The following is a 72,089-nucleotide window of genomic DNA, read 5'->3' as shown; positions in this document are numbered from 1 at the left end:
ATTGCTCTGTTGAGTCATGTTGCTAGCATCAAATTCATATTCTTACATCAGCAAGATGCAAAATGTACTATAGTTCTTTTCGAGTCCTCAGCTACCCAATGTTGTTGCTTTTGTTTGTGACAAAAAGATCTTTGGCTGTTGTAGTGTTTTCTAGATAAAGTTCAGTAAGTGCAGCATTCTGAAATGACATTCTGACCACCAATATTAAATTCAGGTGTGATTTGTCTGGTTGTGGCCTGTCTGTTTGCTTATATGATTTTAGTCATTCTCCTTTGAGCGCTCAAACTGACAAAACTGTTTTTTGTCCATAAAATCAGCTATCCCCTTTTTTTGTATTTTGCACCATTCTCAGTAAACTCTTGAAATTGATATTTGTGAAAAGCCTGTGACGACTGCCATTTGGGAGATGCTTAAATTAAAGCCCATCAAACGCCTAGTGGCAAAAGCTCTGCTATGTTCAGAGTCCCTAAGTTCACTCATTTTGTCTATTCTAATGCTCAGTTGAACACTATCTAATGCTAGACATGCTGATCTGCCTAATTTATAACATACACTGCTGTCATGTGACATGATGTGTTGGAATGTAAAATTTGATCGGAGGTGGAGGCAACTCTGTTTACTTTCATGTAATACTGTATACTGTAATTCAGCACAACTGCTTTTGAAAACAAGGATAAAAGACAATGATATTATTTTTAAGAAGATGTTTTGCATTTTTTAAAGTGAATACTTTTGCAGAGTGCCATACAAAGCCATCAGAAAGTAATTAAACCAATATTATAACAAGAGATTAAATTAAACATTCGCCACTAAAAAAATGTTTACAGAATATTTAGGCATCTAATGGCATAAACCCCTTTCAATAAACTATCAACCCTCTCTATCCTTTATAAAATTTGTTTACACTTTTTAGGGTCACAGGGGCTAGAGCCTAATTCTTCCAGCATCAGGTGCAAGGCAAAAGCAGACTTGTATGTGATATCTGTCCATTAGTGAATCACATGCCTGTGCAAAATCAAGCAATAGTTATGGCCATGTTACTGCCCAGGAAAGTAAGTTACATCATCCTGGCTGACTCAGCAACAGAAATGATTCACTCTGTACCAATAACTTTTTGATGAATCATTCTTCATGCTGGTCAAGAACTATTAGGCCTGTTCCTTTTGTGGACACGGCTCTAAACAAATATTAATGCCTTTAAATATAAACCCGTGGGACAATCGGAGCAAGTTTGATCTCAGATTACTGCCACTTACAAGCCTGTATATACAGTAAAAATGTGAAAATGTACTTTTAGTTGAAGCGAAAACCTTCAACCTTTAAAAAGTATCTGGATGAGAAAATTGAATAAATTAGGTTTTAGTGAACCAAATGAGCTTGACAGACAGAATAGTCTGCCTTTGTTTATTAAGCATCTTGTGCTTTTATGTTCTTATATCTATATATCTTATATATATTAGGATACACTCACAATCACTCTTACAGTGTGAATTTACAGTCACCAGCTAACCTCCAGTTTTCTTTCAGATATGGAAGGAACTAGGAAAATCCAGAGAAAATCCACACTTACACAGTATGAATAAATCATGTAAACTCTACCCAAAGAGTAATCAGGCTGAGACTCATACCAAAGATTCTGGAGCTGTAAGAAGGCAGCAATAACTACTGTGTGTACTGTATTATCCAACTTTGAGTGAACATTTAAATGGAAAGCACAACATGTTAGGTTCATAGTATGGATGCTGTTTTACAAAGGGCACAATTTACAAAAAAAAAAGCGAATACACTTGCTTCTGCACAAAATTTGGATCCCAACTCAATTCCCATCTTCTCTCTGTGTAATCTTTGTATATTTTTGTATATAAGTGTTTTTTTTTTGACTTTCCTCTGGGGAATCCAGTTTAATTCCACAATCAAACAGCATGTTTTTAAATTGTTTGGTGACTCGTATCACATTCTGTGTGATTGGTTCCTGCCTTACAGCAGTTGATAGTGGAAGAAGCAGAGCTACAACCTGACCCTGTATTGAAGTAAGTAAGATCTTAAGAACAATTCATTTGTTTCCTTTTTAAAAATAGATTTTTGTTCAGTTATTTGAATCAAATTTTTATAATCTTATAAAATCTTATAATTTATAATCCCTGCTTCAGTCATATTTTGTTTAATTTCACTTTGATTATTATGTTAAAATTTAAGCATTGAAAAATCATACAACTTTTGCTTAAAACTGTTCTTCTTTTCATGAAGCAGTACTGTTTACATTTAAATCACTCATAACATAATGTTCCCAGATCCATTCAGGGTCATAGGAAGTATGAGCCTATAATAAGTGCAAGGCAGGAACCAGCACTGGACAGGACACCCTGCTGCTGTGAGTATTTTTGCTATTTTGTATACTAAGGCTTACATTTTATTTCACTTTGTAACTACAGATTCATCCCAAGGACAAGGGTACCAATATTATTTTAGCAATAAATTAGTTAAATGACTGAATATAGAAAGCTTCTGATATAGACACATGAGAACACTGTTTACCTTATTTGACTTTCTGAAACTGGAAGAGGAAATCTTGCTTAATTCATCATCAGCTGTTTGGGTGTCACATCTTAATCAGTTGTAACTATAACAACCCTGCACTAAACAGAGATCTGCTATCCAGTTCTTCTATTTCCCCTTGAGTTTTTCTAAGAAATTTCATTTAATCAAAGCTCCAGAATCTGGAACCTTAGGAATAATCAACTATAAGCACATTTAATGAATGCATCAGTGTTTATTATTATAATGTTTCTAATTCTTGCAAAATTTAATACCAACCTCTCAATTCACAGATAAACTTCAGATAACATTGTGTATTGAGTGCTTGAGACATTCAAAGATTGCTAGATGAAAACAATAGATATGAACATGTTTTGCTATTAATACTCTTAGACAGGTTATAATTTACCAGTTCTATTGAACATGTACCCTTTAAATCATTACAGCTTATTCTTTAAAATACCTTTTGAAAACCATTATTACTTGTAAAATTATAACATTGGCATGATATGAGAGTGTGACAGTGTATGCAAATGTGGCATGTAAAGAAGTGACTCCTGGTCCTGTCATATGCTGGAATATATTCTATATATCTTTAAGACTGTTTTTCCATTACAGATCTATAAGGAGTTTGAATCTATCCCAGAATAATCATACACAATGCAGACAGTCAACCTGACTGGAAGTCCAGTACATCACAGGGTACACACCCACACTCACTTGCTCTTACTGGGCCAATTTAGAGTTCTCATTCAACCTATGAGGAGCACATGCACACTTCACATAGACAGTGATTGTGCCAGGTTGATTGACATACTGTAATACTTAGTAATAAAAAGAAAATCTACTATTAATTAAAACACTACTGTCTGTGTTATGGAAGAAATAATAGATTTAGGGGTCACATAGTCAATTAGGATAAAGTGTTTTGATATGCTTTCCATATTAAAATATAGCATTCATCTTAAAAAAATAGCATAATGGGTAAATAGATGTCAGAAACCTGTTTAGGCATATCAAGAAACCAGATAAAGGTCAAGTGAACAACAAAATGTACTGGAAGATGACTAAGAGATAACTAAAAAGTCAGAAGATGTCCTACTGTATAAACAGCCAGAATAGACAATTGTTACATACACAGAAATTTCAAGGGTATTAGTGCAACCCAAAGGGTATAAGATTAATAAGGATATAATAAAGTAGAGTTTTATTTTATATATAGATCATTTGGGTGGAAGCCAATGAACCAACCAGGGTAAATGTATGCATTAATTGACATTGTATGTAAAATCAATAGTTTATAAAATGAACATATATCCTTTGTTTCTCTAATCTTTCTGACCATGCTGTAACAGGCTACTTTTGAAGAATGCTCCCTCTAAGGCATTTTGCCAAGGAGTAATTAAAAGATACAATGAACAGCTTTTCTCCTGCCTGATTACTGATTTGTCCTGTTAGAGGATATGTTTCTTTGTCTAATTATGATGTTGATTTCTACCACAATTTGTGGGTGTGTGTGTGTGTGTGTTTATGTGTCCGGTCCCTCCAATTGGTCAGTTTGTTTTTGGTGATACAATTGATAGAGGAAGTGCCGAGCAAAGAGGTTAAGTTACACAAAAAGGACTCAAGTACTAGGAGGAACACTGAGTATTGCCTTCAAAAATGGAAAGTATTCGCAAGAATATGAATGATATTTTCACAGCAGCTAATGGAGGGGGGGGAGGGGTTGGGGGAGTCATTTATCATTGGTGGTAATCAAAAGCCAGTCAGGAGTGAGCAAGGTGCCTCAAAATGACAGACTCTGAGAATCTGATTTTACAGCAACATGCTTGAGAGATGGAGCATTGGGCAAGAGAGGTTCAGACACAAGGAATGCTGAAAGTACATACAGGGCAGGGCATATCAAATATGAAATACTTTTTAAATGTTTTCTATTACCTGTTTTCAACAGGTATCATGGCATGTTCATTGTAAAAAAGAATCAGAGCCAATCAATTCAGATTGTTTATTCATAATACAGCAATAAATAATACAGCAATAATGTCAATTTCACGTATTGTTTCTTAGCTTTTCTTACTTAAGGTATGGAGGAAGATGATCCGCTGTGGCAACCCCTAACGGGAGCAGCCGAAACAAGAAGTTCTAACTAGTGATACCAAATTCAGAGCTCTAATGAAACTCTCAGTCACTTGTACTTTGTGTACATATTTTGGGGCTATGCATGATTTACTACGCCTGGTACATTCTACAACATGAGCTTGGTATCTCATAGACTTACCCAGAGAAACATTAATATTATAGAATCAGAATTGAAATAACCTATCAGAATTCATTTTCATCAGTCAATAAGAAACCTATAGGTCATTTAAACATGAGAACTCAGTATGTGTATATGTGGTTCCAAGGGCTTTTTGACTGCTTACATATGGCGGATGTGTAGATATGGTGCCATCAATAGGAACAGTGGCCAGTATTGCATCTATGTGTATATTAATGATCCTGATTGTATAAATGCAAAGCCGCTACTTCCTGGAATTTTGTATGGGTGAGTTGGGGGATTGGCTTGACTTGCATTGCATAGTTCAAATTGCCATGTTGATTTTTGGGATTTGACTTTTTCTGCCAACTCAATGCTAGACCAGTGACATCAAGGGTTGAACTCTTACTGTTATCTGTCAATTTTTTCACAGAAATGGCTGCATCTTTTTTACAAGACTTCTTCAAAATTTCCAAATGAAAGGGAGATCTTTAATTGTGTATAGATTGTATGGAACTGAACAGTATAGCTAGTTGAAGACCCTGCCCATTCTGAATCTAGACAAAACTGAGGATAAGGTGCCGTGGAAGACCAAAAACATAAAACTAAAATAATTCAGGAAATAAGATAACACAAAACAAAATGAGAAAAGGCAGAGGCACTGACACAGTTCTAACAGCTAGAACAATGAACACAATACCAAACAATATATAAGAACATGCATCAAGTCAGCTCATGTCATGTAGTTGTCAGTATGAGTGACTGTTGAGTAATCTTATGACCTAAAGAAAAAAACTCCCTAAATTCAGTGCTGTAAGTACTAATAGCCCTGTAGTGCTTGCCAAAACAAAGCAATGAAGTCTTTAATAATTCTGTCTGCATTTATGAAGCAGTGTATGAAATATGTCTTTTTAGAAGTTGCAGAAACAAGGAATATCCTTTGAAAACTCATATGGACATGAGTAGAAAGTTCAAACATGACATAGACAAAGACCACACTTGGATTAATAGAGATGTAGGTACAGTGTTAACTACTGAACAAGCATGCTGCTGATCAGTGTGTTTGTACTTGCAACATTCTTAGAAATTGGTTTAAATATAAAATAATGAGAAAGTTCAAACATGACATAGACAAAGACCACACTTGGATTAATAGAGATGTAGGTACAGTGTTAACTACTGAACAAGCATGCTGCTGATCAGTGTGTTTGTACTTGCAACATTCTTAGAAATTGGTTTAAATATAAAATAATGAAAATAAAGACTGTTGATTTTTTTTTGCCCACATTGTTAACTCTCTACCCCAGGCTCTCTCTATCTTAGTCACCTGCCGTTTGTCATCTCCCTTTGTTTCAACAAGTGTTAGTACATGACCAGTGCCTCCTCCTACTTAGCGGTGTTAAAAAGATTAAAGATTCTAGGTAAAATACATGTTCATATAATTTTCCCATCATAGTCAATTAATATATATTTTCATTTTGTAGAAAGCCTACAAAAGCTACATGACCTAAAAGGAAATTAATCACAATAATTTAGAAGGTTTTGTATTATAAAATGGAATGTTGTGTTTATGGAATGTTGTGTTAAGATTTGGAATGATTAAGGTCTTCTGGAATCTGCAGTCATTATGTTTGTTTTTGGCCCTTACACTTTTCTCACTTAAAACAAAATGGAGCTGACAGATATATTATATGGTTGGCCTCCAGATAAAAATAGTGACACAATCCCGTTAAATCAATATTGTCTCCTTGAACCAGAAACTCACAACAGAAGCAGGTGTGTATGCAAAACAATACATTTCCAAAAGATAATTTTTTGTAATTCTTTGTTGGAATTATCACTTTTTTAAACTTATGTTGACACTTCATGTCACTTTACATCTTTTTCCTAAACAGTTCTTTTTAAAACTAGAAGTACAAAAACCTTCATGAAAACAAGAACTTGTGATCTATTTTAAATAAACTCTTCCTCAGAACACTGTGAGTATTCATTTTACTGATTATTTGTTTTGCGGACAGAGTTGACATGTTGTCTTAGACTGTACATGATCTGCTGGTGATATTTGATCTCAGAATTCCAAGATGGTATTAAGATAATTAGGCATTGTGAAATTGGACATTGTAAACCTTTCATTGTAAAAACGTGTTTAAGTCACAACCTGTATTTTCACTTGAAACAACATGTCATGCTTGGGGCTTGAGTTTTTGTTATTGTCATTGTGATTGTCACACTACATTTCTATAAGCAGTAGTGGGACCCCATGTTAAGCAATCATTTGAAAGTCAGTGCATACACATGACCAATAAAACTCTGAGGAATTATCTAAGGTCTACGCTGACATGTGACTAAAACTGTAAATTATTATAAAACTGCTGGATTTCATTAATTTTTTTCAAACTGTATTTTGTCTTTGAAACATTTAAAATCAACATCAAATAAGCATAGCAGAAGAGCGGTCTTCCAAAAGCCTTAGAGTCAGTCATTGTCCAACCCACTATATCCTAACACAGGGTCACGGGGGTCTGTTGGAGCCAATTTCAGCCAGCACAGGGCTCAAGGCAGGAACAAACCCTGGGCAGGGCATACACACCCACGGGACAATTTAGGATCGCCAATACACCTAACCTGCATGACTTTGGACTGTGAGAGGAAACCGGAGCACCTGGAGGAAACCCACGCAGACATGGGGAGAACATGCAAACTCCACGCAGGGAGGACACAGGAAGCGAACCCAGGTCTCCTTACTGCGAGGCAGCAGCGCTACCACTGTGCCACCGTGCCACCCTAAAAGCCTTAGAGTACATCAGGTAATTCTGTTTTAATGAACAGCTGTACAAAGACAGGCTATTTTTTGTTTATGTGGAAATTTTCATTCATTGCCACAGTCTCATATGTCTGAGTACAATGTGTGGCAAGTTGAAATGGATAAAACATCACTTTCAGTGCTTCTTTGGAGCAAACTAGAAACATAACGGGAACAGCATTTAGGTGCAATAGTTAGTACTAGTTGCTTACCTTGCATAGATCGAAGTTTGATTCCTAGCCTATCCACTGTCTGAGTGGGGTTTACAAATCCATTCCAGGTACTACAGCTTCCTCTCAAATACATTAATACTATGGTACAGGTGAGTTTGCCCAGTGATGAACTGACATCTCCTACAGGATTGGGGCCTGCCTTGTAGTACTGCTAGGACTACTTTGACTATAATAGAATATCTGGGTTAAGAAAGTGGACTGTGTTAAAATGGAAACACAACAATATGAGAGATATGGGGCACCACGAGGTGACCCTGTAGAATCAAAAGCAAAAAAATCAAAGCACGCAATAAATCCGGAGCAGTATTTTCAGATGGGATTTATTATTAAACTCCTGCAGATGGTCAAACTGCTACTTAAATGGCTCCCAGGCAGGAAGGGGTGGGTCCAGGAGTGCGGACAACAGAAGTGAAGTTATAGGATGAGCAGCTGTCAATCTCCCGTTCTGCAGAGGGAAGAAGAGAGAAGGCATTATCAAACAGTGCCAACTCTTGGTCCTGCGGGTAACAACCATTACACGAGCCCTTAAACCGCCGGCGACGTATATTCATTGAATGCTGCAACCGGCTATAGTCATGTCTCAGTACAATTGCGAAAATGTCAGAACTGATCAGTCAGTGCCGTATATTCGTTGAGGAGCCAGCACATGATCACTGCTGGCTCCGGTAGCGCTGCAGCATCACTGTCCCTGGGATTTAGCCGCTACACTAGACTAGCCTGCAAGCATCAGCGCTTACCTCTGTGTGCTTGGGTGCAGCCAGTTCAAGCTCTTTTAGCTCTATGATTTACTGAATTTCATCTATGGTGTCAGTTGCACCTTGAACATATAATAATTGATTTTTGCAGTAGATTTTTTAAAAGTTTATATAGTTCATTGGCAGTGTGTAAAATGATCAGTGTTACAGTAATTTTGATGCTCTTTGCAAGAAAAAAAATGTGTTCCATTAAAATTTCACATTTTCTTTGTGAATTGTGATGTTTACTTAAAAAGTGCAGCAAAAAAGTATTTGGTGTCCAGGGGTGCATTAACCGCCAAATATGTGGCTATCTTCTAATCATATATGCATGACATGACCCCATTGAGCACAATAAAGAGCATTAGCGTTGGCGTGGATAGAACCGCGATGATGAAGGACTTTAAACCGAAAAGTCTGTAAGTCCAAGAATCGCCTAGTGACGTGGGGATTCTACTCTTGATGCAATGCTATCCATTGGAGTGGTGTATGGTGAATTCATGGCGTATAAAGTATTGCCTCAGCTAGTTAATAGCCCACTTGATCTCTGAGGCTTCCCGTTCCACTGCTGCATACCTGGTTTCCCAGGGTGTTCAACACCATCAATGCTTTGGCTCAGCACGGAACTGTGAATTGTGTCCGAAGCATTGGTCTGGATGACAAATGGCAAAGAAAAGTCAGGAGTTATTAAGACTGGTGTTGTCGTCGGGGCCTGCTTCATGTCATTAAATGCAGCTTCCAATTTCTAATCCTAAACCACTGTTTTGGGAGCCTGCTTTTTCATCAGATCTGTCAAGGACACTGCTCTCTCTGAAAATCGGGGAAGAAACCAGCAGTAGTACCCTGCTAACTCCAAGATAGCCTGGACCTACTGCTTAGGTATCGGACAGGGTCATTTTGTAATGATATCGATTTTTCAACACTATGGCCAGACTTTGCCCTGGCCCACCAGGTAGCTCAAAATGACATTTCTTAGGGTTTATTTGGGGTGCTAAATGTTGTCTTTTCCTTTGTGGAGTCAGTTAAAGGAATCTGCCAATACCCTTCTGTTATGTCAGGGGTGTTAAAATGCTGTGCTTTGCCAAGTCATTCAAGGAGGTAGTCACTCACTGCATTGGGTAATCATCAAATTAGGACACTTAGTTGAACTGACGGAAGTCATTGCAAAAGTGCCAACTTCCATCTGGCTTTAGGACCAACACAATGGGACTAGACCAGGAAACTTTCCTCTATCACATCAAAATATAGAATCTGCTTGATCTCAAGCTCCTCTTCTGTACATTTTGCCTCTGGGAGTCTGTATGGGCAGTCACTGACTACTACCTCTGGTGCTATTATAATGTCATGCGTTATCAGAGAGGTCCTTCCAGGTCATTCGTTTGCCACCTCTGGGGCAGACAAGATGGCTGCTTGGGTGTCAAATTGAAACTAAAATTAAGGGACAATTTCTGAGAAAAGTAGGAACAAGGCTGATCAGACTAATGGTCAGGTTCCCTTCCCTTTCACGGTTTCAGCAGTTTTCCTTGTTATACCTGTTCAGCTGAAATGCTAAGCCGTGTGTAAATAAGAGACAGAAACAATCATAAATGTTTGGGGAAACTGTCCCTGCATACTTGAAGAATTGTGTGAAATTGAAAAAAAAGGTCTTTACAGACTGGAGTCCAAAACAGAACTGCATAGGTTAAAAAACATAGCAGATATATAGTTGATAAACAGGAAGAGGAGGGATCTTGGGACCGGAACCAGAAATTACTTCATTGGGCTGTGACTTCTTGTGATGTGGAAATTGCGTCATTAGGAGGTAGGCGTTTCTGCTGGTCTGCTGAGGGATAAAAGAGAGAAGCATCAGAGGACAGAGCTAACCCCTAGTTTGGTGGAGAGACAAATTTGAGCCTGTAATCTGTGTCCCATGCATAAGCGTTTGACAAGAGTTATTGAAAAAATCTCATCTCATTTGGTCTGCTAATGATTTTAGAAAGTAATTTCTAACTAACTAATTAGTCTTAGTATGAAAATAACATAATTTTATGATCTATCACACTTTGTCAAGTAGTGAAGAACACTGAATAGTGAAACAAATAAAAATATGTATATAATTTGACTACTTATCGCAAATGTTCTTCATCTTCTTTATGACGACTGTTAATTTTATTTCAAATATTTATTATTTCCAGATACCATAAGATAAATTGACACTTCACATGGTTATGGGATATATCCTGGCAAATTACCATTTAATTAAATACAGGAGGGTAATTGAATTGTTAGCCACTGTACTACTGTGAATATTGATTCAAATGTAAAGCAAAAATGTTTAGAGTAAGTTGAGTGGAGAGCACTGAAAAAAGCATAGCAAAGGAGAAGAGAAGAAAAGAGAAGTCTCAGACTACAGATATTTCATACAAAAGCACCTGACTGTGTTGCTACACCAACAAACTTTTTTTGTCTGTCCTGGCTTAAAATTATATGTTTTGACTGTCCAGGCAAAAAGTAAACTACTGAAAGATTAGGTAGTCACAAAAGCTAAGTTCACAATATAATACCAAAGAACATGCCCTGAGGAATGCTTACAACATACTTTTCTCTCTTCAAGCAACATGCATGGGTCTAAACAGAAGTGTAACAAAGACACATTCCAGTTTCTGTTGCAAGCTACACTACTGGTGAAACAAGTTACAGTGATCTGTGCCTTTAAACCTGTGCTATATCCAGAGAAACAGAAAACAGATAAGAGCAGATAGTCTTGAATTGTTCAGGTTACTGCTATTGTTTTGTTTCTCTCTATGTTAAGACTGAGGACACACTTATCTAACATTTTAGTACTCTCAATTTTACTATGTTTATCTTAAATATGTTATTTTTTTTGTTTGTTTTGCTTTTACTTAAATCTTTTTTTTTTTTGGTTCTATATTTTACATTTGCAAATGTTCGTTTATTTTTTTTTACTTACTTACTTCAGCCATCCAAATTCCCTGGCATATCAGTTTAATTTATTTAAATTTTTCTATCCCCTTACAAGTGTAAAATTGAAGTTAACGGATTTCATCCTAAACAAGGTCTTAACAACTGAATAATATGATTAATTATAACAGTAATTAACTGTGATTGCACTTGAAACTACTCATGCTATCAATGTCTGTGCCTATTGAATTGCATGCTGACACATGGAAGTAAAGTGTATGGGAAACAAAAGTGTAAAGTTACCCCATAATGTGGTTCAGATTTCCATGCTGAAAATTTCTCTTCACTTCATGCACAGTGCACTACTTATGGCATCACCCACTCATTACTAGGTAGTTAATTGCTTTTCTTAAATTCAAATTAAAACAAAACTTAACACATTGATTTTTTACTTAAGCTTTTTACAGTCATCCATTAGCAGCTATGCTGAAGCTGAAATTAGTTTTCCAGGTATTGTTTCTGCCTTTTGTCCAAAGATTGCTGGGATAGACTCCAGCCATTCTGCAACCCTGCCCTGGATAAATGGATTGGGAAAATGAATGGGAAAAAATCACCATAACTGTCACTCACAAATAGAACCTTAAGGTGCTACTTCCCATACTTTCTTTTCAGGAAAAGGACCATGACTTCAGATTTGGAGGTTCTGATCTCATCTCAAACATGTCACACTCAGCTATGAAACACCCAAATAAGCATCAGAAAATCACAAGCAGATAATGCCAGGAATGCAACACTACCTGGAAAGAGCAGTTTCAACCTGGGTGCTCTCTGAACCTTGGCTATGCCAGTGGAAATCATGGAGATGATATGACACATTCATGTTGGAGTCCATAGACAAATCATATCAATTTGTTAGCCAAGCTATATCTCCAATGGTCAAATGTTTTGGGCAAATATCTTTGCATCCCCCCTGTCCATGCATGTTAAACCTCTGGGGTTTCATTGAGATAACAAAAAAAAAAAAAAGAAAAAACATGACACTGAGAGAAGATAAAAAGCTAACATTGTTGTTATCAATTCAGGAGCAAATTTTAACTGATTAATGTTTTTTTTATATATTTTTTTAAAAGAGTGCAGTAACAGAAGAGACAGACACATACTGTAAATACTTATACAGACCAGTTACTTGGTTCCACACTTTTGAGAAGTGCTCCTGTCTACTACAATATCTTTCTGCCATTGTAACTATTGCTTCATTATATGATATAACAGCAGCAAAGAGTTTAGATATGCGTTGTGATCTCTGGTTATACTACATGTTGAAACAATGCAGCTATATTCTATAATGGCATGTTTGAATTTCCAATTCGGAGAAGATAATGTCCTAAATATGGTCTCTCCCTCAGTCCTTCCACCCAGCCAGTGTCCTGGCCGGGTAATGGCCCTGGCCATCCGTCACACATGATATTAAATAGTGCTACTAGATTTGTAAATTGAGTAAAGTTATAATATTATGTTTTTAAATGTAATAATAAAGAAATTTATTCAGTCTTAAAAATGTCTTTATTGCTGTCATAAAGGCAATCCTTTGTGCTGACCCATGTATCACCTGATCACCCAATATCATGTTCATTACTACATCCTATCACCCAATATTACTTTTATATGTTGGATAATGCTATCTTAACTACCTCCTATTTTGGCAAGATTATATATACAAACCTTCCACCACAATCTGTCCTGCAAATCATACAGTATGGCTTCCTAATTAAAGTTTATCAATTCGACACCACAAATGTTAAGGAATAGCCATGGATTTGTTCCTGGTTCAATTTTTCTGTTTTTATTCTTTTGTTGCTTTTGAAATATTATTATGTAATTATTGTTCTTAAATAGTTTTCTCCGGGTGCACCAGTTTCCTCCCATAGTCCAAAGACATGCAGGTTAGGTGCATTGGCGATTCTAAATTGTCCCTAGTGTGTGCTTGGTGTGTATGTGTGTGTGCGACCTGCCCGGGGTTTGTTTCCAGCCTTGCACCTATGTTGGCTGGGATTGGCTCCGGCAGACCTCTGTGGCCCTGTAGTTCTGATATGTTTATTTTATTTCCTTCTGTACTGTGTAATTTTTAGTTAAATTTTTTTTTGTTTAGTGAGTGTTTTACGTTTTATGTTAATTTTGTTAGTTATTGCTTTGGTGATGTTCTTTGTTTTTATATTTTGAGCCCCCTCGACACTGAAGCTGTGGGGCTGTCCCCACCCCTATTTAAGAGACTAGTAGCCATAAGCTGACCAATGAGGCATTACATTTCCTATTGTTGTTTGGCTCCTTGTTTGAATTTTGATTTTGTGTTTTTCTAATTAGTAGTTTTTGATTTCCTGATTTTTGACATTTAGGTAAGATTTTATGAAATATTTTTTTGCTTTATTCCTGTTTGCTATTTTGAATATTTTTGCTAATAAAATATTTAAATGTAAATAATATTTTTTCCATTTGGCTTCTTATGGTTGTTATCTTTTCCCTTTGGATTTTTCAATTTTAACCCTTTTACTCCTTTTTTTGTTGGGTTGGTACATGCCAAAAGAACCTTCTTCTGGAGTTTTCAGCCAGCCTTGTGACCTAGCTTTGGAGTTGCTGTTGGGGCAGCATTTTGTTGTAGATTGCAAATCATTAACAGATTATTTATACAGGTTTCAAATTTAATTAGAACATATTAAATTCGGAAAAAAGTTCAATATTAATCAGCTATGGAGTAAAAGACAACAGCATTCAGCAACATTTATTTCTATACCACATTTTCATGCACATGATGTAGCTCAAAGTGTTTTTTAAGATGTCAAATAAAGGAATGAAAGAAGCAAATGAAATTAAAATAATTTTGAATAATAGTAAACAATAAAAATAAACCAAAACAGGCTTACATAAAATAAATATATACAGGTAATTAGTAGACTGGTAGAGTCCTTATATATAGTTTCGTAAAAGTATCTATAGATGAGTCAGATAATAAGGTTAGGAGGCTGGAAGGACAAAAAAAAAAAACAAACTCCAGATAAGCTGGGGTTCCAAGGCTGCAAGGTCGCCTAGCTCCCACTGGGCATTCTAGCATTCTACATAACATAAATGTATTTCCAGGCTTCATTCTTGAGAATTCGATACAGTGGATCTTGTGGATAGCCGGGCCATTCACCTTCCTTCGAGCATCACAGGTAGCTGTATATTGCCTCGATCAGATGGTTGTGCTGCAAAACTAATCTTATGGTGTTCAAAGATCTGTTAACTTTTGGTAAACAGCTTTAACCTTGTGGATTTTGCCCATAGACATTTGTTTAAAGCATAAGCCAGATTTACATGTTACAAATACTAACTTTGGACATATAGGATAGAGTGGTTCCTGCAGGGTGCACAGAACATGCATGAGTAATTTCAGATGAGGTTTCTTCTATAAAAAAATTCCAGTGATCTTCCATATGTAGCAGGAAGAAAGACGTCTATACAGTGAAAAGTGTACAGTATGCTTTTTCTTTGATTATGCCAAGTTCGTACTATGTAATATTCTAAACTCAGTATAAATTATACTTCAAGAGGTTGTGGACTATGGCTGGCCATTCATCCCGGCCAATACCCCCAGGCTGCCAGAGGGAGCCATCCCTGTGACATGGAGATGCCCCAAATTCCAGCAGGGCATTATGGACTATGGAGTTTTCCTGTACAGCCCTGCTGGATAACCTCGGGACCACCAGGGGTCGCTGCACGGAGACCCAGGGACTATTATTTGCCCTACACCCTGGAAGTACGTCTGAGTTACATGGACAAGAGGAATGACATGCTTCTGGGGTGAAGAAAAGGATTTTTTTATCTGACCCGGAAGTGATAAGGAATCATGGACTGAAGGATGGGAAACACTTCCAGGTCAGGGACTATAAAAGACTTTAAGGAACACCAGAGCATTGAGCTGAGCTGGGTGGAAGGGTGGCAACACGTCTGGGAGTGGTGGATTGGTTTATTGTGATTAATATTGTGTTTATGAGTATTGTGGAGAGGAGGGTGCTTTGTGCACTGTATAGTTCAAAATTAAATTATATTTGGACTTTTATCTGGTTTCTGGCGTATAGTCTGAGGGTTCAAGAGGATGATAGCACCCTCTATCACAAGGTCTAAAATAGATAGATTATAGTGGGCTAGGGTATTCATTTGTATATGACAATGACTGTAGGATTCATGCATCTTGCCAGTGTCTTTCTTACCTATAACAATGTGCAAATAAAAATCAAGCAAAATGTTCAAGTCACATGTGTGCAGAGCATTTTGTATTCAAATCTTTGCCGCAGTTATAACATCAATAGTGGATAATCTATGAAAATGTGTAAACAATTCCATTTATGCAAGTGTCAGTAAACTTCACAGATTCTACAATCCTGAGATGGAACATAGGAAATTCCCCAAAATTTTCTTATACAAGTATCCCTGAGATACAAGAGTTTGAGCTGCAAGTCTATGAGAGGGTTCCTTATAATACCCATTTTTAAGTTATGAGGCATCTCCTTTGCAGTTATTATAGTCACTGTGGCATTTTCAATTGAGTACTACACACAGCTGTAGAAAAGAAAGGTATAAGAAGCCAAGCACAACAGTATCTTACTGTTCTTTTGTACAGCTAATCCAACTGCTGCTGCCAACCTTTTGTTGCCATCACTGCTGCTACTGATCCTTTAATTTCTGATGCCACATCTAATCACTCTGTTTCAACATTTGGGCTTTGGTTGCAAAGAAAAAGAAAGATCTCTTCACTGTACAGTGTTTTGTGTTTAATTGTTATTTTAAAGGACAAATGCTGTGCACATTGTAACCACCAGGGGGTGCCACTGAGTCTCAGTCACAATGTCACACAACACAACTCTGGGTTCAAATATTGTCTATGACACCTCTGCAAGTGAACATAGCCAAACAAACAACCCAGTTGCACACAAAGTAAATGATCTTCCTCTACATCTGCTCCTCCTGGTGAGTTTTGGCCACTGTCTCCTGACTTGCCGAGGTGAAGCAGTGGACTGGTGAAGCAGCTGGATCTGGAAATGCTTCCTTTAATACAACACTATCAGTTGAAAGCACTTCTGGGTTGTGTTGAAAACAGGGAGGTCCTCCTCTGACAGCTCCCTCTAACAGCACACAAGGACCTCAACAGGTCTGTGCTTCCCCTCTCCAAATCATCCTGCCGGAGGAAGGAACTTCTGCCGGTTTCTTGCTTCCTCCAGTCTGTCCATTATTCTTATATCCCAGCCAGGATGAGGGTTGCAAGGCATCATGGCCAGGATGTGTTTCTAGCTATTCAGTTTTTATGTTACAGTGTCCTGGATGGATAAGAAATCACCCTCCATTCCAGTCGGGTTGCCTGTCCATCCTTAATGGCACTTCCTAAGTAAATAATGAGTATCACTTATTTGCTTTGTAAAGCAAATATAAATGTACACTTTGTATTACAGTTGCTGTGAACAAGGTTAATACAGCTAGAGTTATTGAGTAATTAATGAAGGGAAAATTGCCTCCTTAGAGTGTGTTTTGACAACTGCTATTAATTTAATGCAATTTGGTGTTGTTTTAGGAATGTTGGATGTCTGTTGTGGGAGTCAGGAATGCATACATTTTTTCCTATTTAAATTAATAGTGATTACTTGTTTGAATTATGAGAGTTCACCTACAAGTGTTTTTCCCGGAGCCCATTATGCTAGTAAAAATGGGAGAAACTGTACTTATTTTCACTGATTAAGGAGGGATTAATTCATACATTTCTTGTATTTATAGACAGTAAAAATCTATGAAATTGAAACAGTCCCGATGAACTCTTGCTCCTGGGTTTAATATAACAATTTACTATAGAAATATTCTAAAAACACAAAATCAGATGTATTAATTTCAATAGTTATTAAGAAGACACACATTTATTAATATCAATAGTACCAAATTTTATAAATGCTAACAACTGCCTGCTTGAGTTTTTACCTACTTTAGCACTGTATACTGGCTGAGCAAATTTCCTCATTTCAAGATTCAAGATTCTTTATTTGTCACATACACAGTTATACAAGTACTGTACAACATGCAGTGAAATGTGCCCTGATTGGCCATGAGACTGCAATACAGTTAACAAATAGATTAAATGTAATTAAACTAGATTAAAAAAGAAAGTTTAAATTAAAAGAATTTTAAGAAGAGTTTTAAAAAGGGGAAAAACTAAGGTGATACATTATCCATCCATCCATCCATTCTCTTCCGCTTATCCGAGGTCGGGTCACGGGGGTAGCAGCTTAAGCAGAGAGGCCCAGACTTCCCTCTCCCGGCCACTTCTTCCAGCTCTTCCGGAGAATCCCATGCTCCCAGGCCAGCCGGAGACATAGTCCCTCCAGCGTGTCCTGGGTCTTCCCCGGGCCTCCTCCCGTTGGACGTGCCCGAACACCTCACCAGGGAGGCGCCCAGGAGGCATCCTGATCAGATGCCCGAGCCACCTCATCTGACTCCTCTCGATGCGGAGGAGCAGCGGCTCTACTCTGAGCCCCTCCCGGATGACTGAGCTTCTCACTCTATCTTTAAGGGAAAGCCCAGACACCCTGCGGAGGAAACTCATTTCAGCCGCTTGTATTCGCGATCTTGTTCTTTCGGTCACTACCCATAGCTCATGACCATAGGTGAGGGTAGGAGCGTAGATCGACTGGTAAATTGAGAGCTTTGCCTTACGGCTCAGCTCCTTTTTCACCACGACAGACCGATGCAGAGCCCGCATCACTGCGGATGCCGCACCGATCCACCTGTCGATCTCACGCCCATTCTTCCCTCACTCGTGAACAAGACCCGAGATACTTGAACTCCTCCACTTGGGGCAGGATCTCTCCCCAACCCTGAGAGGGCACTCCACCCTTTTCCGCTGAGGACCATGCTCGGATTTGGAGGTGCTGATTCTCATCCCAGCCGCTTCACACTCAGCTGCGAACCGATCCAGAGAGAGCTGAAGATCACGGCCTGATGAAGCAAACAGGACAACATCATCTGCAAAAGCAGTGACCCAATCCTGAGTCCACCAAACCGACCCCTTCAACACCCTGGTTGCGCTTAGAAATTCTGTCCATAAAAGTTATGAACAGAATCGGTGACAAAGGGCAGCCCTGGCGGAGTCCAACTCTCACTGGAAACGGGCTCGACTTACTGCGGCAATGCGGACCAAGCTCTGACACCGGTTGTACAGAGACCGAACAGCTCTTATCAGGGGTCCGTACCCCATACTCCCGAGCACCCCCACAGGATTCCCGAGGGACACGGTCGAATGCCTTTCCAAGTCCACAAAACACATGTAGACCGGTCGGGCAAACTCCCATGCACCCTCCAGGACTCTGCTAAGGGTGAAGAGCTGGTCCACTGTTCCGCCACCAGGACTAAAACCACACTGTTCCTCCTGAATCCGAGGTTCGACTATCCGACGGACCCTCCTCTCCAGAACCCCGAATAGACTTTTCCAGGGAGGCTGAGGAGTGTGATCCCTCTATAGTTGGAACACACCCTCCGTCCCCTTTTAAAGAGGGGACCACCACCCCGGTCTGCCAATCCAGAGGCACTGTCCCGATGTCCATGCGATGTTGCAGAGACGTGTCAACCAAGACAGTCCTACAACATCCAGAGCCTTAAGGAACTCCGGCGATCTCATCCACCCCGGGCCCTGCCACCAAGGAGTTTTTGACCACCTCGGTGACTTCAGTCCCAGAGATGGGAGAGCCCACCTCAGAGTCCCCAGGCTCTGCTTCCTCATTGGAAGGCATGTTAGTGGGATTGAGGAGGTCTTCAAGTACTCCTCCCACCGACCCTAACGCCCCGAAGTCGAGGTCAGCAGCGCACCATCCCCACCATATACGGTGTTGACACTGCACTGCTTCCCTCCTGAGACGCCGGACGGTGGACCAGAATCTCCTCGGCCGTCCAAAGTCGCTCTCCATGGCTCTCCAAACTCCTCCCATGCCCGAAGTTTTGCCTCAGCAACAACGAAGCCGCGTCCGCTTGGCCTGCCGGTACCTATCAGCTGCCTCCAGAGACCCACAGGACAAAAAGTCCTATAGGACTCCTTCTTCAGCTTGACGGCATCCTCACCGCGGTGTCCACCAACGGGTTCGGGATTGCCGCCACGACAGGCACCACCACCTTGCGGCCACAGCTCCGGTCAGCCGCCTCAACAATAGAGGCACGGAACATGGCCCATTCGACTCAATGTCCCCACCTCCCTCGGGACGTGGTTGAAGTTCTGCCGGAGGGGGGAGTTGAAGCTACTTCTGACAGGGGACTCTGCCAGCCGCTCCCAGCAGACCCTCACAACACGCTTGGGCCTACCAGGTCTGACCGCATCTTCCCCACCATCGAAGCCAACTCACCACCAGGTGGTGATCAGTTGACAGCTCGCCCCTCTCTTCACCCGAGTGTCCAAGACATATGGCCGCAAGTCCACGACACGACCACAAAGTCGATCATCGACCTGAGGCCTAGGGTGTCCTGGTGCCAAGTGCACATATGAACACCCTTATGCTTGAACATGGTGTTCGTTATGGACAATCCATGACGAGCACAGAAGTCCAATAACAAAACACCGCCGGGTTCAGATCGGGGCCATTCCTCCCAATCACGCCCTTCCAGGTCTCACTGTCATTGCCCACGTGAGCATTGAAGTCTCCCAGCAAAACGAGGGAATCCCCAGAAGGTATGCCCTCTAGCAACCCTCCAGAGACTCCAAAAGGGTGGATACTCCAAACTGCTGTTCGGCATACGCACAAACAACAGTCAGGACCCTTCCCCACCCGGCGGAGGGAGGCCACCCTCTCGCCCACCGGGTAAACCCCAATGCACAGGCTCCAGTGGGGGCAATAAGTATGCCCACACCTGCTCGGCGCTCTCACCGGGGCAACTCCAGAGTGGTAGAGAGTCCAGCCCCTCTCGAGAAGATTGGTTCCAGAGTCCAAGCTGTGCGTTGAGGTGAGTCCGACTATATCTAGCCGGAACCTCTCGACCTCGCGCACTAGCTCAGGCTCCTTCCCTTCAGAGAGGTGACATTCCACGTCCCAAGAGCCAGTTTCTGTAGCCGAGGATCAGACCGCCAAGGTCCCCGCCTTCGGCCACCACCCAACTCACACTGCACCCAACCTCCTTGGCCCCTCCCATAGGTGGTGAGCCCATGGGGAGGAGGACCCACGTTACCTGTTCGGGCTGTGCCCGCCGAGCCCCATGGGTGCAGGCCCGCCACCAGGCGCCGCCATCGAGCCCCACCTCCAGGCCTGGCTCCAGAGGGGGCCCGTGACCAGCGCCCGGCAAGGGAAAACGTCGTCCAAAGGTTTCACTCATCATTGGAGGTTTGTTGAACCGCTCTTTGTCTCATCCCTCACCTAGGACCAGTTTGCCTTGGGTGGTTCTACCAGGCATAAAGCCCCGGACAACATAGCTCCTAGGATCATTGGGACACGCAAACCCCTCCACCACGATAAGGTGACGGTTCAAGGAGGAGTGATACATTATATAAACTGTATATATCCAAATAAGCATTACAATTAAAAACAAGATCTGAACAATATGCAAATGTAATAGAATTGAATATATGTGTACTGTAAGTGCAGTGTGTTAATTTGCTGGTTAATGTAAAAGACTTAAATGAGATGGTGGTTTCTGAGATACAATGGGGTATAGAATTCAGTTTGTGTTATAATTGTGGTAGCATATCCATGTTAAGAAGTCATATGGCCTGTGGATAGAAGTTTCTCCTGAGCCTCTCTGTTCTGACCATAGTACCCCTAAATCGTTTCCCTAATTTCAGCAAGTCGAACAAATTGTTACTGGGGCGAGATGAGTCTCTAATGATTCTAGTTGCTGTGGTCCTGCATCTCCTGGTATAAATATTCTGTAGAGACAGTTGTTCAGATCTGGTGTAGTATTCCACTATACGGATCAGTCTCTGTAGTTCCTTAATGTCCCGCGCACAGCTATTCCCAAACCAGGAGGTGATGTTCTGAGTCAAGACACTTTCTATAGCATCAGAGTAAAAAGTCCTTAGAATCACTGGAGAGACCAGAAGCTTCCTCAACTGTCTCAGATTTCACTGCTGCTTGACTTATTACTGGAACCACTTGCATAGAATACATTACCCCCGGTTCTTTGTAAACTTCACTGGCTCCCTGTTAAATACCATATTCATTTTACGATTCTGTTATTAATATTTAAAGTTCTTCATAGCCTGGCACCTTCATGTCTTTCAGATCTGCTACTTATTTATACACCTGCTCATACTCTTGGATATACCCTCTGCTCATTTAGCTACCATGGGGTCTTAATCCTTTATCTTTGGATTTTTATCTCCTGGGCTTGAATATGTTTAGTCCATGACAAATCCTTGGTAATGTGAATACCCAGATATTTGAAGCTGCTCACCCTCTCCACTGTTGTTCCATTGTTGTTGAGGGAGGTGTAGGTCCGTTGTTGTCTCCTACTAAGGTCCACCACCAGCTTCCTGGTTTTGCTAACTTTCAGTTGGAGGCAGTTCTCGTGATACCACGCCAGTTTTTCCACCTCCTCCATGTGTGCTGTCTCATCATTTTTGGAGATGAAGCCCAGCACAACCATGTCATCAGCAAATTTGTTGATGGAGTTAGAGGCGTGTGTGACCATGTGGTTGTGAGTGTAGAGGGCGTAGAGCAGAGGGCTGAGTACAGAGCCTTGTGGACCTCCTATGTTGAGTGTGATGATGCTAGAGGCACAACCACCAACTCTCACCACCTGTGGCCTCCCTGTGAGAAAGTTTAAAACCCAGGCGCTCAGGTGGCTGTACAGTCCCTCAGCTTGGTGAGCAGTCTTTGGGTGACAGTTGTATTGAAAATCAAACTGTAATCAAGGAACAGCAATCTCACATAGTTCCTATGCTTCATATCCATGTGGCTGAGGGTGGTATGCAGGATGTGTTAGATGGCGATGGATGCTGTAATGAAGTGTCTTTAATGAGTCTCTGAAAAACTTTCATGACTACTGAGGTCAGTGCAAAGAGTCGGTTGTCATTCAGGCACAAGGCTTTATTGTTCTTTGGTAACAAGACAATAGTGGATCTTTTAAAGCATGGTGGGACCACACACTGAGCCAGAGATTCAGTGAACATGGAAATGAAGACTCCGGTCAACTGGTCAGCACAGCAGGCACCCCAAATTCCATCTAGCATTGGTGCTTTCCTGATGTTGATCCACTGCAGTGCCGTGCAGTCATCATGCTTTGTAATGGTGGTGACGTCACTGTGCTTTGTTAGCTTTGTAGGCTTTGTAGGCTATGTAGGCTATGACTGTTGCTGGGATTAGCAAGATTAGCCTCAAGAAATGCTTAGAACGCATTAAGTTCATTGGCAAACGCAGAGTTGGTGCTTGCAGCCGCGTTGGATCTGCTTTTAAAGTCTGTTATTCTGTGCATTCTGTGCCATATTCGGTTTTCATTGCCTTACAGATAGTTCCATCAACCCACATGTTAGCAAATGTTATTGCTACAGTGGGAATAATATAATTTTCAAGCATGCTAACAAATACTTCCACAAACTCTTTGATGTCGTCCAGAACATCGAGCACTTCCTTTAGCATTGCTTCTGATTGGGCAGACCAGTGCTTTCCCTCCCTTGTGACCAGAGCTTCCAGATTAAACTTTTGTTTATATTATTGCATGAGGAAAACAGCATTAAGGTCTGATCTTCCAAATGTCGGTTGTGAAACAGATTTGCAGTCCTGCAGGTATGGTGTGTAACAGTGATCCTGTGTGTTAGCTCCTTATGATGTGTTGATAAAGATTCGGCATAACTTGTCTGAGGTTCGCTTTTTTTAAAGTCCCCCACCATGATGATCTCTGCATCCAGGTCTTTGTTTTGAGTTGCAATAAATATATTGTGTAGTTCAGACAAAGCCATACCTATGTGTTCATGAGGTAGGATGTAGACCCTTGTGGTGATAACCAAACTGAACTCACAAGGCAGTTAAAATGGATGGCACTTCATTGTTAGATATTCCAGATAGTGCACACAGGAGTGATAGAGAACAGAAATGCTCTTTGCCTTTCACCACTTGGTGTTCACCATGAAACAAACTCCCCCACCTTTAGATTTGTTAGCCTCCACTGTTCTGTCCATGCAGAACACAGATAAGGAGTCCTATGGAGTTACTACTTGATCTGGCACTAGAGGAGATTCATCCATGTCTCAGTAAAACACAGAATGTTGCAGTCCCTCATATCCTGTTGGAAGGTTACTCCTGCTTTGTGATAGTCCAGCTTGTTGTCCAGCAACTGAACGTTTGTGAGCTGAATGGTAAGTAGTGGAGGATGATGGACTTGTTTCCTCAGTCTGTTTTGGACTCTGTCGTGGGTACCCTGGTGTTTCTTTGTTGTTGCAGGGCCTTGTGGCCTTGGCCTTTATCCTCATCCACACCCTGGAGTATCTCAGCTGGCTACAATAGTTCAGGTTTAAAAAGTTCAAAAGCCAAATGTGAAACTTGATTCCCAATGTCCTGAAGCATTGCACTGTAGATAGACAGACAGACAGACAGACAGACAGACAGACAGATAGATAGATAGATAGATAGATAGATAGATAGATAGATAGATAGATAGATAGATAGATAGATAGATAGATAGATAGATACTTTATTAATCCCAAGGGGAAATTCACATACTCTAGCAGCAGCATACTGATAAAAAACAATATTAAATTAAAAAGTGATAAAATTACAGGTATAACAGACAATAACTTTGTATAATGTTATTGTTTACCAATCCCCCAGGGTTGAATTGAACAGTCGCATAGTGGGGGGGGGATGATCTCCTCAGTCTGTCAGTGGAGCAGGACAGTGACAGCAGTCCCTGTCCCTGAAGCTGCTCCTCTGTTTGTAGATGATACTGTTTAGTGGATGCAGTGGATTCTCCATGATTGACAGGAGCCTGCTCAGTGCCCATCGTTCTGCCACGGATGTCAAACTGTCCAGCTCCATGTCTACAATAGAGCCTGCCTTCCTCACCAGTTTGTCCAGGCATGAGGCGTCCCCCTTCTTTATGCTGCCTCCCCAGCACACCACCGCGTAAAAGAGGGATCTCACCATAACCGTCTAATAGAACATCTTATTGCAGATGTTGAAAGACGCCAGCCTTCTAAGGAAGTATAGTCGGCTCTGTCCTCTCTTGCACAGAGCATCAGTATTGGCAGTCCAGTCCAATTTATCATCCTGCTGCACTCCCAGGTATTTATAGGTCTGCACCCTCTGCACACAGTCACCTCTGATGATCACGGGGTCCATTAGGGGCTTGGTCCTCTTAAAATCCACCACCAGTTCCTTGGTCTTGCTGGTGTTCAGGTGTAAGTGGTTTGAGTCGCTCCATTTAACAAAGTCCTTGATTAGGTTCATACGAGTATACTCCTCCTCCTGCCCACTCCTAAAGCAGCCCACGATAGCAGTGTCGTCAGCGAACTTTTGCACGTGGCAGGACTCCGAGGTGTATTGGAAATATGATGTATATAGACTGAACATAACCAGAGAAAATGCAGTCCCCTGTGGCGCTCCTGTGTTGCTGACCACAATGTCAGACCTGCAGTTCCCGAGACGCACATACTGAGGTCTGTCTGTAAGATAGTCCACGATCCATGCCACCAGTTATGAATCTACTCCCATCTCTGTCAGCTTGTCCCTGAGGAGCAGAGGTTGGATGGTGTTGAAGGCGCTAGAGAAGTCCAGAAACATAATTCTTACAGCACCACTGCCTCTGTCCAAGTGGGAGAGGGATCGGTGTAGCATATGGATGATGGCATCCTCAGCTCCCCTGTAATGAAATACTAAACCCATTTTTGTATGGACATAAAATGTAAAAAAAAGTAAATCAAATATTAAATAAAAGTACAGTTACCCAAAGAGATCAGGAAGGCATCTGAACGTAGCTGCGCCACACAAAATGAGCAACAGAACTTCTATTCATTGTCTGTAATGAACAAAATGGGAAACCTTTGAGCAAGTGTCATCATTTGTCTCTATACATTAACCAAAAATAAAGATTTTATGGGTTGTTTTAGATTTAAAGCTAATATTCAACTTCATGATTTTAGCTGAGAAAAATAGTTGTGGCTTAGACCTCATCTCTTGATTTGAGAGGGCTAAAAGTTGACACATTTATGGTTTGGTCAACAAGATTTGTACACTTTTTATAGGACTGCCAAAAAAGTACATAAATAAACTAACCTTTTTTTTTATTCAGCAAAAGAAAGCAAAATTCTTACCACATCATTCCATTTGACACCTGATAGTTCATTTTAAAATATTTATAACTGTTTACTCTGCATGGCACATCCTGTGCTTTTCTTGTATTTCTCAATGACTGACTGTGTATTGTACCTTTCCAAATAATCTTGAAACATTAAATACTGTGTATTATTAGCTTAAATTCTTAACATATTTAAAATAAAAATAATATTTTAAGATTTTAATTATGTTATAATTAGAGATGTGTTAGACGAACATTGCAAAATATTACAAAAGCTGTGTAAAACATCCATCAGTCTGTTTACTGTAATGTATTGTACCAATCTAAGTGGTCTAAGGGGGTTAGACACTATATGGTGCATGGGGCACATATCACAAACTAGCCCTGTAACACAATCAGACACACACTTAAACTCAGTTATACAAAGCTAAATTACTGTGGACAAATAACATAACCTGTGCAAATTCCACATGAATAACCTCTGGGCCTGGGACTAAGAACCAGGCTCCAATTGCAATGAGGCAGCTGTGTGCAGGGCTCACTCTTGCATTTAGAAGGTATTCAGCAGGAGCTTAGACCCCATGCACAAAAATGTCCAATTAGTTTCTTTTTAAAATCCATTTCATAATATTAGATTATACAAACACCATATATGTTATGATATATATCACCTATTTTTTGCTGAATGCTGTCACAGTTCTGAAGTGTCTTCAGAAAGTATTCAGATCCTTTCACCTTTTACACATTCTGTTATGCTAAAATCATTTAAATTCATTTTTTCCTTCAACAACACTTAATACCCCAGAATGACAAAGTGAAAACAATATTATAGAACTTTTGCAAATTTTATTAGAAGTTAAAACCTGAAATATTATATTGATGCAAGTTTTCAGACCCTTCACTCAGTACTTCATTGACGCACCTTTGGCAGCATTTAAATTCTTGGGAATGAAACAACATTTGCACACCTAGTTTTGGGGATTTTCTGCCATTCTTCTCTGTAGATACTCTTAAGCTCTGACAGGTTACAAGGAGACTGACAATGGTTATTTTCAGGTCTCTTCAGAAGTGTTTTGCTGGGTTCAAGTCTGGGCTTTGTCTAAACTACTCAAGGACATTCCCAGAGTTGTCCCACTTCTGTCATTGTCCTGTTGAAGGTGAACATTTGATCCAGTATGAGGTCTACAGCATTCTGGAGCAGAATTTCATTAAGAATATCTCTGTAGTTTGCTCCTTTTAGCTTCCCCTCAATCCTGACTAGACTCTGTCTTTGCTGCTGAAAAACAACCCCAGAGCACGATGCTGCCATCACCATGCTTCACTGTTGGAATAGTATTATGTAGGCGATAAACAGTTCCTGGTTTCCTCCAGATGTGCTGCTTAGAATTGAACCCATACAGTTCAATCTCGGTTTCATCAGGTCAGAGAATCTTGTTTCTCATAGTCTGAGAGTCTTTTAAGTTCCTTTTTGCAAACTCTTAAGTAGACTTTCATGTGTTGTCTGACCACTCTGCCATACATCCCAGGTTAGTGGAGTGTTACAGTAGTGGTTGTCTTTCTGGATGTTTCTTTTATCTCCACATAGATTCTGTGGAGCTCAGCCAGAGTGACCATTGGGTTCTCGGTTACCTCTCTTACCATGACCCTTCTCCGCCAATTACCCAGTTTGGCTGGGAGGCCAGCTCAATGTTGTTTCAAACTATCAATTTAAGAAATATAGAGGCCACTGTGGTGCTTTTTATAGGCTTCCCCAGATTTCTGCCTCAAGACAATCCCATCTCTAAGCTCTCTAAGCAGGCAATTCCTTTGACTTTGTGGCTTGGGTTTTGCTCTGATACACATTGTCAACTATGGGACCTTATAGACAGGTGTGTGTCTCTTTTCTAATCATGTACAATCAATTAAATGTACCACAGGTGGACTCAACACAAGGTGTAGAGACATCTCAATAGTGATCAATTGTTATAACAAAGGGTCTGAATATTTGTGTAAATATCATATTTCAGTATTTTATTTTTAATTAAATTTGCAGAAATTCCTAAAATCCAGTTTTCACTTTCTCATTCTAGGGTATTGAATGTTGTCTGAAGAGAAAAATTAATTTAAACGATTTAAGTACATACAAGGCTATAACATTTAAAAAAGTGAAAAAGGTTAAGGGGTATGAATACTTTCTGAAGACAGTGAATGTACATTTTTATAGGGAGAGTTTAATATCTTTGTCTGTGGCATATGCAAAGCATAAACATTTGGGAATGGAATTAATATAATTTTGATGCTCATTATTTTTTTACTGAATATGATGCGCTGTAATTTTAATAGGTATTAGAAATGAATGAATTTGGCATATTGTGTATTGTTATATCTAATATGGTCAAATTCTTAGTGAGCTCAAATAATAGTTTGTTTATTTGGTTTTCCCAAATTATTCTTTGATTTTTTCATTGTGTTCTTAAAATACAGGAAGTATACAGTACACCAATCCCAGATTTGATTCAAATGTGTCCATATAATGTGAATATTAAGCATCTTCATCATTTTCCTTTTATAGTTCAGCCAAAATATTTCAAAAGTGACACTGGAAACAGTCAATATTACATTTTGTTTAAAAGCGCCTTTCAAAGTACCCAGGAACACTGTACAGAGGAATAAAAAAATCCCCACTGAAATAAACACATAAGAGTAAGTACATAAGAATATATGCACGCATGTATATAAATATTTACAAACATACAGTACATACAAAAATACCATACATGTAACCATTAAAGGTATACAACATGGTTGGAAAATAGAATAAAAATTATAACAGTTAAAGCAATGTGAAAGCCTGCTTGAAAAGATAATGGAAAGCATTTTCAATGTCCTTAAGCATTTACAAGTTCAGCACAATTGCCATTAAATCACAATATTATTAATAATAATAGTATATCCACCACACCACATTTGGTGAGACTGACTGACTATTGAAAAACTTTGCATATGTTCATGTAGCGCTACTTACTTCAGGCTGATCTTGCTAAATGACATCACCATAGTACAGTCATGGACGTGCAAAAACATTATAGGCTTATACATTTGTAAGGTCATTATTGTACAGTGTACAGTCAAATTCTTACTTGCTTCTGCTAACCAACATGTAACATGTTCCCACTCTCCAGCTGCATGTTTAACAAGTATAACTACCTTACTTTGAAACTTTTGACTAGTACAGTACTGTTCAATAATAACTAATTTCAAAAGACAATTAACTAATGTGTTCCATAATTTGAAATGTAATTTTAATAACTGAATGCTGAGATTCAGATTACATTGTAATTTTACTAACAACAATCTGACCAGACAGGCATGTACTATCTGAAGAGGCTCAGAGGCAGCACTTCTCATTTCAATTCATCTTCATTCTTCACCTATACTGTAAGTCAAACCAAATTGAATAGCACTACTGTTAAAATGGGAAAAAAAGATTAAAGCCTTTTATCCTTGTTCTTCTTAGTTCCTCTTCCTCTTCTCTTTTATGACATAGTCTTTTTGATGACATTGCAATAGAATATGTGGCATTGCAGTTCATACTTGAACAAGTCTATTGAAACTATTTACATCTTATGAACCCACTAGTCCTCTAAGGAGCATCTGTTTTATTACTTGTAGAAAACCAGTGTGTGCAATGAAGAAGTCGAAGCAATCTCTGTTCAATACCCAATCTGAACTTTTATTTGTTTCTACCAGGACCTGAACAACTTAAAAATTGCTGGTCTCTCTAACTGAAAAGTAAATGTGTTTTGAAAACATTTTGCTAATCATCTGTGTTGGAAAATATTGTTTTCTACATTTTCACCTGCAAAACTTGTTTTTTGATAAATATTCTAAGCCAGCCATATAGTCTTTTAAACCTTTAGATCTTTCCTCATATTACCCCATATTTTCAATACTTTATACTGATTTACAATGTTCTCTTAATATATTATTCATTAATATGGTTGTCATATCTTTTCAGAAGAATTGCTAATCAATTCAATAATCTTACTTTCTTTGGCATCTCAGCTTTACAACTTGCTTTGGCTTCTTTAGCCTGTGAACACTTCTGTGATATTGTTTAGTCAAAAGTGTAAGGAAAATGGAGAGGCATGAAATTTGGATCCAATTTTGGACAAACGTTCAGTTGGAAAATTTCTCATAATGACATATAACTTATTTCACTAAATATTTTGCTTCTTTTCAATTATGTTGGAATGACTTGACTGATTTTTGCTTCTTAGATTTATTTTTTCTCTAATGCCATTCTTGTTCTTTTTTTGGGGCTTGTTCATTAAATAAATTAACATTTATTTATGCTTGCCTTTTGTTTAACCATTAAGTTCTATATGATTTTTCACTGCTAATTTCTGTACAGCTCTCTACTCTTTTTCAGTACAAAATGAAAAACATAAACTTACTTCGGATATCCATATTAAAAATTCTATTAGTAGGTAATGTACACATAAGTTACAGTGATGAACAGTGAACTGATTATCTGTGATGCTACCTCATTACTTTCATATACAGTATTTTCTAATTTGGCTGAAGATAAAGCTTTCTGATTACATTGTCTGATGTGCATTATTCTAACTGAAAATGCAGAGAACATATCTAAGTAAACAGTGACTTCCATTTAAAGCAGAAGTTGGCTTCTAAATAAAGCACATAAAATGAAAACAGAAGCCTCACAAATATTCTTGTTCAGGTTTGAGAAACACTGTTGTCATGCACTGTCTTCCCAGCCAACCAACTAATTTCATTACATAATAAGGTCAATTTTATTTTACATTCTAAAAGCTCTGTACTATCACTGCAAGAATCTTTGTGATGCATCTGCTGAGCATTTTAATATTTTATGTATTTTTTTTATACTTTTATTAGACTGCTACTTAGGACAGGAGGAAATAGCACTGGATCCCCAGGTGATTTGAAAAAGAGAATACAGAGATACAGAGACAAAAAAAGAACAATACAACTGTTTGTAATGGTCATATTTTCAGAAGCTAGAGAAACAACTAACATCAGCGATGCCATTTTTCATTCAGTAAAAATACAGCTGTGTTGTAGGCATGGTTTTGGAAACTTGTTCAGAAATTTTTAATTATATATTTGCAGCTTGTTATTGTAACGCATTATTTTCTTGTTATTTTAACAGTGCCATTTTGTGATCCATGGGATGGAAGGTCTCTGCCATTTTGTGATTTACTCTGTAACACCGCAGTCATTATATTTGCTAGATTCGCACTATATGACATGAAGATCATGTGGCACATTGTGTCATTTGTCCCACTTGTAAGCAATGGTAGCATACAGCTCATGGAATCTATAAATTATATTCTTTCTCCATAAACTGTCTGCTGTTTTTCTCATTGGTATTAATGGAAGTTGAATGGCACTTCCAAGGACGTCTAAGCAAGACAGCCTCTTGCTTTGATTTCTTTGACACCGACTTCTGTTCAATGCTTCTGGTTTTGGTTAGATTCAAATTTTGTTTACCTTCCTTGTTTTCAGACACTTGCCTCTCCTTGAGGAATTACCTGCTGTTTCCTGTCTTTTGTAGTATTGATTGATGTTGTCTTAGTAGAGTTGATTGGTGAAATTCTACAAACCTCTTTTCTCAGAGGGAATGCTGTGTTTGGCAAATATTGGCCTCAAAGTTTAGGGAAACCAGTGATACTTTTTGAGCCTAGCGTAACATCACAGAGCTGTGATGGGGATGTCACTACCCATTTGCGCATGTACAGAACCTTCATACATACTAACACATACTGTAAGCGTACTCCACCTTACATTTTGTGATGTTACTACCCAATCAATATCCCAAATGAAATTTCCATTAAGCATGTGTTTTATAAGGAATGCAGTATTTTCATTTGAGAGATACATTAGTTACTATAATGAGAATATTATGAGTACCAATGCAAATCAAGCGGCGTCACAGAGTATATAGATCTTATTATCCCTGTGCGCTCATTCACTCACCACCACACTATGTGGCTAAATGTACATGATGGCTCAATGAATAGGGTGCGCATGAAATTAATTTGGAAATTTTTAACATCTTGAACATTATTTCTTTGTCCTCCTTTGCCATTTTTTGAGAACAGTTTTTGGTGTTGCTTCCTGCATTACTAGGTGTGTGGCTCCCAGGGTTCCAACTATGAATAATTGGCTTAATAAGCCAAAAGGTCAGCCGCTGGTTCCTTTCATTACCCAATCTTCAGATACTAACATCCTAAAACAATACTTAAAAGAAATCTTTTCTTGTAGTGCTTCTCGCAAGTTTCATTTGGTTTGATCTCTTGCCTGTTTTTTCGACTTTGATTCTTGTCTCTCATTAGGAATTGGTAGTTAGGATTATTTTTATTTATATTAGTTTTAATATTTAATGAGCTCAGTAAATGACCACTTATCTGATTCTCAGCAGGTCAGAATGAATGTTCAATTAGCCATGTGGTGCAACAGTGAGTCAAAACAAACCAGCAACATTTTAGTTTAAGTGCTGCAAAAATGCATCTATTACTCATTTACTGTTATGAAACAAACCTTAACAAAGGGTTCTTCTGCTTGTGTCTTCTGTTGTATGAGGAACCGTGGTGCGGTAGTTAGCACTGATACCTCACAGTTCAGGTTTTTGGCCACCATTCTCGGTCCAGATAGTTGGTAGATGCATCCCTAGCTCTCAGGGACACTTAAAAGACCATTGTGCTGTTATAGTCCATTTAAAACTAGTTCATTTCCTACAGTGACCTCAATACATTTTACTGAGTTTGGCAATGTTCCTGACCTTTACGCAGTTTTGCCAGACTCGCAGTAAAGCGAGCTCCACGGGTTCTCTTATCACTACTTCTTAGTTTAGAAGAAGCTAACAGGTGCTTTTAAGAAGTCAAAGTCAAATTTATTTATAAACACATTTAAAAACAACCACAGTCAAGTCAAAGTGCAAAACAGATATGACATATAATTAACAAAGATACAAAGAAAATTAATTAGCACAATTGAAAAGAAAATACAATAATAACAATAATCAAGAAACTAGCTCAACTTAAAACAAATGCCAAAGCAAACAGATGGTTCTTAAGCAAAGATTTAAAAATTTCAGCAGACTGCTGAACAGTCTAGTTTAGACAATGGAACATCCAGTAACATCAGGTTGGCTGAGCTAAAGGTTCTAATGGGATTATGGACATGCAAGAAATGATGGTCCTAACCCATCCAAAGCCTTAAAAACACTACTAAAAGTTTAAAATCAATTTAACATTTTACTGAAGGCCAATGAGGTGAGGTTAAAACAAGTTAATTATAGTCATACTTTCTTCTCTCAGTTAAAAGATGAGCAGCAGCATTTTGGACCAACCTGCGACATGTCCCTAGTGTTTACACCCTCTTGCCTGTTTCTTAGACTATATGTTTGTTTATATCTCTGATTGTGTTTATTTGCTTCCATCTTTTATTTATACTCTTGCCTGTTACCCAGTCCTTGACATTGTCCATTCCCTTTAATGGTTTTCCTGTCCTGTCCACTTCTGCTCCAATGATTATCTGGCAGTCATAACACAATGATCCTTGAATAGTCCTTAAATACTCATATTTTCTATTCAAAATTTTATTTTTAATAGAGCTTATACTGTTTTCTTCTTATCTTTTTTAAAATATATAAAGACAAACAGGACTGTAACCTCACTTCTATATAATCCATTACATTGTTATCCTTTTCAAAACTCAGCTTATTTTTTGGAGAAATTTTTATTTATTGGTAGAATGTGAGACTGACAGCTGAACTGTGTAGTCTGTTCTATAGAGTACAAGTGCAGAAAAAGGGAACTTTCTGTTCAACACAGTTTTTTAAACACTGAAGTTGCGTGCATACAATAGACGAAAATCAGCTTCTGAAAACCCCAAGAAACACAATAGTAAGATTTTATTTGGTGTCATTTCTCCAAATGTTTGTGTTGCACAAAATTGTGTTGCACAGAATCCAAGGTGGTAGCCCATTTGTCCTTACAAAACCTATAGATATTCAAATAATGAATCTTATGCCTTTTCAATATTTTTCGCAGTCTTTTCAATGAATAATTATAAATGAAGCGTCAAACCAAATTTTTGCATACAGTACAGTACAGTACAGTTTGCATACTTTACTTCTGCATTTAGCTTTATTAACATCCAAAATGTTGTCTTAAAAGTTCATAGGTACAGCTAGCTATGAGCTCAGAAATGAATATGTTTGTTAGAAAGTGTACAAATCTTTAAACTAGTTTTGCTGGAACAGCCTAAAAAAGCACTCATAGTTCATCTGATGTCAGGTTCTAAGAGATTTTTTTAATAGTGATAGATTGAATTCTTACAAACCTGTAAATTACAAATTTTAAAGTATGAGAAAGATCTTTCCCAATAAAGAAGCCTGATTTAAGAGCAGAGTTTGTTTTCTGTGAGTTTGTTGAAATCTCAAAAAATGTTTGGGAATTGAAGTCAGTTGGAAATGTGAAGGTGAAGTAGTTTTGAGAGGATATGACACTTTATCGGCGCCAACCCAACTGACACCGGAGGCACGTATAAAAAACAAAACAACATTTATTGTCTTCACAAGTGCACCGGCACAGCACTGTACACTGTGTACTACTGATACACAGTTCCCTTCTCTTCAGGACATACAGTAAAATAATACCACCTCAGAAAGGCTATTATTATCAAAGATCTTATAGCCAGACCTGCACAGTTTTCTCTCTCTCTCCATTCTGGTAAAGGATACAGAACCAATGACATTTAAGTCAGTGTATTCAGAGACAGCTTCTATTCACAGCTCACAATGTTACTTAACAATACTGACAATTGAATAAGTGTTTCTTGGATCTATCATCTGATGTTGCATTTACTGATTAGTGATGTATTTGTTGTGTGTTGCTAGTATTGTACTACTGTCAGTACTATTTTGGAGACATGCAAACAAGATTTTCATTGTACTGTATGCACATAGCAGTAAGTAAAAATATCAATGACATTTTTTATTTTCTAATTTTTCGAGTGAAAATTTGTTTAATTTCAGGCTCCATTAGTAAAACCATTGTGAAGCTGAATTATTTTGAAAAGATTAATAATACTAATATAAAACTTTTAGATTAGCGCTTTGGGGCAAATATTTGGAGCATTGGCTTTGAAGAAGATATTTACAACAGTATCAGATTTGAAATCTATATGTCAGTACGGTACGTACCAAGCAAAATAAGTAACTATCTATGCATATAAAAGGCAAAGCCCTCACTGACTTATCACTAATTCTTCCACTTTCCATATAGGTGGGAAGCTGAAATTTCGCACGATCATTTCATGTGCTATTGCAACACCCAAGGGGGGGAAACGGGCGTACCCCCTAAACTGTATATATAGATAGGGGAAACTCCTCCTCACTTTTTCTGCAACTTCCAATATACATAGGAAGCCCAAATTTCCTATGCTCATCCTTTACACTGTACTTACAGACATTAAGTATGTTTAATTTCATGCCGTGCCCCGTAATGAACTTTCAAGAATAACGTCTTCTTTTTGGCGGTTCTCAACATTATGCCATAAGGAACTTTCAAAACTGACCTCTCCTTTTGGCGGTTTCATTCCTTATTTCTGTTAACTGAGAATTTATTTCACGGCAGAGACGCACAAGGGCTGCCTCAGGCCCCCTTCCTTTTTCTGCATGGCTGCTGTCCGCGCACCTACCACGTGGTTGGCTCCCTGCCTATATACATTAACGACATCCTGCGCTCCTGTCCTCCTCACTCGCTTCCTTACTTTCCTCAGCTGTTTGTTGTGCTCACTGCTTCCTTTTTCTTTACTCCACCGCTTCAAGGGTCGAAGGACTGCAACATTATTCTTTCAGGCTACCTCTAAACTTCACCCACACTAATTCCAATTCAAATGCCTCCAATTTCCAGTAACGGTCTGCTTCACTATGACAATAAATAAGTCACAGGGCCAGACTCTAAAAAAGGTTAGCATTGACTTGACACAAGATTGCTTCTCATATGGCCAACTGTACTTTGCATGCTCAAGAGTAAGCTCAGCAGACAGCTTGGTCATTTTACAGCCCGAGGGCAGAAGTGCAAACGTCGTTTACAAAGAGATCCTTACATCCTAAAAATGTGCATTTTTCATACATAACATTTACAATCATAAATTAAACTCTTTACAATCATCAAATTCACTCTGAATACTAAAATAAGCCTACGACAATTACATTGACAAACATGTTACATTATTTTTAAAACGTTCCCTTTTCTTTTTCATAACTTCTTTAACACACTGCTTCTCTGCTGTGAAGTGTGGGTATTTTGCTAGTAAGGTAATAAAAGTTGGTTATAATTGTAATAGGTTTAAAGTCATTAATAGTGTAGGTCTTTGAACAGAATCTCAATCACAGATTTATAAATTAAAAGCTTAATAGCCTGTAAGTAAAAACATTTTGCAAATATTCTGTTATGGCATCAAATATTATAACATTGCTTGATAGATGGCAAACATTTTACTACTGTTCTAGAAAAAGGGTAAGATAAGGCAAGCCATGGGAGAAAATAAAGATACAGGTCAGAAATTTTTCCAAATTCCATTTCCCTAATCATTCGTCAGTAAGCATTAACCAATATTTGTTGTCAGTAACAACATAACTACTTTAAAACCTAACATACCATATTCAAAAACAATGGCAAACAATTGGTATGCAGTATATCCCAGTTCTAAGATAATGAGTGCCTCATGCTGCCATCTTATATGCATTGTTGCATCAATGACATAATCCAATGTGCCCTCTGGATGATGATGACTACAGTGCCCAAAATGGTAGTGCCAGTAACAAAAACAAAATGGCACTGCAATAAATAGAAAAGAATTATTAATTTTATACATAGTTTAATCATTGCTATTTGCAAAAATAATCAAATATCCAAAATCCCTGAGTTCAAAAATAAAGAGTTTATGCATGAACCCTAGTAAAAAATTAACAAAGTTGTGAATTCCCAATTATTGAGTTGTTTGCAAACTAAGATGATGAAAATGTTTTCTTCCACTGTCTTTTTTCACAAATGTCCTGTATGAATGAGAGTAAAGCTAAAGTTATAAATTAGGCCATATTAGCCAGTTGCTGCAGGGCTTTGCTATGGTATTCATGCAACACAATGACTGATGCAGTTAGTCAGTATGTTCTCCACTGTGCATCTAAAGAAGTTAGTAAGGATCTGGGGAGACAAACTGACTTTGGACCTTGTCAATGCTGTTAATTCTTCCTAACAGTACTGGTGATGTTGAGGTGCTATGAGAATTCCTCAATAATGTAGATCACTGAAACTCTAATGCTACTCACTATTTCCAAAGCTATTTCCAGTCCTCTTCCCCATTTTCTCAAGTACACATTTGGCTTCTCACCATTTATTGAGGCATTTCACCTCATTATTGTAGCCTGTCTTAAAACTGTGGATTATTAGTCCCACTTGTGTTGTGTCAAACAGGATTATAGAGCTGATGTCACAATTGGAAACACCACTATTCTGAGTTAAAGGGAAACACCTTTGGGTTGAGCATAAGTCCTGTTTTGTCCCAGTGTTCAAAGCAAAGCTGTTAAATGTGTATTCTCCAAGCTTGGCATTTCCAAGACCTACCAATTCTTTGTTCAGTCACACAATATGGTCTTTATTCCAAGCACTCAGAGCTTCAGAACTTGCTTCTGGGAAATATTGCGGTAAGTTTACAAAAGCTCTCTACTTGCCTATCCAAACTTCAACATCTTTCCAGTCCGGGGAGCTTGTAATTGACCTGGTTGAAAAGAGAGATGATAAATTTTATCAGAATGTTAACACCAGGCTGATGCCATATCTTGCTACTTTCATCATGATTTTCTTTGAAGTTATGCATCTCAGCCATTTCTGCCACAGTCAATGCCAGATAGATAATGAAAATTAAAGCAAAATTTGTTGTCAGGTTTTTTTTTTCACTTCAAAAATAATCAAATAAATGTAAAAGAAATCAAACATGCAAGAATGTCTTGTCTCATCTATGTTATGACCAAGTCTGTATGCTACAATATATGCCATTTTTGTTTAGTAGCAGAGGCCTTACGTGGATCATTTTGGTTTGCACTTCCACTTGTACTGATTTACACAATGTTGATAAAAGCAACCTCAAAATTCACATTTTAACACTTCAAAAGCATGAATAAAGTATTTACAAAAACTGACTTATGCATAAAGTGCTAATTGTCTTAAAGTGTCACATTCAGTGATTACAGATTAATTCAGAAGAAACAGAACATTTGAAAAACTCACTTCAGGCTTACTGTACTTCATTTTGTGCCATCTTTTATAAGTGCTAATTTTTACTCATTCATTTTCAACACTTACAATATCAGACACACTTACTGAAAATCAGGTGCCATACAGTTGTGCTTAAAAGTTTGTGAACCCTTTCGAATTTTCTATATTTCTGCATAAATATGACCTAAAACATCATCAGATTTTCAATCAAGTCCTAAAAGTAGATAAAGAGAAACCAGTTAAACAAATGAGACAAAAATATTATACTTGGTCATTTATTTATTGAGGAAAATGATTGAATATTACATATTTGTGAGTGGCAAAAGTATGTGAACCTCTGAGCCGGCGCTAAGATAAAAGCCAAACAGTTTACGAGAAAGTGGCGCTATAAACCTTCGGTGCCTTCTGTGATCCTTGGAAATGTGAACTCATTAACAAATAAGATCAACGAACAGGCTGTGCTAGTGAAAAATGTCAGAACCTACAGAGAATGCAGCTTACTGTGTTTTTGTGAAACGTGGCTAACAACTACCATCCCAGATGCTAACATGGAGCTACCCAGGTTTAGCACAGTTAGAGTGGACAGAGACGCAAATACCTGTAGTAAGAAGAAAGGAGGGGGTGTCGCTCTCTGTGTCAATACAAAGTGGTGCAACTCAGGACATGTAAACGTTAAAATCTCCACTTGCTGCAGGGACATCGAACTGTTGGCTGTAAGTTTGCATCCCTATTACTTGCCCAGAGTGTCTGGACACATCATTGTTATTATTGTTTACATCCCTCCTCGGGCGAACACGGAGATAGCAGATGACGTCATCCATTCCGCAGTTGCTAAGTTACAAACGCAGTACCCCAAAGCGCTTGTACTAATCGCTGGAGACTTTAACCATGTAACGCTGGACAAAACATTACCTGCCTTTTCCCAGTATGTGGATTGTAACACCCGGGGAAATAGGACTATCGACCTACTGTATGCCAACGTTAAAGACGCATACAGCACCTCCCCGCTGCCTGCGCTTGGGAAAGCAGATTATAACCTGGTTCTGCTTCAGCCTCACTACAAACTAAGAGTGAAGACGCTACTTACAACCACACGATCATTCAGGAAGTGGTCCCCTGAAGCAGAGCAGGCTCTTAGTGACTGCTAGGGAACTACAGACTGGGATATACTGCTGTGTTCACATAGTGAGAACATTGAAGAGGCTGTTGACTGCACAAATGATTACATCAACTTCCGTATGGACATTGTAGTTCCAGTAAGAACAGTACGCTACTATGCTAACAACAAGCCATGGATTACAAGTGACATCAAGGGCCTTTTGAACCAGAAGAAAAGGGCTTTTAAAGGCTGTGATCAGCATGAGCTCAAGCATGTGCAGAAGGAACTCCTAGTCCAGCTCAGGGCGGCAAAGGAACTGTACAGGAGAAAGCTGGAGCAGAAGTTGCAGAATAACAACATGAAGGAAGTGTGGGATGGGATGAAGATCATCACTGGCTGTAGCTCGAAGCGGGGTGCTATCATTGAAAGAGACATGGAGAGAGCAAACCAAATGAACAACTTCTTTAACAGGTTTGACCACCCCAGTCCACTCTCACCTCGGAGTACTGCATCCTCCAACCATCCTTCTGCTGATACCAGCATAGGAGAGACATACCCACCCACAATTACAGCAGCACAGGTGAGCAGACAGCTGAGGAGACTTTGTGCCAGCAAAGCAGCAGGTTCAGATGGAGTATCGCCACGACTACTGAAGGCCTGTGCACAGGAACTGGGGAGTCCCCTGCAGCGCATCTTCAACCTGAGCCTTGAACAGGGGAGAGTCCCGAAGCTTTGGAAATCATCTTGTATCACCCCAGTCCCAAAGCTATCATGTCCTAGTTAGCTGAATGACTTCCGGCCTGTTGCTCTGATGTCACATGTGATCAAGACCATGGAATGGCTGCTCCTTCACCTCCTGAGGCCACAGGTGCACCATGCCCTCAACCCTCTGCAGTTCACATACCAGGAGAAGGTGGGAGCTGAGGATGCCATTATCTATATGCTACACCGATCTCTCTCCCACTTGGACAGAGGCAGTGGTGCTGTAAGAATTATGTTTTTGGATTTCTCTGGCACCTTCAACACCATCCAACCTCTGCTCCTTAGGGACAAGCTGACAGAGATGGGAGTAGATTCACACCTGGTGGCATGGATCGTGGACTATCTTACAGACAGACCTCAGTATGTGCGTCTCGGGAACTGCAGGTCTGACATTGTGGTCAGCAACACAGGAGCGCCGCAGGGGACTGTACTTTCTCCGGTCCTGTTCAGCCTATATACATCAGACTTCCAATACGATTTGGAGTCCTGCCACGTGCAAAAGTGACAACACGGCTATTGTGGGCTGCATCAGGAGTGGGCAGGGGGAGGAGTATAGGAAGCTAATCAAAGATTGTTAAATGGTGCGACTCAAACCACTTACACCTGAACACCAGCAAGACCAAGGAACTGGTGGTGGATTTTAGGAGGCCCAGGCCCCTCATGGACCACGTGATCATCAGAGGAGACTGTGTGCAGAGGGTACAGACCTATAAATACTTGGGAGTGCAGCTGGATGACAAATTGGACTGGGCTGCCAATACTGATGCTCTGTGTAAGAAAGGTCAGAGCCGACTATACTTCCTTAGAAGGTTGGCGTCCTTCAACATCTGCAATAAGATGCTGCAGATGTTCTGCCAGATGGTTGTGGTGAGTGCCCTCTTCTACGCGGTGGTGTGCTAGGGAGGCAGCATAAAGAAGAAGGACGTCTCACGCCTGGACAAACTTTTTAGGATTGCAGGCTGTATTGTAGGAATGAAGCTGGACAGTTTAACATCTGTAGCAGAGTGACGGGCGCTAAGCAAACTCCTGTGAATCATGGAGAATTCACTGCATCCACTGAACAGTGACATCTCGAGGCAGAGGAGTAGCTTCAGTGACAGACTGCTGTCACTGTCCTGCTCCACTGACAGACTGAGGAGATTGTTTCTCCCCCACACTATGTGACTCTTCATTTCCACCCGGGGGAGTAAATGCTAACATTATTCAAAGTTTTTGTCTGCCTTTACATGCATATTTATTACTCTTTAATTTAATATTGTTTTTTGTATCGGTATACTGCTGCTGGATTATTTGAATTTCCCCTTGGGATTAATAAAGTATCTATCTATCTATCTATCTATCTATCTATCTATCTATCTATCTATCTATCTATCTATCTATCTATCTATCTATCTATCATTAGCAGTTAGTTTGAAAGTGAAATTAGAGTCAGTTGTTTTCAATCAATGGGATGACAATCAGGTGTGAGTGGGCACCCTTTGTTATTTAAAGAACAGGGATCTATCAAAGTCTGCTCTTCACAACACATGTTTGTGGAAGTGTATCATGGCATGAACAAAGGCGATTTCTGAGGACTTCAGAAAAAGAGTTGTTGATGCTCATCAGGCTGGAAAAGGTTACAAAACCATCTCTAAAGAGTTTGGACTCCACCAATCCACAGTCAGATGGATTGTGTACAAATGGATGAAATTCAAGACCATTGTTACCCTCCCCAGGAGTGGTCGACCAACAAAGATCACTCCAAGAGCAAGGCGTGCAATAGTCGACGAGGTCACAAAGGACCCCAGAGTAACTTCTAAGCAACTGAAGGCCTCTCTCACATTGGCTAATGTTCATGTTCATGAGTCCACCATCAGGACAACACTGAACAACAATGGTGTGCATGGCAGGGTTGCAAGGAGAAAGCCACTGCTCTCCAAAAAAACATTGCTACTCATCTGCAGTTTGCTAAAGATCACGTGGACAAACCAGAAGGCTATTGGAAGAATGTTTTGTGGACGGATGAGACCAAAATAGAACTTTTTGGTTTAAATGAAAAGCGTTATGTTTGGAGAAAGGAAAACACTGCATTCCAGCATAAGAACCTTATGCCATCTGTGAAACATGGTGGTGGTAGTATCATGGTTTGGGCCTGTTTTGCTGCATCTGGGTCAGGAAAGCTTGCCTTCATTGATGGAACAATGAATTCTGAATTATATCAGAGAATTCTAAAGGAAAATGTCAGAACATCTGTCCATGAACTGAGTCTCAAGAGAAAGTGGATCATGCAGCAAGACAATGACCCTAAGCACACAAGTTGTTCTACCAAAGAATGGTTAAAGAAGAATAAAGTTAATGTTTTGGAATTGCCAAGTCAAAGTCCCCACCTTAATCCAATCGAAATGTTGTGGAAGGACCTGAAGCGAGCAGTTAATGTGAGGAAACCCACCAACATCCCAGAGTTGAAGCTGTTCTGTACGGAGGAATGGGCTAAAATTCCTCCAAGCCGGTGTGCAGGAATGATCAAAAGTTACCGGAAATGTTTAGTTGCAGTTATTGCTGCAAAGGGGGGTCACACCAGATACTGAAAGCAAAGGTTCGCATACTTTTGCCACTCACAAGTATGTAATATTCAATCATTTTACTTAATAAATAAATGACCAAGTATAATATATTTGTCTCATTTGTTTAACTGGTTTCTCTTTATCTACTTTTAGGACTTGAGTGAAAATCTGATCATGGTTTAGGTCATATTTATGCAGAAATATAGAAAATTCTAACTTTCAAGCACAACTGTATATTAAGGTTCAAACACAAGCAATACTTACAACAAAAAAGGAACAAATTCTGACATATAAGCAATGTGAAAACTCTTCACTGATTAAAAAATGTTAAATATAATTCTGAACATTTAGCTTTTCACGGTGAGGATTTGCTCGCAAGTGAATGACAATGTTCTAAGCAATTTCTTTGATAAATATTCATTAAGTGAATAGTAATGATAAATATGGATGATACTGTGCAAATAATGTATGTCTTTATATTTATCAAAATGGTTCATTTGTTATTTTACAATAACTAACTGACTCTCACAGATACTCTCGTTTCTTAAGTTCCATATTTAAATTCTCCTTAAAAATTAATTTAGCTTCTTGAATTTGGGGTCTGCAGGTTCCTTTACTCAGACTAAAAACTTGCTTACAGAATAACTAGTAAAGTAGCATGAGCTGCTTTTGAAATAGTTTTTTCCTTTGGTATAGACATTTCTTTGGTATAGACATTTGAGTGAGTTGTCTCCATTTATAGTGCCATTATCACATGATTTGGATAAATGACTGCTGTTAGTGTAATACATAAATATATAGTATAAATTCTGTACACTGTCTGTATTAGTATACTATGTTAAGAGTTTAGTCATGAACTTCTGTATTTGCGTGCACTTTGTGATTATTGTTTTGCACCTTATATTTTATATTGTTGGTAATATCTATCTATCTATCTATCTATCTATCTATCTATCTATCTATCTATCTATCTATCTATCTATCTATCTATCTATCTATCTATTGAAAATATTGATAAAAGAACAGGTTATTCTATCATCATTTATTTGTTGTTTCACTCCCACAGTTTACTATGAGGTAAACCATATACATTAACAGAAACCCATTCAATGTTTTTCCAGAATTGAAGTTTTTCCCTGCCTTTACAGCTGGTAGACAGAAAACAACCCTAGATAAAGCTGGAACACGTCAAATTAAAGCCAGCCATTTTGCTAACAGAATAACTTTAAACTCTTAAAGGAAACTTCAGAGGAAGTCAACATCAATACAGTGCAGAACATGTAATCTTCACACAGACACCTTGCATGACAGTCGTCCAGTGATACTTGTTGTCACACTTTGTTAGCCTAAAGATAAGTTGTAATTGATCAATTTATTATTCTCTCCTCCCATCTTTTTTTCTATTACAATGTAGTAAAGTGGCTTGTGCATTGGTAGTCAAAAGGCTCAAACCAACCTTGAATGGTATAACAGTCCATCATAATGCATAATCTTGTTTAAAAACAGTTATTATTTAAGGTTTTGAGTCATTACTTAACTTAAGCATATTACTTAACATTAGAATTACCAGAGCCTATGAAAAAACCCGGCCCACCTTAAATCCCTTCGCACCTCTCTGTCAGTGTCTTTTGAAATGAAGGAATGGACGTATATTAACAAAGGAAATGATGCTGACCAGAGAAAACATGAAATATCTCGGGTTTGTACTGTCTGCAATGAAATAAAAGTTAAAGTAAATTTAAGAATCACTGCATTTTCTTTTAACACTATAATTACCATAGCCTACGAAAAAACTCGTAAATCCGGCCCACCTTTAATCCCTTCACAGTGTCTTTTGTCTTGTAAATGTGTCGATAAGCCCAAACAGCAAGCAGCTTTCTATACCATCTCCCCACTGCCTCAGACCGGGCAAGAACATCTCCCAGCTCCTGCCTTCATTAATTATCTGGGAGTGAGCTACCGAGAATTGCAAGGGAAACAGTTTGATATGTGTTTTGTGTCTACAACAATCTATGTAAACACATCGTTAAAACAGAAACATTTTTCACGTTTTAGTACTAAATAACAAAATATTGACATGAACTGTATAATGTGTGAAGGCTGATGGCCAAATATCAAATAAACACTTTCACAAAAGGTGCAAGTACAATTCAACAGCTTCCGTGGTGCAGCTGTTAGAACTGCCGATTTATAATCTAGAGGTTGTGACTTCGAAACCAGCTACCCTGCAAATTTACCGTTTTGAGTAGTGAACTACTCTTATTGTTCATATTATACAATAAAAATATACATTTGATTTGTGTCTGTAACAGCCGGTGTAAATTTGTATCACTTGTAAAAGCGTTTTTTTCACTTTTATTCTCTCAGTCACGATCACGATCCAACGCCCACCCCCCGCCCAGATCTGACAAGGTTACTTTTTATCTGAAACTGGGAATAACTGTAGGTGTGAGTGATGTTTTGAGACAATGGAACTGGAAATTCTCTGATCTGGAGGGATAAAAGCTGCCACACAAAAATGCTGGTGAATCTGCCTGCTTCGTATCTCACCGTCACTTGAATTTTTTTGTTTTCAGTTTTATTGAGTGTTCCTGCTCATGCTGAATTAGTATGCACCTTATGGTCCATGATGTCAAAGTCTCACTGACAAAAAACAGAAAAATAGATAAATATGATATTTGGAATTATTCAATTTTATGACCTGTATCGTACATTTCAGAAAACGTGGCACTGATGTAACATTATTCATATTATTTATATTCATTCGCATGCCTTTTGTGGTTGTAATCAGTGACCGCGTGTTTTTTTATCTTTCCCAGTGTAAACATTTTGTAAACATTCATCTAATCACAATATACTTTTCCACTGTGTGATGGTCCATTACAGATGCCTCCTGGCCCACAGAGGTCGATGCTGCTTCTGGACATAAGGCTTCTTTTTTTCATAGTAAAGCTTTAAGTTGCATTTGTGAATGTAACTCCGTTTTGTAGTGCTTGACAAAGGTTTACTAAAGTATCCCTTGCTGATGTGGATATATCAGCTGTTCATGAGTGACGGTTCTTGATGCAGTGCTCTCTGAGGGATCAGAGGTCATGGGTGTTCAGCTTAGGCTTGCACCTTTATCCTTTAGGCACTGAAATTCCTCCAGATTCCTTGAATCGTTTAATGATATTATGCACTGTAGAGCTCCTCAAAGACTCAGCCTATCATGTAGCAAATCATTTGTACCAAATCATGATTATAATTACCTGTTGACATCATGAGATCACCTGTTTGAAATCACATCATTATTTAATTATTTTACCTCATTATTGGCCTTAATTTGTCTCTGTCCCAACTTTTATTGGAATGTGTTACAGACCTGATGTGTAGGAATGAATGTATAGTAAATTAATCTGACCAGAAAAAACGGGAAATATTTTGAGTTCACACAGTCTAAAATGAAATTTAAAAGTACATTTAAGAATCACTGCCTTTTTTTGTTGCTTTTTTGCATTTTCCATATAGTCCCAGCTTTTTCTGATTTGGGGTTGTAAGAAAACGTCCCATCCATAATTCTAAAGCATGCTTGTGACAACAAAATTAAACTGGAAGTAATACATTTTATCACAGATTTTTGCTACTATTTTCTCGAGGTAAGGATAAGTTTCTCATTTGTTTCTCTGTTTGCGCTGGCTATTGTGGGTGGAGTTATGACCCACAACGGAGACCCCTACCCCCAGAGTGACTTGCACACCGAGTGGCAGTGTCATAGTGAAAAGAGCACATAGGAGTGTCATTGAACTTTGTATACATAACAGTAAGTCTGAACTGAATTGATTTTGCTGCACTGCATATTTAATAGAAGCCTTTGGTTTATGAAACAGCCAAGCCACCTGCATATTGCACTCTTCGATAAAATTATTTAAAAAAAAATGGTGCAAATATAGCAGTTTGATGCACCACAAGCCAGTTATTGAATTTTTTAAACATGATGAGTCGCTGTTGCTGAGGATATATGGTAATAAAAGGGCTGAGGACAAAGTTTTTTTGAGTGAAAACTCACTGATACTAATCAGTCCGTAGGTACAAGGGGAGAACAAGCAAACTCCCTGTAAAACCTGCTACAGTGAGGCAGGAATGACAGCTCAGCACCACCCCTATGCCTATGTTAAAACATCTGTACATCTGTACTGACCTTCCTACATTTCAACCTGATTAAACTGGCCTGTGTGTGTGTGAATCCTGCAATGGACTGGCGCCTTGTTCAGGTGTTGTTCCTGCCTTGTGTCTGATGCTTTCTTGGATGGTCTCTAGGTGAACCGCAACCCTGCCCTGGATAAGTAGGTTAGGAAGATGGATGGATCATATTATTATTATTGTGCCAATAGTGGAAAACAATGTATGAATAGATTGATAGGTGGAAGATATTGAGGACAACAATTGCAATAATGGTATTAATTATTATTGAAACATTACTATTACAGGTATTTCTCCAGCCTTTCATCCGATGCTTGCTGGGATAGGTTCCCTCTGCTCAGAGACCCTTCCCAGGATAATTGGGCTAGTAAGATGGATGGATGTATAGATGTCTGGCTAGTTCTTGTCACTTGATTGCATGACATGTGCTGGCACACTGTTCTGTCACTGAGGCACACATGTGCTTACCAATGCAGCGGTATCATACAGTACCTTCGTGAAATAAAGAATTATGCTTCCGTATACTGAAAGAATGTTAAGTGTTTGTAAGTATGACTTTTTAGTTAGTATTGTCTGGTTGTCCACAACATAAATACTTCAATTGACGTCAATAATGGTGGTTGGTGATGATTTTCTGAGGTGAATCCACACCCCTGCACAGGGGAAGATGAGTGATGAAGTGCAGTACACAATCAGTCTCTTTTTGAAATGGCTGAATCTGACACAAACAGTTTGCATTTTAATTTTTTTCCTTCTTAAAACAATACGGATACACAGTTTTTCAATATGGTGTAATCTCAAGATGCAGATCAATACTCAATAACACTTTTGACTTGAGAAATGAACATATTTGTTGCGTTTTAAGAAACAAAGTGGCAAAAACCTGCATTTACTTATAATTCTTAAGTCAAATAATTACATTTAGCTTATATTTTTTAGTACAGATAACCCGTTCAACAAATCTACAAAAACTAGCCATTATTTCTGTAAGGCATGATTTGTTATTAATTTAAATATTTTTAAAAAATGTTATAGTGTGGCCCTAAGGAGGACAGATGGTGGATCCCAAAACATGTCACCCATGTACAATGATAATCTTTTGAAACCTGTCACATTTCATTCTTCCTGTCTAAGACAGAAGCACAAGGAAAACCCAGGGCTTGCTGACAATGAAAGGCTGTTCAACTGTTCTGACTGGATGTTTGCATGGTAGGCTCCATCCAAGAAAGTCCATGGACAGGAAGGGGGAGAAGCTATGGCCCATTAAGGTCTCAAAATAAATGTTGCTTCCAGATGTGTGAAACTAGAACCATGTAAATTAGAGCTGAGGGTAGGAGACCTGTGCATTAGAAAAGGAACTGTGCCTGAAATGAATGATGGTGTCACTACTTTTGAAGTCCTAACCCTGTTGACTACAGAGCAGATACTGCCTTAAATTGTGAAGTTGGTTGGGAGCATGCGCTGATATCGTATTGCTACATCCACCACAAGACGAACCACCTGGATTGGGACCCATGTGCAGTGGGTGACACCTCTGCACCACATTGGAATAATGTGACTTTTTTTTAGTGGCTGGAGTGATAGTCCCGCCACCAACCCCCAAGTTTTCCCCGTAAATTGGAGGACCAGCTTGTAGGACTGGATGTAGATTAACGTCATACCCAGGACGTAGCAATCTCAGATTAAGTATTTATTTTGTGAAAGTACTACCTCCCCAGATCTTTGCTTTGTATAAAGAAGAAAGACCCAATACATCAAGGGAGAAGAGACATGCTTAAATTGTCAAACCTTTAATTTTTACCTTGAAAGTAACAACCATGTGAAAAAGCAAGTACACCCCATGAATTTTTTTTCATATCAAGATTTACAGTATATATATATATATATATATATATATATATATATATATATATATATATATATATATATATATATATATATATATATATATATATATATATATATATATATATATATATATATATATATATATATATATATATATATATATAGTGATAAGACATGAATCCATCTGAAGTAGGTGTCCTTGCCCGTGTGTAATGTCTTTCGTCCACAAGAGGTCCAATGAACAAAGGCAAGTGGCTGCTGTAAGACAGTAAATTGTGCAGTGTACGTCTGTGTTTCATGTCATCCCGTGTTCACAACAGGGCTGGAATGGACAACAAAGAAAGACAACAAGAATCACTAAGAAAGAAGGATGCAAGGGCTAGAATGTCTGGTGTAAAAGCAACAAGATGCACAAAGCAAGATGGATATACTGTAAGGCATATCAGGTGAACAGAGGTTCATAAATGTACAGTGCTGTCAAAATAGATGGACTTAACATTGTACCGTTAAGTCTGTTTTAAAAAACAGGAATTTTACTATGTTAGTCTTTAGATAAAAGTGACATAATTGGAAAAAAAATCTCAAACAGAAGATATCTGCATGTTGTAACATTCAGGTGCATTTGGTTGAAACATGTCACATTTTTGTTTGAAAATGTTTTTGTAACATGAGACAAAAATAACAGTGATATTAGAATGCAAACAAGTGTCAGTAGAATATAGATTTATTACAATGGAGTTAATAACGTAGCTTAAATAGGTTTGTGGTGACTCAATATCATTCCTGCACAGAGAGAGATGTTCAGAACATGCGCTGATAGCATCCACCACATGGCAAACCACCCAGATTAGGACCCAAGTGCAGCGGATGATACCTCAGCACCACACTGGAACAGTGTGAAGTTTTTTTTTATCGTAGCTGGAGTGTCAATCCGGCCACCAACCCCCAAATTTTCTCTGTAAATTAGAGGCGCGCTTGTAGGGCTGGATGTAGATTTATTGTTATACCCATGATGAAGCAATTACAGTTTAAGGGCCTTGCTCAAATACTTAATGGAGTAGAGTCACTTCTAGCATTTAGAGGATTCGAGCCGGCAACCTTCTGCTTGCCACCACTTCACCCCAATTTAATACACAACAGATTGCAATTTAAATGATGTGAAAATGACATTGATTATTAGTGGTGGAGGGTCTGTGAGTAATTGTTGTTCAGTTTTCTAAAACATTACATTTTTGAAAGAGTATCCAATGGAGTAGTTTTTAATACTGCGGTGGGCTGGCGCCCTACCCAGGGGTTGTTTCCTGCCTTGCACCCTGTGTTGGCTGAGATTGGCTCCAGCAGATCCCCGTGACGCTGTAGTTAGGATATAGCAGGGTGGATAATGAATGGATGGATAGTTTTCAATAATTACCTATTAAAGACAACTATTAATACAAAATGACCAATACTAGCATAAAATCACTGTCAATATTACTACTTGGAAGGAGAAAAACAACTGAAATAAGTTCCTTATCTAGCTATTAATATTAGTTAAAACAGTAATTTGTTTAAATTAAGTAAATAAGTTAGAATTTAGAAAGAAACTGATTTATTGTGTAACGGGAATGCAAAAGATGATGATGATCTTATCAAGACTAAAGAATAAGCTGCAAATAAGTAGCCAGTTTCAGTCTTGTGTAATCTTAAAGATTTTAATTCCAGTCTGAAAGTACATAAAAGTAAAGTGGTACTTCAGGTATGGATAATCCCTAACAAGCACTCAGTCTTCTGTGTGTTATAGCACTAAGTAATCAGCACCAAACAATACAATACAATACAATTTATTTTTTGTATAGCCCTAAATCACACAAGAAGTGCCACAATGGGCTTTAACAGGCCCTGCCACTTGACAGCCCCCAGCATTGATTCTCTAAGAAGACAAGGAAAAACTCCCAAAAAAACCCTAGTAAGGAAAAAATGGAAGAAACCTTAGGAAAGGCAGTTCAAACAGAGACCCCTTTCCTGGTAGGTTGAGCATGCAGTGGGTGTCAAAAAGAAGAGGGTAAATACAATACAATATACAGAACAAAACACAAGTAATCCTCAATACAATGTAATAGTAAAATAAAAATATTACGGAGCAGAATTTAACAGTAGATGATATCACATAATATGATTTGGATTTGTCTAGAGTCCTGGAGACCTCAGCCATCAAGCTGCCTCCCCCATTTGGCCATTCCACAGGTGGAATAACATTGTGCCAGCCAAACCGATGAAAGGACCCTTCTACCCGACGATTCCTGCAATCCTCCATCAGAGATGACTTTACCTTAGGCAGGCAAAACAACTTGGCAGGTGGGCAGTGGCACCAAGTGCCACATTTGAGTACCGAGAAGAGAAACAGAATAGGTGAGGGTTAGTAACAAATTATAACTATCATATTACTTGTGTTTTAATGCTAATGACCAAGAACAGAGATACAATCTGTACAGTTAATCAGCAGCTGTAGTCAGGATATGCTAAACTGAAGTAGCTGGGATTTGATAGCTGAACCAAAGGGGCAACTCTTATAGTAGCAGGAAGAACAGGGGCCCTGTAACTAAAAGCTCGACCTCCCACTGTTATTTTATTAATCATTTGAATCATAAGCAGACCGGCATCTTAACGTGTGCTCTGGTTTGTAAGTCATGATAACAAACATTCAGTTATCCTTCTCCATCCTCACTATCAGTGATGAGAATGGTCTGATTTTCTGCCCACAGATCAACTGCAGTTCCATTTCCAGGGTGAGCTGTAGGATTTGCAGGGATTAGGGTCTTACCCCTTTTTCTGATTGTCTTGCATGTTACACAATAAATAAAATATTTACCATTGATCAGGGACTTTTCTGTATATGATGGGCAAAGATCAAGGGGCCTCATGTATAAATTGTGCATACGCACAGAAATGTTGCGTAAATACTTTTCCACGTTCAAATCGCGATGTATAAAACCTACACTTGGCGTAAAGCCACGCACTTTTCCACGGTACCTCATACTTTGTCGTACGCAAGTTCTATGCTCGGTTTTGCAGACTGGCGGCACCCAGCGTCAAAGAAATGCTACTGTTCCTGTGTGGTTACACCTTATTTTCCTGACGCGGCTTTATAAATACACTGAAACTAACCACATATTGTTTATTAGTGTAACGCATCTGATTGTAATTAACTTGTAACAATATAATGGTCCGGGGAATAGCCATAGTATTCCAAATACCAGAACTGCTTTAGCGTTGTTACTCTCACTGCACCTTCTTCTTTCAACTCCTCCCGTTAGGAGTTGCCACAGCAGATCATCTTTTTCCATATTACTTTCACTGCACCACTCGGAGTATTTAGGCTATATCACTGTATCTGAGTGTGAATCACAGCAGCAGCTGATCAGAAAGAGAATTATGGGCATACAGCTTCAAGGACACGCTGCCTCAGCCACTGCAAAACGTTTTAAAGCCTTTCCTGTACGGACCTCGCGGTTCAGAAACAGTCTCATCCCAAGAACTTTAAATGCACTCAATCAATTGCACCTTGTGGAACTGTTTGTACTTATAAGTACGATCACCCCACTGTAAACCTGCACTATAGTTATAATATCGCACAACCTGAGCCACTTTATAAAGCGCGTATTTACATATGATGACGATATCATTTTAAGGTGAAATGCAACAAAATATGTTTATTAAATTATACAGATAAAACTTTAACTTCATTTAAATAATCTATATTCACTGGGAGTGTCATGAAGGATAGAATAATTAAACATGTACTACGAAGATATTTCAATGTTCATTAAACGTTTTGAAGAATCGGTGATAAGCTTACAGATGGCTTAACGTCTATTACAGAGCTGATTGTATGGCGATCGGTTACTTGGGGAAAGAAAAGCACTGACTGCAGTGACGGCTACGCCAATATATATTGAATATAAAACAGAAAGCGAAAACAACACAGCTAAAAACACAACGACAAAAGTTAAATGCTTGTGTCATGAGCACGAGGCGGCTATGCAGCGTCTGCAACGGACGTGGCCATCCACCGTGCATAAGCTACCTTACTGACATTGGCGGGCGAAGGAGCCACCGATTCTTCCTCTGCCCAGTGCCACCACAAGCCTAGAGCCGCCCCTGAGTACTGCTGGAATAAATTATTTAATCGAAGTGAAACCCATGTTTTATAACGTGCTTTAATTCCTATCATCATAAAAATGATATCACGTATACATCTCAGTATTTTAGTTATTCAGAGAGCTGTAATATCACAAATGTAATGGATTCTGTGTACAGTTGGAGGAAGAGAGCCGGTAGTGATTCACACACATAGAGCACATAGAAGATCAAATACAAAACAAAGCATTTAACGTGCTACTTTAATTACGATGTGATTTGAGAAACTGGTTAATTAAACGATTTTAAAATGAAGTTTATGATGTTCTACTTTAATGACAAAATAAACTACGTGATTCTAGTGGAAATGTCGAGATTGAAGTTGACATTTCGTGCTTTTCCCCCACCGTGTGCCTTTTTTCCTCTGTACCCTAATAAGCTTTCATATGGCACTCAGACAGTGGGCTACAACTCGCCTTTTCACGGCGACTTTGATATGTGACCTCTTTTTTATTTCCGGCACTGTGCCATTTTGTGAACGTGAGCTTTCAAGTTTCTCCAACACGCTATGTCACTCGATCAACTTCATTTTGTTGATTATACCACGGTTTACTTGAACAAATAGTATGTTTTTCCTTTGCCTCCACTTGGTATTCGCTGAAATTCTTATATTTTCCCCCGTGCTTTTCCCATTGTCTTTTCACAGAAGGCTGAGCTTAAGGGCGATTTATATTGATTTGAATATTCAAAGAGGCGTAATTCTGGGAGGAGTTGGGGCGTTACATAAAGCGCGTGCACGAGCGTTACTTTTCACGCTGATCGGGATTTATATAGCTTAAGAACTTGGAAGTTGGAGTACGCACAGATTCCTGCATCTGGATTTTTCTGTGCGGAAGCACATTTCAACTTTTGTGCTTACGCCATGTTATAGTGCGAGTTCTAAGCATGGCGTTATACATAAGGCCTAAGGACTTGATGCAATTATTAATGTATATCTGGGACTGGGCGCCTGTCACACCTGCTGTTGCTAAACTTGTCCTATGTTTATATCACTTAGGGCAACTGCACTTTGCAATTCGCCAGTGTTTTTCAATGGGTGAATTTGAAGTTTCAAAACTTTGCATAGTGCCAGTTATTGTTAGTTAGTTAGTTAGTGCCTGTTCCAGATATTGCAATGAAAACTAAACCACCTTGAAAAATTTCTTTGAAGAATAACCATGTCACATTTCAACAAAAGTGGTCCATGTGGGGATCGAGTCATTTCATGCAGACAGACATAGATTGACATTGGCTATCGTAATAGGTGCTTTGCGCATCATATACAAATGTACTAACAATTTCATGGGGTGTACTTACTTTTTCACATGTAGTGGGCATCCTTTAAAAGTATAGCCTTTCCAGGTCATTAAGTTCAAATCCACACTAATATGGACACATTTTAAAAATGCATTAAATAATGTTTTAGTCCTTAATCCACACTGAAACAAGCATTTGGACCCACCTAAAAACAAATTGCTTTGAAAAGCTGTCTAAAATGTGTAAATACATGGGAAAAATGATACGTTTTGGAAATTCTATGATCTCACATTTACCATCTGGATAGTTCTTTCCAAACTATCTGTGCCTTGAAACACTTGATCATTTGACTGCATGTATTTTAGTGCTACGTGTTGCTTGCTAACACCGAATGATTGGGTTTTTGCTCATCTCATTAATCCTATTCAGTGTCTGCCTGTCATTAGAAGAATGGCTTACTGTTGCTGAACATATTGTGACTGAGGCAGGCTTGCCATTTGTGTAGGTTCCCTTGAACCTGCATCTATAGCTTCTCTTTCAATTGACAGAATACTATTTCATACTGTTGTCGATCCACCAGTGATATCAAACTGAGCACTGTTACATAGCCCTCTCTTTTGATCTGTTGCAACAAACTTTTTGAAATAGTAGAGTGGTCTTCTCTTCCATTAGCATACTGAGCACTGCACTGTCAAGTTGTAGAGTTGGTGAACACTATACAGCTTTGTGGTGATCTGTTCCTTATATGTGTACAGACAAACCTTCCTATGTGGAGCTGCAGATGCACCAGTCTCTTGGCTGTCTTCCTTTCTGAAGAGACTTTGCCACTGGTGTTCTAGGTCCTAGATCTCAGCTTTAAGACTCTCCTTCCACAACTGCTCTGTAATGTCACTATGAAATGCCTCATCTTTTGCCTGTGCATTCTTGCTTCTGGCTCAGCCTCATGCTGCTTACCTTGGGTTACTGGCAACACAATTTGCCACACTTTTCCCAGCTCTCATGCAGCCATGCACCCATGTACCCATTTTAATGAACCTTAGTAGACAGAGAAATGTTTCTGAAGTGGTGGAGCTGCAGAGTTGGTATACTCTTGGCTGCCTTTCTTTCTGTATTGATGTGCTACAATCACCATTCTAGATCCTGGAAGTCAGCCCTGAGACTCCAGGGCACTCTGTGCTTTGCTGAGTTGAACTGTATGTCTCATTCCTCTTCTGAGACAATTTTGTGCTGTGTGGCATTCACCAGCACCACCCAATGGTTTTGTGCTTTTTACATTGCTTTTTTTCAGGATCTCACCGTCCTTAGAGGGAACATCATGCAACTTTGGTAGGCTTGTTGCGTTATAGGCTCCTCTGCAGCTGGCTCAGAAACTGCACATTTCATTGATGGAATGCCAGCTCGTACTGTTGGGGAACAGTACTAATTCCCTCTCCAGGCTGATGCAACCTGTCAGCACCATTAAAAATTTTGCCAAAAGTCTAAGTATACATTTTCCAAATCTTTGACAACCCTGTTCTTATCCATTTCCTTAAAATAACTTGTACTTCATTGTAATGCCCACAGCACAATGTCAAAATGTTTTTCCCTGCTCTTTCAACATTTAGATTTGTTTCAGGTTTGCTCCATAAATAAGCTGTGATCTTGACTGATAAACTGTGCATGCCAAATCAGAAAGATTTATGTGTTTTAATGTTTCAGTGTTGATGATAAACTTTTAGAAAATGACCTGAAAATGCTAGTGTAGACAAAAAACCTTTAAACTGAAAATGCCTTTTCAAAATTACTTATGTTAGATGTGAATCTGTATTTAGCTGTTTCTCCATGTTTGTTTTTTTTCATTTTTAAAGAGAAATATTTTGGAATCTGCAGATGTCATTGTGTTTCTGATAAGATTGCAGGTCAGTTTTATTGTCGCTAAACAAATATTTAAACAAATACTCACTTTGTGAGTATGGTACAGAATGTGTTTAAACAGGGCTTCTGTTCCTTTACAAATACAGGGTCATCATCTGTTACTCTTGAATACCTCAGTATGTCAGTAGCCAATCCAGTTTATTAACACAAGAATAATGGAATGAGTATTATCAGTTCCATGTGCATGAATGTAAGTAAATGTGTACATTAGTGTTAACAACAGCACTGTTATTGCTCTGAATGTTATAAATATATGGTGGAACATTAACTTTCTGAACTAATTTGAATCCAGCTCTAGCCTTAACCACATTTGCAAATGGAAAACAGCAGCAAATTTTTTCCTCAGAATTTGATAGATATGGAACATTACGTTTATGGACTAATTCTAACCCAGATCTAGCCTTAACCTCATTTGGAAATTCAGCATATTTAAGAGAGAATGTTCTTGGGAAAACATAACTCTTTAGATTTTATGTGTGTATTTTTTGTAATATGTTTCTTAAGTGACAGTTATTTTGTCATGTTACAGCCAGGGTTTGCTCCTTGGATTATGGTTATTTTCCATTTTATTGCTAAGTTTGTTGCTTTTGAACTATAAGTTTTCATGTTTTTTATTTGCATGTAATTTTTGCTAATATTATGTTTATTTAATTTTTAGTATGTAGGTTTTTACGTTCTTGGAATATGTTTCTTGTGTTCACCATGACATCACTTTTAAAAGACTACCATGCCCCATTATGTTCAGGTTTAAGAGATGATAATTTCATTTTGTGCATGTGTTTTCTTCTGTTTTTTTAATTATTGATTAGTGTATAATGGATTGGACTGGGTTGCCTTTTTAGGCATACCTATTGGCCTTATTTTTGCCTTCCTGTTTGTCTTGCAATATTTTGTGCTTCTTCTTTATATAAATGAATTCTTCATATTTATATATCCTAAGCCCTTTTCTGGGCCTATGTAGTATTTATAGCCTGCCAATAAAGTCTGATTCAGGCTGTCTAGGATGAGGCCTGTCTCTGTGGTTGGTCAGTGAGGTTCTAGTCAGTTTTTGGGGTTATTTAGTGGTTTATCACCCCTTTCTGACCACTTTGTGCTGCAGCTTCACAACACAATTACACCTGTACATTCAAGGAACTGCCTTTGTTATCATGAATTAGAATAAGGTCATTGTCAATCTTTCATGTCTTAAAAGCTTTTTGATGTCAGAGAGGGTATCTGGTCTAACATTTCTGTCACAGCACTTAATTGATGATATGATACAATGACAAGTGTTAGAAAGCATGGGCAAGGTAAAGCCCATGGTACCTCTCTGGGCACCCAAAAAGCCTGTGTCAAACAGAAAATTTGGAAATCTGCCAAAACCACAGACAGGGGAACTTAAGTTATTATGGTTATAGACCTGATGCACTGTGGGGAGGCTGGATTGATGGCAGGGGACATGGCAGCATGGTAGTGAGTAAGAGGTGTGAAGGACAAATTATAAGGATTGTGATTTTCAAATATTGGGACTATAATGGGAAAATCAGGTGAATTGGTGAAAGCACTGAACAAAATGTTTAATCAGAATGGTGGAAGGTACAAGTGTTTCTTACATGAGAGGTAAGCGCAATATTGGAGTTGGTGTGCTTGTATATAGAAAATGAGAGGACAAAATGGTGGAGGTGAAGAGGGTGAATGGGCATGTTGCAGTTGTTAAGATAATTTTTGTTAAGTGACAGATGAAAATATCCTCAGCAGTTGACAGAAGTGATGATGAGAAAGATGCGCTATAGGATACGTTGATATTGATGATGTTTGGTATGCCTCAGAGAGAATGTGGTTGGAATCATTGCTGACTTGAATGGTCATCCTGGATGGAGGCAGTGCTGATTATTGAAGGACACCATGTGAGAAGTTTAGCTTCAGTATCAGGAATGATAAGGGTGAGATGATTCTGGAGTTAATATGCAGGAAATTGTTGAGTTCAACACTATTTATAAAAAGAAGGGTAAAAATTGGTTAATGACAAATAAATCTAGTTGTGGTATAGTGCAATAGGCTACTTGTTGGTGAGGAAAGTTGATTGAGATATAATGAAAAATGGGAAGATGATCCCTGTAGGTTCATTGCTTGGTGGGTAAAGATGTTTTAGTCAGAGTCATTAACAAAAGCATGAAAAAATATGTCCTATCTTTGAAGGTCCGGATGATGAAAAATAGTATGTGAGAAGTAAATTTTGTGAAACATTGACAGCAAGAGAGAATTAGGTGCAGAATCAGGTGTGAACAGCAAGTGGGTCTAAATGTTGAAGAAGGAAAGTGTGAGAAGAAAACTTTTTGTAGCAAGCATGAGTAAAGTTTAAGGATCATCAGGTGTGAATTGCAAGGTGGGAGCAATAAAAAATGTATAGGTAAAAACAACAGTACAATGTACACAGTTGGACAAAGGGCCAACGAGAAACATTTTAAGATAAAATTTCTGAAGGATCAACTTAATAGCTGAGAACTTTGTATATTTGGAATTATGCTCCCACATAGTCTTCTTTGTTCAAAAATAAAAAAAAGGTTTAACTCACCCAGCCTCTCAAAGAAAGACTCCAAGAATTAACTTGATCAAATTGATCTTGTCTGCACAGTTTTTTTGTGCTACCCTGTCATACTCTTTCTGACAATGTAAATAAAATTGCTTGGAGGATGACAATATTGTGCCAACACGTTTCCAAGGTTCTTTTCAGAATTTGCTTCAAGCAGATAAGCTTCAGTCTTGTATTTGTGATTAATTTTTTTTGTCATCTGAAGATCTCTATATTAAACAACATTTTCAAAGTGTTTGCCCAATTGTAAACATTGTCCATATCTTTTTTATATTACCTCTGTTTTTGTTCCCTTTCTTATTTTTTCTTTATTATCTACAGAGTTCTGAAGCTTACTCACTATGTAAGAGCCAATATCATTAATATAAATTATACAAGCTGCACCCAGATCCCCCAAGGGATTCAACTGATGACATCACCCCACATAGAGCATTTTTATTATATGTGTTGTGACCGTTGCTGCAGGTGGTTGCAGTGGCTCTTCAGACCCCCTCTTAAACAGTTTGTCAATGGAAAAGAAACACACTCTTTCAGTACCTCTGGGCTACAAACATATAAAAAATCGAGCCGCGGCCATTCTAAGGTCTCTCACTCTCCTGTCTCTCTTCCCCCAGGATTTCTCCGCTCTGGCCGCTGCTACCGGCCTACTGGATCCCTTTGATGAAGAAGACTTTGTGTTCTTTTGAGCAGGAGTCGGGGCCAATGCATCAAGTTTGACAGCTGTTCCTTGTGAGGCTGGATCGCCTCTGTAAGAGGCTTGTGTTTGTAAGTGGCAGAAAACCTTGGAAAACCTGCTGAACTCTCCTGTGCAACTTTGTGAGCCAATCTTGGCACTGTACTCTCAAGTTACCTGTCTACTATGAGCATATTTTTGGAATGTACAGTATTTCCCTAATTTAAACATTTATTTTTCCTGATTTCTTCTTGCTGTATCCCAGAATTAAAGATTGCAGTGTATCATACATAGCATATCACAACAAAATGCAGCAGGTGATAAACAACCCAACAGAAACCATATCAACTGATGGCAAATGAAGCATAACATGCTCATAGATTTAGAAGAGTGCATATTACTGAACTGTTATCAAAACTACAATGAGAAAAGTGACTAGCCAATTTAGAGGTTCTGTTTCTCAAAGAGAGAAAAGGGACCAACACCTGCAGAAGACTTGTTTGAAATCCTCTTTAATAATTTAAAAATAATGCTGAGTAAAAAGGCATTCTTTACATGTATGTAATTTAAGATTTTTATGCTACTGACAAAGTGCAGAAGTTTTAACAGGAAGAGGCACTTTTCATAGACTGCTTCTTTCGCTTCTTTTTCCCAGCTGCAAAATATAATGAGATGAAAAGATGTTACAAAATTAAGTATATTGGTAGTAGCCATCCGATTGCTCAGAATTGAATTGCAATATTTTTCTGAGTGCTTTTTTCTGAAAAACGTATTTATATATTATGAAACTTATAAATAATAATAAAATTGTTAAATGTGTGTTCATTACACATGTAAATGGTAAATATTCTCAATGATTTGAGCTGGAAAACTTCAACACTGGCATTATTAGAAAAAGTCATGAAAAGAAGCACAGTAGGTAGGTATCAAACTTGATTTGTAAGGAAGAGGATGCCAGAAACCTGTTAATATTTCTGTTGCTTCATTTTATTTACATTTTTGAACAATATACTGTATTTTTTATGTTGCTGATAACTTTTAGCATTATTTTGGTGACATTTTTGCTCCACCATTTTGCTTGCAATTTTTAGTAGTAATAAAAATAAAAGATGGCTGTTCACTCAGTAAGGTGTCCAAACTTTGGATCAAAACGAAGACTTTTTAAAAGACTTGTCCTTGAACACTTAAAACATCCATCCATCCATTTTCTAACCCGCTGAATCCGAATACAGGGTCACGGGGTCTGCTGGAGCCAATCCCAGCCAACACAGGGCACAAGGCAGGAACCAATCCTGGGCAGGGTGCCAACCCACCGCAGGACACACACAAACACACCCACACACCAAGCACACACTAGGGCCAATTTAGAATCGCCAATCCACCTAACCTGCATGTCTTTGGATTGTGGGAGGAAACCCACGCAGACACGGGGAGAACATGCAAACTCCACGCAGGGAGGACCCAGGAGGCGAACCCGGGTCTCCTAACTGCGAGGCAGCAGCGCTACCCACTGTGCCACCATGCCGCCCACACTTAAAACAACAAAGAATCAATTAGGGTTTGTGTTGTTTTGTTAACGTGTTGGTTTTGACTGTAACTTTTGGGTAGTGTTTTGGTTTAGGTTAGTTATTTACTACTGATTATTGTGCTTCAACCTCTTGAAAAAGTGAGACAGATAGAAACCAGTTTGTTATGCTTGTTAATGTTCCCCGGGCCACTTGAAAGTACTGGGTGTTAGATTTGTAGGAGGTATTGAAGATGACCGACAGTCATACTCTGCGATATGAGAAGTCCACAGGAAACCCTAGCGTTGCAAGGGGGAGCTCCTCAAAGGTACCTGCAAACCCTTGAGCTCTGGTTGGGTACCCCAGAAAGATTTGCAAAGGCTTACAAGGTAGGGTTTCCTGAACCAGGCTTAAAAAGCTCCTACACTCAGAACACAGGGGGCCTTGGGGTTTACTAAGTGGCTGGACAAGTAAAGCAGGCTAGAGGTAAACTTGTGAGGGGTCAGATGGCTTTGTTTTTTGTTATTTTTAAACGCCTTTGTGTTTATGGGATAATTGTTTTCAATGTTCATTTTCTTATATAATACAGTTATTTTCTTTTGTTACTTTTGTTCTTTTTAGTCATCATTTGGGTTTGGGGACCAAAAACAAGCACTGATCTGCAGTCCACATTCTGCTTTTTCACAAGATGTTTTTCTAAAAACCAAACATTAAATCTCATATACTCAGCTTAATTTTTATTCAAATAACGACATAACAATGGAAAGAAGGCAGAAAACTGATTTTATTTTTGAAAAAGAGTTTGGGGAAGCCTAACCTAGCTGCAAGTTAATACATTGTATGTCTTTGTGCCTTCACTTGAACTTTTTTTTTATAATTGTGCTGTGTAAACTGTCTCCTTTTAAATAAATGTAGTTTTTTTATTGATTATTTTCCCAATTTCTGAAACTCTGGTGTAGAATTAGGTCGAGTCACCCAAGGAAAGGATACAGGGTGGTGTGGTATTTTTGGTTAGCTTGCCATGTATCCCTGCATGTAGGCTCTCCACCCTGCAGGGAAAAACTTGGGGGTTGGTGGCAGAATTGGCACTCCAGCCACCATAAAAAATCCTCACACTGTTCCACTCCATCTGAACTAGTGTGGTGCTGAGGTGTCACCCGTTGCATGGCTGCACTCAGGTCCTAATCTGGATCCTGAGTTGGTCTGTCGTGTGGTGGGTGCGGCAGTGCACTGTATCAGTGCGTGCTCCTAACCTCTTCCTTGCCATGTATGAGGTTGTTAATTAAAGAGGATGTTTAGGGGTGTGCAAAGGTTTTAAACAGACCTTCAGCAACTCAAGATATACATTTACTGACTACTCTTAAGAAGTACCCTCCTTGATAGCAGTCAATTAGAGAATCTAGCTGTATGTGAAGGAGAAGGCATGCTTCTTTCATCCTGGTGTCTGTAGAAGATTTGTTTCCATTGCCCCTCCCTGGAGTCTTAAAGACATAGGATTTACAGTGGTGCATTGATAAATATTCTCTAAGAGTCTTTAACAGCCTCATCACCTTATTGACCACCTCTCCTTGAAAGTGAATGAGATGACCTTAGTCTTTTATTTCCTTAGGATCAGTCTGTCACCATTTTAGAACTGTAGAAGGCAGCCTGCTAGAAGTACAACATGACATCTAAAGTCACAGCCCATAAAGTTCAAGGGTTCAAGTGTTTGTAAAGCAATATTCACCAAATTGGAAGGCAAATCTTATTGTTTCAAGAAATAAAGCTTAAAATTCAGTAGTAATTCACTAATGCAGTAGTTGATAAATTGAAAGTATATGGTCATGGCAAAAATTTATAAATGTTTGTCTACAAATTAGTAAGATTTACTTCAAACACAATTATTAGCACTGGTAACTACTGTCCATTTACTTTAACTACTTATATTCTAATTTATATGCTGCTTCAAAAGTGTATGCAGGAGTATTTCTCTCACTTTATGTATGTTAAATATTGAATTAGTTTTGTTTCAAGTTAACTAAATGTTCAAGGAAAATGTTTAAAGATTTTAAAGTCGGGATTCATTTTTTCTTGCTGAGTGCAATTAATAGGAGCAGCTATTTGTAGTATGTAGTTTGATATGCTCCCAACACTCAAATGTAGCTGGTTGTTATTTTATTTGGCAGAACATTAGCACTTTGTTTGCCAGAAAATAACTGTGAATGCTGTAAGGGATTTTATTTTTGTTAACAATTATGCAACTCATACATTATTTGATATTTTAAAAGGTTTGCACCCAGATATTTCGATGTAATTCAAATCTTCCACAACTGAACTAAGTTTAGAATATTGATGGGTGAATGGTTGGATTGTATATCTTTTAACAAACCCAGTTAAAAAGTAACCATTTTTCTTTGGCATTAAGCTCATGTATGAGCCCATTTTCACTCCTGTGCTCTTGAATGAGACTAGACATAATAATGATGGTACCACTTCCCAGCTGCCTCAATTAAATTGATTTCTTATGAATATTACAATCATTTTTAGAATATTGGTATTTGAGTACAAAGTTTTAAACATAAACTTTTCAAATCATGTGTTTCTACAGTTTTCTCCAAACATCTGTCAGACACCTTTTTGTTTCCAGGCTCCTTTCTTCTCTCACCCTGTTCTGTTTTACTGAATGACCATTCAGCTTTGTGGTTGTCATACTTTGACACTGTCTTACTGCACTTAATATTTGATTTCTAAGTCTGTTTCTTAAGACTTTTATCAATTTTTGCAAACAGGTTAATACCATTGTTCTTTTATTTATAGTGATGTATTTACCATTTTTTTACATCATCTGTTGAAATACAGTATAATTATGACTTATTTTTTGTATAGTGCTCTTCACTGACTGCAGGTATAGAGTGCTGTGAAAAGTTCTCATGCAAAATACTAGTATAGATTATACTAATTACTAAATCTAGAAATATAAATACAAACTTGTTAAAACATACATAGAGACAGATTAAGCATAAATGGAAACCAAAAATATATGTCCATAATTAATTGATTAACTATGGCCAGTTGACAATGAAGGAGATTAAAATTGTAAAAGAGAAAGTTAAAAGCAAAGTGACAGTCCTAGAGACCTTGGGCAACTTTCCATCTACCTGCCCCTGGGTTTTCTATAGTGGAGTCAGTGTTGGCTGTCCAAACTGATGAGAGAATCTTTCCCTCCGATGATTCCAATGCTCCAGTATCAGAGGTGCAGGAGAGCAGCCAGGCAGTATAGCAGGGGCACCAAGTGCCACATCCAGATACAGAGAAGAGAAACAAAACAGTCGAGGGTTTAAAAGCTGAGACCAAAGTGGCATCTCTAATACAGTATTATCAAGAAGACCATTCCATACCTTCAGGGCCCTGTTACTAAAAGCTCAACCACCCACTGTTATTTTACTAATCCTTGGAATCATAAGTAGGGTGGCAACTTGAGATCTCAATGTAGTATTCTGTTTTGTAAGTTATGATAAGTTTGAGCAAGTCAGCAGGGTCTTGGCCATTTACTGATTTATAAGTTAAAAGGAGGACTTTGAAATCGGCCCTAAGCTTAACACACTTAAAATATTTTAAGCTTTATGGACAGCATTGATGTGATATTTAGTGATGCTGCCTCATAGCTCACGCAAATGAGATTCAAATCTAGACCATGTCTATGTACTGTAGAGTGTACACATTTTTCCATGCCTGTTTGCATTTTCTCTACAAGTGCTCCCTTTACCTCTTACATCACACAATTTTGCACTTTCTTGGCAACTCTAAATTAACCCTGTATGTGTCTTGATCATGTATTTCTATCCATTGAGGAGCAACCTAACACAGCATTTTATTTTTGTCTTTTTTTCATAATTTTGGATAAGTTATGACCTGGCAATTTGCTCAAAACTGAATTTGCAGGTAATGAAATTAACCCCATTGACACAGACAGAAAAATGATTATTCTTCATCTGGAAGCATTTTCCTGTGTTAATTTTGCATGCATCTATCTCCCAATTAGCATTTAAATAAAAACCTTTAGTAATGAAAAAAATCACTTGATTTTCTGTTACATGTATGACATTTTGTTGAGTTATAAGATGTGTGTTGTGATTGTTGTGGTTTCTTCCTATGGAGAAAATGCAATCATGTGCATGATGGTGCACTTCTGTGAGGAAACTATGATGCATGTGTGACAAGTGTAGAGGGTGTAGCAGCCACTCAACCCGACACAGAGAGATGCAAGAGGCACACTGATAAACACACAAATGTTTTTTTCATTTTGTTTCTTCACTTGTGGGCAACGTCTTCCCCATTCTCACAAGTATAACAAAGTCCAAAAGCACAATCCCACACAATACTCAGTACTTCTCTATTCTTTTTTTTTTTTGTTCTTTTCATTCTCCTCCACTCCTCCTCGGCAAGCTTGGTCTCCCTCCTCCCGACTCTGGCTCCTCAAGTAATGTCTGCTGGCCCCTTTTATAATGCCCCCGGAAGTGCTCCAGGTGCTTGATGATGTATTTCTGGCAGCACTTCCAGATTTGGTGGAAGAACCACTCATAAGGGCTCAGTGATTGCTGCAGCACCCCCTGGCGATGCCCATGGATCCCAACAGGGCTGCACCAAACTCCAACTCCCATGGAGCTCTGAGGGAGTCCTAGGCACCACTGCAACCCAGGGGGACTGCCATCTAGCACTCCAGGGGAGATAACGCTCTGGCCATGCTTGCTCCCCCAGTCCTCCTAGTGTGGCGGAATCCTGGCTGGACATGGGCCCTGGCCTTGTCACATTAAAAAAAAAGCACTGTGCTCATCTTTGGTGAGGTAAATGTGAAGCATAAAATATAATTGATTTCTGGTGTTCTGCAGATTACCGGAATTACACAATTGCAGAAATAATGCAGATAAACTCATAAATATAAATAAGTGTGAATATTCCTTATATTCACCCCCAACCCAGTCACAAGGGATGCACAAACCAGTGTGTTTCTTTGTTCCGGTCCAAGGGCCGGATAAATGGGGAGGGTTATGTCAGGAAGGGCATCCGGTGTAAAACTTTGCCAAGTCAATATGCGGACAACGTAGATCAGGGGTTCTCAACGTCGGTCCTGGGAACCCCCTGTGGCTGCAGGTTTTTGTTCCAAACAGATTCCTAATCAGTGAAAACACCTTATAGCACTGATCTCATTTAATTAGCTGGTATTTTTTTCCTTTTATTTGACACTCAAAAAAGCATAGCAGCATGATTTTTACATTTATAAGACATTTATAAATATTTCTGCTTTTGCTATAGATTTAAATGCTTAACTCTCTTTTGTTGATTTCATTTTACTTTGCCCTTTCTCTGTGCAGTTTTTCCCCCGTCATTGTATCTTAATAATGACAACTTAAAACGAGCAGAGCAGACACCCAGGCAAACAACACTGAATAATCAAAGGCTGCAGCTACTTTATAGAGTCAGACCCACTAATTAGTAAATAATAGATTAATTAAACAATTAGAACACCTAGAAAAGCAGAATGAATATCAAGATGAAAATACTGTTAAAAAGAAAAAAATACATTATTCCTATATAACTGCTTGGTACATTTTTATCTTTTTTTTTTTAGCAAACTTAGTTTTCTAATTAATATATTGTTCCTTAAGACACAGAACTTGGGAAATATCAGTTCACTTAATTAGCCCAGAAGTTCAATTAAAAACAGAAGCTGGTTGGAACAAAAACCTGCAGCAACAGGGGGGTCTCCAGGACCAACGTTGAGAATCCCTGATGTAGATGATCCGCTGTGGCAACTCCTAACGGGTGCAGCCGAAAGAAGAAGATTCCTTATATTTGCCCCAGCACTCCTTTAAAATTTTAATAGTGTGTTTAATTCTGGTCAGATAATATTCAGGGTTAAAGTACTGTACTTGAATATTACATCAAATGCTACACCTAAAATGGCAACAGAAACTTTATTTAGAAAGATATTAAGATTTATAAAGAAAGCCCAAGAGAACGTACTGCAATTCTTAACAAAAACGAGGTGTTCAGCAGTAGACCTTGTTGGTCAGTGGCTCCTTTGAACACAGTTGCATAAAATGAACACATGATGTAATATACTGGCATTCACATTGTGGAAGAAAAATGAGACTTGCGCCGCATAAAGCGTTTTGGTATGCCTTCCACATTAAAATATAGCATATATCTTAGAAATAGTATAAATGGGTTAATAAATGTCAAAACTCTGTTCAAATTTATCATGAAACCAGATAAAAGGTCAGGTGAACAACAAAGGACAAGAATGTACTGGGAGACGGTTGATATCATACACAGGATGTTCTAAAAGAATTAAGAAATCAGCAGATGTCCAGTACCCAGAAAAGACTGAACAGTTGGCACATACACAGAAATATGAAAAGAACAAGAATGTAGCGTAACAAGACCTTTATTTTAGTGTATTTAAGCTAGCCCTGCTCTCTGATGGAAACATCTCGTATCTTTTAACAAACTAGAGTAAATAGGTATGCATTAATTCAGAACTATTAGGTAAATTCAGTTGTTTATAAATATAGACTTCTGCCATTATTCTTTGACCACTCTGCCTAGGGCACTGTGCCTTGTTGAACAGGGTGCTCCCTGAAGAGTAATAAAAGACGTTTTGAGCAGGCTTCCTCCTGCCTGGTTCCTGACTTAAAAAGGTCTTAGTTGAGGACAAGATTTCTTTCTTTATTTATATTTCCAATTTAATTTGTACCACAACATGCATGCACATGTAACAATGGCATCAGCATGTTCTGCTTTGGAAAAATAACCAGACTGGGCAAGGACCTGGAGTAAAGCACAAAATCTTTGTCAAAATGAGCTAGTGTTAAAGCCAAAGATCCCACTAAATCAGAAGTCTAAATTAAAATTACTAAACAAGATTCATGGACCGGACAAATGCAAGATTACAGGTATACTAATAGGAGCAGAATCACTAATAAAACACATAAGTTAAACATGGATAATATAAGTAGAATGGTTTGTTATGTTACAGCTAGGGAGTATTCCCTGGATTATCTTTGTTATTTTTTCATTTTTATTTGCTGAGGTTTCTGAACTCTTTTAGGACCCCCCTCCAAGCACGCCTGCCACATCTGTGGAGGACTACTTCTCCATTGCTGAGGCAACCACAGGTTCGCAATGCAGCAGCAGAGCACCACAGAAACAATTTAAAGCCGATCGAGATTGCACTATATGCACCAGCCACCGATGGGTGATACAAGGGACATTATAAATGCAGGGAACAGTATAACTTGGCGACTGACCTGGCCCCGACTGTATCTGTGTATAGGAGAGTGGTAGCTCCTGCTGCAATAAATAACCCTGCTGTTCCTGTTTCAAGTTGAATAAAGTTGATTTTGCTAAAGTACTGAGCCTCCCTCCGCCTCGTGTTTTGGTATGCAAGACATTGATTCATGTCTCACAATTTTATCTGAAATAGTATTTTTCATGTGTTTATTCATTTTTAATACCGTTTTGCTAATTTACTATTTAGTATTTACATACTGTGTGTTCTGTTTGTTTCCTTGTTTTCTGATGGTGGAACCCCTAGAGACAGAGTCACCATCATGTCACGGCTGTAGGAAAGCTGTCAGCTTATATGTTTCAGGATAGGAGCATTTTTAGGGAAGGCGTATATTTTTTCTGGTTTCTGGATTTTCAGCTTCTGAGTTTGGATGATGATTTTATGATTATGGATTAGGCAGCATGGCGGCACAGAGGTATCACTTTTATACCACCTTTATTCTAGAGGATTAAGTACACTGTAGGGTGGTTAGTGTCTAGGTGCATGAAAAAAGTTATAAAGGGCAAGAAAACAGAGATGCAGGACTGAGAAATAAAAGAACAAAGGAGCAGGCAAAATAACTTTGTCAGTGGTCAGTCAAAAACTCAGAAACTAGAAGGACTAAGATCATCAAACTAAAATCACAAAACCAAATTAGTTGTCCATCAAAATGTAGAACTGAATAACCCTAATGCTGTCTTGGTACCTCTAACTATCAGTAACATGAATTTGCATTTTTTTGTATGTTGATCCAAATTGAATATGTCTGGACACGTGTTGAAACCTTTTATAGATGGGAGAAGAAGACTCGATATGTCACATGTATCTTGGCCTGATGTAATAATAAATGACCAAAAGTAAGAGCACAAGGAGCAGGAGATGAAAGAAGTAGAAAAAGAATCTTCAAAATAGCAGTCAAAGGTCTGAAGCAAGCAAGCATGCAAGACATAGATTAAAAATCAAAGTTGAGATATACTGTACAAAACAAGGAGTCTTTAATGTCACAAAATTAAATGTTCCCTTACTAATTATTTCTTTGAGCACTGTGGCAGAGTTTTGTTTGTATTTTAGCGAAAAGCTCAGACACATGGCAAAACTCAATGCCTTCTCAAATAGAATTTATGTAATGGTGTCATATGTTACCCCAATGTCAAGCGCATACTTAACCACAAAAGTAGAACATGATCCCCAAAGATAAACAGTAAAAAATAATAATAATCCTGTATTAATAATGAAATAATTCAAAACTGTACAAAAAAATCTGTCAGTGATAAAAATGTGGGCCACAAAAAGTTTCCAGCTTATAAAATGGCATTGAAATTACAACACCAATGCAATATTAAAATGTAACACGTAACGAATGCAATAAAAAACATTGACATAATAAAGGCAAACTTATAAATACAGTTTGGAAAAGAATATGACATCTCCAAAAACATTTCATCTGAGGCTCGAGTTAATATACTGTAGGTCAAAGAAATACACTAACCATAGGTTTTCTCAAGTGATGTTCATGTATAAGCAATTACATTTAATGGATGAGTATATCTCATTCATTGAAACATTAGCCTCCAAGAGCACCTGTCCAGATGCTTTAATTTCCTTTAACAAATTGTATTGTCCATAGTTAGGCCAAATTTTGAAATACTTTTTTTTCTTATGCTAGAAAATGTAATACTAAGCCTGTTGTATTTTGTATCCACTGTGGCAGAGGACCTGGGACCTTGCCCCACCAGGATGCCCCTGTGATTGAAGGACTGGGGGAAAGGACATATTTGGAACAATACGTCCCTCAGAACATGAAAGGGCGATCCCCCTGAATTGCATCGGGACCACAGGCTTGGAGCTTGGAAGCGCAACCGTATTGTTAACAGTGGTCACTGCCAGGGGTCGCTTGGACATTTCTGGAGCCCTGGAAAACAGCACTTCCGCCACACCTGGAAGTGCTGCCGGAAGAGAATCCAGATGCACCTGGTATACTTCTGGGTGCCCATACAGCACGTCCGCCACACCCCGGAGTGCTACCGGAAGAGGATGGAACAGCACCTGGAGCACTTCTGGGTGCAGTATAAGAGAGGCTGCCTCACTCCATTCAGGGGCCGGAGTTGGGAGTTTGAGTTCAAAGCTTGTGAGGAGAGGAGTGAAGGTGGCAAAGAAGAGAAAGGAAGAGAGAAAAAGAGAGAGAGAAAAGGAAGGGACTGAGTAGTTTGTGGCTGCATTGTGCACTGTGTGCTAAAGAAAAGGAATAAAAAGCGTTTGTATTTGCACTTGTGGCCCTGTGGCTGTCTATATCGCAGATAACTTCCACACCACATAACTGCACTACTTACTAAAATGCTCTGAATTTAGACACAGGGCTGCAGTACCTGTGATAGTCTGACTCACACTGACTGAGTAGTTAGTAACAACTGTTTAATAGCTCAGGCAATACCAAAAGCTTTTGACTCTGCACAGTGTCTTCCAAGTATTTGTCTTTCTGAAATCCTTTTTTCAGTAATTCATATCTTTCTTATACATTTTATCAATCATTTCTAGTAATGTGGACAAATTTCTACACTATTAAAATTGTCTTCTTTTTGTCAATAAGGGGAATTCTTTGGCATTTCAACTTTAGTAAAGGTTGTTTTGGATTCAGCTTAAAACAATGAAACCATCAAGAACCACCAACCAAATGATTCTTCCTGCTTCAGTTGTAATTCCACAAAGATGGAATTTATTGCAGCATGCCTGATTCTAAAACACTTGTACTTAAACTATTTCTCAAAGCTACATATCCTGGCAAAGGAACCACAAAACCTAAAGAAAAGATCAATGAAAAAAATGAATATGGTCTGATGAGTCTTCTTTTATAATATTTCCCATGTCTGGATACGTGTAGGTTTAAAGAAAGTGAAAAGATTCCTCTAACCCGCCATTTCTGTTGTCAATTGTAAACATGGTAAGTGATTTGTAATGGTATGGCAGCCATCTCACAAGTGTTGTTAGGTATGATAATGGATAGAGGTGAGAAATCCTGTCCTGCTCCTCCAAATCTTCTATGTGACTTTGCCCTCTCTCATGTGCCTGCATATTCATGCTACTGTTTCCACCTCACACCTCACTCACATATGGGGTCTGAGTTAACATCATCTGCACTAACGTTCAAGAACTCTGTAAGCCAATCCTTGTGGAGGCTTGCTTGCTGCTGTATAGCCAGGACAATGAATTTTAGTGGCAAAAAAGTCCCAGTCCTTCACGTAAATAATTCTGCTTGCTTCTTCTTGGAACGAATTACATCATATCAATTTAGTACTTTTCCCTTTAAACAGAAGGTGAAAGTTTATGCATATTCATCTGTGGTTTCTGCTTTTGGTGCCAAGTATTTGGTGTTAATCATGAAATATCTGTAAATACTGTCCTTTTTTATTTGTATTGTATGACGGTATGTGGAAAGATCTTCATTTACTTGTGTTTTGTATATGGCATTATTTGAATGATTTTTTAAGCTCACTGGTGCTGGTAGATTAACATATTGTGAAACACAATGCCACTCCCTCACAATGCCAATCCCTAATGTGAGGCTTTCTCTGCAGCATTTGAAGAAGAACCGAAGCTGTTTTGAAGGTAAAAGTGTCCCAACACCTTATTAGGACTTTATTACTAATATATTACTTGGTATTTAGTTTATTTTATCTACCCCGATTACTGGCCTATGTACTGTCTTGTATATTGTTTCTAAACTAAAACAGCTGTTCAGAAGGAAAACATATTAACATGGTTAGTTGTTAGCACTACTCCCTCAAAGGTGTTAAAAATGGCCACTGCACATGCGTAGTTTACACATTTTCTCTGTGTTTGCATGAGTATTGTGACAGATTAGGGTTATCTTGCACCCTTGTACCCTCGGACCACACGTCAGACACCAGATAAAAAGTCCAATAATTATTTATTATAATAATAATTGTGCGCAAAGCACCACCACTCCACTATTCTTCAATAATAAATCACAAAAATACAATAAACCAATCCTCCACTCCCAGACGCTTAGCCACCCTGCCTCCCCACTCAGCTCCCCGTCTGGGAGCTCCCACAGTCCTTTTATATTCCCTGACACGGAAGTGTTCCCTATCTCCAGTCCATGTGATTCTCAATCACTTCCGGGTCAGGTGAAAGTTCTTTTCTTCAACCCGGAACTCCGTCGCTCTTCCTATGACGAACCTCCGGGTCACAGGGCACGAAG

This window comes from Polypterus senegalus, chromosome 4 (assembly GCF_016835505.1).
Source record: "Polypterus senegalus isolate Bchr_013 chromosome 4, ASM1683550v1, whole genome shotgun sequence".
In the NCBI taxonomy this organism is placed as follows: domain Eukaryota; kingdom Metazoa; phylum Chordata; class Cladistia; order Polypteriformes; family Polypteridae; genus Polypterus; species Polypterus senegalus.
The sequence above is the reverse complement of the archived record's forward strand: the minus strand, read 5'-3'. Positions refer to the sequence as shown.